Source organism: Chiloscyllium punctatum, chromosome 2, assembly GCF_047496795.1.
Source record: "Chiloscyllium punctatum isolate Juve2018m chromosome 2, sChiPun1.3, whole genome shotgun sequence".
Taxonomy (NCBI): domain Eukaryota; kingdom Metazoa; phylum Chordata; class Chondrichthyes; order Orectolobiformes; family Hemiscylliidae; genus Chiloscyllium; species Chiloscyllium punctatum.
Genome location: NC_092740.1, coordinates 57,924,264 through 57,996,352, shown reverse-complemented (window position 1 = coordinate 57,996,352; position 72,089 = coordinate 57,924,264).

The following is a 72,089-nucleotide window of genomic DNA, read 5'->3' as shown; positions in this document are numbered from 1 at the left end:
CTTGTCCACATCTACATGTCGTGAGGCCGTCATCCCTCTGCCCTCCTGCTTACTCCAATCTGCAAGGAAATGGCATTATTCATAATGTTGCTCTCCAGAGACAGCTTCTGCCTCAATACAGCACCCGGCGCTACTAATTAGTAGCTAGTCCTGTCTCTGATTCACTTAGGGGATCTTCAGATCAAATGTATGTGAGCCAGGAGGTGCAGGTTCAAGACCTAACTGCTCCTGTGGTATATTATAGCATGCATAAAAAGTACAAGTCAGTGCTGAAGATGTGACATGGACTTGGGAGTAGAAAAAATAATCTAGATAACGTGTTTTTAACTATGGATTGAAAATCCAACCCCTCGTGTTATTTTGAAGCCAAAGTAAATTGGTGAGATTTTCTGTCAGTAAACTTTCAACCTTCTCTTTTTTGACTAACTATGGTGCATTTACGCAAAATATTGACGTCAACGTGAGGCAATTTTGTTAATAATCACAAATTACACTTATACAAACCATTAGAATAGTAAACTATCACAACGACCTCCACCAGACAAAATCAGAAACCTAAGGAATTCCAGAGCAGCTATATTGGCAAAGTTGCCATAGATAAGATCTAATCTAACACCAGAGTGAAGCAATTTGGCATTAACTGACGGAATGGGATCTGACTCCACATCCCTTTTGAGTACACGCAGCCTTAAACACCCAATTTATTTGGCATAAATTTACTTTCAGTGCAACACCTCAACTGTATCACCCTAAGACAAATGGAAAGTAGTCTTCAACACTTCCTTATTTAACATTCTAATCATTTGTAATTAAGGATTGGGCAATTTCCTGTTTTCTGTCAGTCTCTTTGTATCATACACTGGAAGAATGTACTCTAATCTAATCAAATACTGGAGAGATTTAAATTTTCACATGTAAAGTGCAGCTATCACAATTAGGTTATAATTAGGAACCATGATGGTCTCAAAGGGATAATATCAAATGTGATATTAAAAAAATTGTCAGCTAAAATAAATGTTTATGGAAATCTTGGAAAAAGTAAGTCACTCATTTGCTTAAACATGTGTACAAATGACATTTTACATATAGATATACATACGTATAATATATATATGATGTGTATCAATAACTTACACATGATGGTATCTACCTGCAATGACTGTTATGGAAGCATGGTTTAAGAAATCTGTCTTTCATGAAGAACATTTATTTGGGATTGCACAAGTAAATTTAGTTGGATTGGCAGAAGAAAAAAATACTTAATGAGTTTCAGATACGAATGTTGACAGCAATATTGAGTAGGCTGGCAAACCAACAGTGGAAGAACTCACAGAAGTTGGCAAAGATAAGGAGCAGCCTGATGGTATCAGTGTGAATGAACAGAACATTCAATCATCCACAATAGCAACAGAGATGTCACAGGAATTGGTCAACAGATCAAGATTTCTGTGCTGTTACAGAACATCTGTGGGGACTTTTACAATAGTTTGAACTAGAGAAGACAAATACAGACATCAAACACAATAAATTGAACGTTGGTTAGTTTTGCAATGTTCTGCAATGCTGGAATACAATAAGGAAAATAAATGAATTCTTCTCTTGTTTGTCTCACAATATAAAACCTATAGACCCAGATTTCACATTCCTTCTCCTGCTACAGGCATTATCAGTTTCAAACTGTTTTTCAGCAAAAATGAAACCTTAGCCTCACTGATTTCAGCAGGAAATGGAAACCCAACTGCAAGTGAATTAAATCTCTTCACATTTAACAAACAGAAACCTTCAGTTCCTCTTTAGAAAATTCCTACATGCAATTGACACATTCCTCAGAAGTAACACCTGTGTTCAGTTTCCTGTCTACAGTTCTACAATTTAATTTGAAGAGTTGTCCGGGTAAAATGTCTTGATAGTCATGTGCAGAACCTACAAATTTGGTGTCAGAATAAATTGGGTAGGAGCAGATTGGCAGCTTGTTAGATTTCCTCCAACTCTCCTTTTAATTGATTTCAGGTAACTGATCCTTTACCAGATGTTCAACTGAAGTTGAAATTCCCACCCACACTATCATGTTTGTACACAAAGGAAGGGCCAATGATGAAATCAACATCATTATACTGGGAATCCTATTTGGTGTATACATGTATAATGAAGTCCTAATAAGGATATAATTCTTGCATAAGTGATGCAAGTCATAGAATTCACAGCAGCATAAATTTGTCTGATGTGTTACAAATTTGACCTGCACAGAATTGGTCACTTAGCAATACAGCATGCTTTTGTTTTTGTCTTGCAGACATCAAGACAGACATAAGAATGTTAAATTTCAAAAGGAGTAACAATTTAAAAATTCTATAAATATATAAAGGAGTATAAATTATCATGCAATATAAATTGTAGTTCCTTTTGCAATTTGGCATTCTTACATTTTTTCTGATGATTACAAGGTGAAAATCTTCAGTAGTGTGTCTCCTTTTTCAGTATCCAGAATTGTTCTTCAATACAATTATCATAAATAGTTGCATCTGGAATTGAATTTGATGGAAAATTCTCTTATTTGGGTATCCCCTTAAATATCATGTACAATAATATGCTATTATGTAATGAACACAGAGATGGCTGGAGAAATTCAGCAAGTTTGGCACCATTTTAGAAACTGAAGGACAGCCACACCAGACTTTGAAATTTTAATTCTGTTTCTCCCTTCATAAATGCTACCAGACCTGTTGAGTTTCTCCAGCATTCTCTATATTTGTTTCAGATTTCCAGGATCTGTACTATTTTCCAGTTATATTTTATACAATATTATAACTTTTATAAAATTTGAATGTCATACAGTGAGAAATAATGCAATGATAAAGTACAATAGATCTCAAAATTTCAATAATCTTATGGGAGAAGAAACTGACATATTTCTGCTGGTGGTTGACATAAATGTTCAATTGTTACATCTACAGCAGTTTGGTAACAGTTCCTAGTCTTCTCTTATCGATTTTTCAAATGAATATAAGGTGATTTTTCTCAATGGTCCTTTGAAATAGTATGTGAGAGTGAACTGCCACTGCCAATGCTTGAACTATACCAATGCTTGAATTCATTGGACAGGATTTTATGAATTTCATGGATTCTTCCCTCTGATAATTACACTTGTATTACCAGAAAATAGATCCTGATAATGATGGGAAAATTTAAAGAATGGCATAAGCCCGAAACGTCGATTCTCCTGCTCCTTGGATGCTGCCTGACCTGCTGCACTTTTCCAGCAACGCATTTTTCAGCTCTGATCTCCAGCATCTGCAGTCCTCACTTTCTCCTAGATGATACTGAATTGAATCAATGTGACAATTCATGAACCTTAGAAGCTGTTAGATTGCTATTAAAAATTCAACTGGTCCATGAATAGTCCTCAGCAATGAAAGTCTGCCACCCCTACAATTCCAGTTGATTCAATAACTCTGACAATACATTGTCGGTATTGAATAAATCCAAAATAAAAACCAAATGGGGCAATATTAAACGTTAGTGGAAATTCCAGTGCCCACGCTAAACACATCAAGCCGATTGTTGGCATCACCTCAGGGGATGATGATACACCTGCGGAATAGATACTAATGATAATTGAAAACTTTAAACAATCTGGCAGAGATAAATGGAGCAACATCTTTGTTAAGACAGTTCACCAAAACTTGACAGCTTATTTTATTCTATCTTCTAAAATCTCTTCCTCAGTAGGATATCTTCAAAGAGTAGAACAGGACTGCTCAATCTCCAAAGGTATACATTCCATTGTGAGTAAGCTGCCGACTTGATTCATAGTCACTATTGTTTGTGATGGGCCTGTTGTGTGGATGTCACATACTGTACACGGGCTCCTTCCATTTCTAATATTTAAACATGTTAATTTATCCAGGACCTCTCCAGACCTCCTGCCTTAACTTTGACATAAAATCAGAAATAACTACAGAGAATAATTGTAAACTGTCACTTACCTTTATTTCTGTTTGTTATTCTACAAACCTTCTGCAGATGTTATGGCAGGTGATCAGGGAACCGAATGGAAAATCTGCCTCTATTTTCTTGCTCTCACTGGATGGCACCATGCAGGACCAATTAAAGTCTAAAGAAAGGTCTCACTGGCAAACACATCATTATGTGTTTTCATAGAACAGACTTCAATGAGAGGAAGTTAAAAAAAATTGAACAGCCAAAATAGTGTCTTTTATCATTATTGATACTTCCCTTCTTCCCCAACTTTCAGGCAGCCATACAAGAGTAATATCCACCTAATTTTCTAGCCCCAGTCATCATTGTAGCACCATCAGCCATTGTGACCAGAAAATCAGCCCAACTGTTTCTTCAAGGAGCCAGAAGATTGAAATTTCAATTACCCGTAAGGCATTCTAAGCAAACCCATTTATCATAGTGCATTTTACACACTGCAACTTTCCAACCTTTTGGTGTTGACTGATTGTTTGTTTACTTGTCTTGAGGCAGAATTCACACATTGACATTTTAAGTTCAAAGATTCTACAATTAAGATAGATATTTCACTGAGACTGTATGCTCCCACAATAAGTGGTAAAATTATTAATTCTCTAACAATAGCTTTTATAGATTGTGAATTTCTAAGCATCTGTTTTAAACATATTGGATTTCACAGGTAAACAGATCAAAATCTTCAATGTCTTCATTTTTTTTCTAGTTGTGCAGAGTTCTGAATCTTGTAGAATGAAAAAAATCACTTTGCTATTACTTGATCTCCAATAGAGTCATAGAATGTGGGTTTAGTTCTGTAGGTGCCAAATTGTGAATTCAAATTTATTTCTCTGAGCAGACGTTCCAATTTTATTGTAGGAAGATAGTGAAAACAATTGAATAAATATATCTCACTGGTCCACATTCTTCCTTTCAAGAATGCTATTATCAGAAAGAAAGGGATCGATTTTCTAACTATTAACTGTTTTAATTCAGGAATGGTTTACTCTTGTAAAAGAATTTTGTTTTGCTTTGATAAGGGCAGACAATTGAATTGAACTTTATACAGTTATAGAGTCATAGAGTTATACAGCATGGAAACAGATCCTGTAGTCTAACTCGTCTATGCCATCCAGAGAGCCCAATCTGACTTAGTTCCATTTGCCAGCATTTGGCCCATATCCCGGCATCACCTGTTCCCTCAGTCACTGCTACAGACATCAGATCAGTTTTCCTGGGGGTCACATCCCCATGTACATGAATGGAACTGTGGTTGAGAGGATGGAGAGTGTCAAGTTCCTCGAAGTGACGATAACCAACAAACTGTCCTCAACTTCCCACAGAAATGTGACAATGTCTCCTCTTCCTTAGGTGACTCAAGAAATTTGGCATGTCCATAAGGATCCTCACCAACATCTACAGATGCATCCATTGAGGCATACTGTCTGGATGCATAATGGCCTGGTATGATAATTGCTCTGCTCAGAACCATAATAAACTACAGAAGGTGTTGTGCACAACCCAGACCATCACAGAAGCCAACCTTCCATCCACGGACTCCTTTTACGAGGCATGCTGCCGCGAAAAGGCTGCCAATATTATCAAAGACCCATTGAACCCTGATAATGCTCTTCTACAACCTCTTCCATCAGGCAGAAGAGGTTCATCCTGCAGCGCCAGTTCTGCCTACCAAAAGTGCCACAATTGGCACGTGCATTCATATAGAACACATGCACCAACAAGTTCAGGAATAGCTTATTCTCAGCCATTATTAGACTGACAAATGGACTCTCTAGCCTCAAATAATTCTGACCTTGCTAACGTTGATCTTGCCTAGCTCATGCCCTGCGCAATGTAACCTGTATGTCTCTGTTTACGTCTTTTTGATCTGGACATCCTTGCTTGCTATGATCTGCCTCTACTGCTTGCAAAACAAAGCTTTTCACTGTACTTTGGTACATGTGACAATAAATGAATGAATCAATCATATTACTGTTAACCTTTTCTATTTATATACCCATCCAGATGCCTTTTAAATGTTGTAATTGTATCATCTCCACCACTTCTTCTGGCAACTCATTCTATATACACGGTACCCTCTGCATGAAAAAGTTACCCCCTCACCTTAAATCTATAACCTAGGTTTTGGACTCCACCACCCTAGAAAAAAGACCATGGCTATTTACCTTATCCATGCCCCTCATGACTTTATAAGCCTCCATAAGATCACCCCTCAGCCCCTGACATTTCAGGGAAAAGAGCTCTAGCAAGAAAAGGTCATAATCTAATTCTTACTGAAGACTGTTACAATTTAAATTTAAAAACTGTTATTTACATTGCAAAATATTCTGTGATAATATACACCCCACACAATGCTTACAATGGAAACCATGGTATTCATGAGATAATAAATCATGATTGGGCATGGCAAAGTTTAATGCAGAGTTTAGCAGATTTAGATGGATTGAATTTGTTAATTACTTTTTAATTTTCATAAATTTATATTCACCATAGAAGCCAGGGAAATCCTTATTAAATTAGGTGGACACAAAGTCTCCAAAACTCACATCAATTAATTCAACTCTCCAGAAACAGAATGTTAAGAAGCTCAGGAAGTTCTCCTCAGTAAGTTATGGACCTGTTTATTCACAAAGCCGAAGCTCACATTCAATGCTCACAGTGAATAGTCAAAGGGAAGGCTGAACTCCCCAGCTGCATTATTTCCATGATTCCAGATTATACACGGACCAAAGAGTATGTAATTGAATTGTCTGCCTGTAATACAATCACTATAGCCCGCAGGTGGTGATGGTGGCAAGCTTTACATTATTCCTCTCAGTAGTCATTTTTCAATTATCATCCAGACAGGCTATAAGTTTGCCGATAAGAAACCAACAACAATGCTAAGTTTTAACTTTCGATCTGCATTTTACTTCTCGTCAGAAGTAGGGCAGTTAAACATTGCCAAAATATTAACTGCTACCAATGTGAAGGTTTTAAGATTCAGACAAAATTGCATATGTTAAAAAGCAAACATTTTTGAATTTACTTATTTTTCTGACATGCTGGGGCTCTTGACAAACCATGTCAGATTTTATCTGATAGTATTCCATGTGCACTCAATAATAACTCACTTCTTTTGAGCTACAATAATGTTTTAAGTCTTTGAGAAATATATCAAACTTTGCTGCTCTAGATTATAACCAAAAGGTAAAACTCTATAATATGTTTTTATGCCACATATCTAATGTTACAGCTTACTCTAATTGATTCATAAAAATCTGCTTCTTGTACCAGACAGCACAATTAGCAATGACATCACTGCCAATTCAAAATTAAGTTTTGGCATATCCCTGACAAAAGGGCGAAGCTTTTTGATTTATCTCCACAAGTTCCTCAAACGGTTAGAACACTAGCCATGTGTTCTGAGAGTCTTTTCTGTTCAAATGACTACAAAATGCTCGACCAGAAATGCTTTTGTTAGGTACAACTTGGGAGGTATTAGTAGCTTTCCTCAAGGGCTGGATAAAGTTTAGCCACTCTAGATTGGTCTTTTGTGTACGTTAGATGGATTTAATAAGGTCAGATTACAGATAGTCATACTTCAGGAATGCAAAAGGCAATTGGCAATCCCATCCTAATAAAAAAGCCGCTTTGTTGCAAAGTTTCAAGCAATATTAAATCGTTTCAATGACTCCTCACTTGATAATTCAAAACTGCTGACACCACACAAGTTAACAACCTAAGTAGCTCATTGAGAGTTCTTCCACCCAAAGGCTAGAGTGGCCAAATGGCTTAAGTTGAAACTGGTAGTTGATGAACACACTTTGACATCTCATTTTAGACTCCTCAGTTTAGAATTAGTTCATATTTTTTGGACTTTTTGTAAACCATCAACTGGTTATTCAAACCTGGGAGTGTTTGAATAGCTTACTTGACAACTATAAAGGAATGAAATGAATATGTGCAGAAGAAAGAATGACTATAGAACAATTCAGCTAATCAGGGGCTAGATAAATTGAACTTATATATATCAGATAAGAATATTCAATATAAAAATCTTTGCCCATTTGTCGATTAATCATTTATTCAATCATTTTGAAATGTAACAGAAATTGTCCAAAAATAAAGGGAAGATACACATTAACCTGTAGTTAATTAGTAACCTGTAGTTTATCGCCATTTTCTGACAAGGTTGAGCAGCAGCCTATTGCTAATATGTTTGGCTTCAACACCGCACTCCTTGTCATTATGTCCCTAAGTTTTGTGTGTTTTGAAAAAAAATGCATTAAATAAGGTGCTTTCATACAATGGCATGAACTCAGTTGCTTTTCCTCATGAACAAAATTCACCACTGTGCCAGGACCACATTACAAACTCTTGTATATTTTATAGGGAATGTCTTAGATTAAATTTTTAAAATGTCTTCATACATTTTGAATAGGATCAATAATACAGATTGTGTTCAGTTATAACCCAAGGTGATATAGGATTATTTGATGTTTTTGTCAAATCTTGTAGTTTTTAGCTAATTTTAAAGAATAACTGTCAACTGGCAGGTTTAAGTTCCTCACTTTACAAACTTAAACTTGTCGAAACCTTTACTGTCTATCCTTGGCACCTCAGAAAACTCTTATTAACTAATACCACTCGCCTATTTAATTTTCCACCGCGTCTTACATTTAAAATTGTTGTCCACCTATTCAAAACCATTTCTAGCCTTGCCACACTCCATTCCTACATTTAGTCTTGAGATTCTGCAATAGTCTGCTGTTCACCTCTCTAAATTCTTTGCTCATTTAAAGGCAAAATCTACAGACATCTAGATCCAACGTCTGAAGTACTTACTTAAATTTCTGAGAAATATTTCTCCCTTGCTGACTTTAAGAGTCTCTAAGTATATCTATTTAATGATTTTTCGACAATGTTATGTCATCACTTCGTCTCAACCAAGAAGCATGGTAGGACATCTTATTACATGGAAGATACTAAACAGTTGCAACATGTGTTCTTCAAGCATTTCATTTTTTTTCAAGAAAATGTCAATTGTTGTTGCAACAATCAATGATGAAATGAATGGTGGCTCAGTGGTTAGCCTCAGGTTTGAGTCCAGCCTCAGGCAACTGGCTGTGTGGATTTTACACATTCTTCCTGTCTGGGTTTCTTCCAGGGTCTCCAGTTTTCTCCCACAGTCCAAAGGTATACAGGTTAGGGTGGATTGGCCATGCTAAACTGCCCTTCGTGTCCAGGGATGTGCAGACTAGATGGGTTAGCCATAAGAAATGCAGGATTACAGGGTAGGAGTGCTCTTCAGTGGATCAGTGTGGACTCAATGGGCGAAATGGCCTGCTTTCACAATGTAGGGGTTCTATGATATGATTCTATGAGGATTCACAATCAATAGTGAAAACAAGAACTTAAGCACATGTTGGTCATTCAATCCCTTGGCTCTGCTCCACCATTCAATGAGATCGTGGCTGATCCACTACTTTCACCGAACGAGTTAGGGAACTGGAACTGGAGCTGGATGAGCTGAGGATTATTCAAGAGGCTGAGAGGGTGATCGATAGAAGCTACAGGGACATAGTTACGCCAGAGAACAGAGGTAGCTGGGTAACAGTTAGAGGTGGGAAGGGGAAGAAACAGGCAGTGCAGGGATCCCCTGTGGTCGTTCCCCTAAAAAATAAGTATGCAGCTTTGGAAACTGTTGGGGGGGACAGCCTTGCAGGTGTAAGCTGCAGTGAAGGGGTCTGTGGCTCTGAGATTCAGAAGGGAAAGGGGGAGAAGAGGAGAGCGCTAGTTATAGGGGACTCTCTAGTTAGAGGGACGGACAGGCGGTTCTGTGGACATGGGCGAGACTCTCAGCTGGTTTGTTGCCTCCCGGGTGCTAGGGTCCGAGACGTCTCGGACCGTGTCTTCAGAATCCTTAAGGGGGAGGGTGTGCAGCCAGAAGTCGTGGTACACATTGGCACCAACGACATAGGTAGGAAGAGGGGTGGGGAGGTCATTCAAGAGCTCAAGGAGTTAGGCTGGAAGCTAAAAGCTAGGACAGACAGAGTCGTCATCTCTGGGTTGTTGCCGGTGCCACGTGACAGAGAGGCAAAGAATAGGGAGAGAGTGCAGTTGAACACGTGGCTGCAAGGATGGTGTAGGAGGGAGGGCTTCAGATATTTGGACAATTGGACTGCATTCTGGGGAAGTTGGGACCTGTATAAACAGGACGGGTTGCACCTGAACCAGAAGGGCACCAATATCCTGGGGGGTAGGTTTGCTAGCACTCTTCGGGGGGGTTTAAACTAATTTGGCAGGGGGATGGGATCCGGACTTGTAGTTCAGCAAGTAAGCTAGCTGTGTGTCAGGATGTCCAAGACTGTAGGGAGGCTGTGGAGAAGGTAGCACTGACAGGGACTACTTGCGGACACAGAGATGGGCTCAAGTGCGTATACTTCAATGCAAGGAGTATCAGAAATAAGGTGGGTGAACTTAAGGTGTGGATCGGTACCTGGGACTACGATGTTGTGGCCATCACGGAAACATGGATAGAAGAGGGACAGGAATGGCTGTTGGAGGTTCCTGGTTACAGATGTTTCAGTAAGATTAGGGAGGGTGGTAAAAAAGGAGGGGGGGTGGCATTGCTAATTAGAAATGGTATAACGGCTGCAGAAAGGAAGTTTGAGGGGGATCTGCCTCTGGAGGTAGTATGGGCTGAAGTCAGAAATAGGAAAGGTGCAGTCACCTTATTGGGTGTTTATTATAGGCCCCCCAATAGCAGCAGAGATGTGGAGAAACAGATTGGGAAACAGATTTTGGAAAGGTGCAGAAGCCACAGGGTCGTAGTCATGGGCGACTTCAACTTCCCAAATATTGATTGGAAGCTTTTTAGATCAAGTAGATTGGATGGGGCGGTGTTTGTGCAGTGTGTCCAGGAAGCTTTTCTAACGCAGTATGTAGATTGTCCAACCAGAGGGGAGGCCATATTGGATTTGGTACTCGGTAACGAACCGGGACAAGTGGTGGGCTTGTTGGTGGGTGAACATTTTGGTGATGGCGACCACAATTCTGTGACTTTCACCTTGGTTATGGAGAGAGATAGGTGCGCACAACAAGGTAGATTTTACAATTGGGGGAAGGGAAATTACGATGCTGTAAGACAGGATTTGAGGAGCATACGTTGGGAGCATAGGCTGTTAGGGAAGGATGTGGTGGAAATGTGGGACTTTTTCAAGGAGCAGATACGACGTGTCCTTGATATGTATGTACCGATCAGGCAGGGAAGAAATGGTCGTGTGAGGGAGCCTTGGTTGACGAGGGAGGTTGAATGTCTAGTAAAGAGGAAGAAGGAGGCTTACATAAGGTTGAGGAAACAAGGTTCAGACAGAGCAGTGGAGGGATACAGGATAGCCAGAAGGGACCTGAAGAAAGGGATTAGGAGAGCTAAGAGAGGGCATGAAAAATCCCTGGCGGATAGGATCAAGGATAACCCCAAGGCATTCTATGCATATGTGAGAAACCTGAGAATGACAGGAACGAGGGTAGGTCCGATCAAGGACAGTGGTGGGAGACTGTGTATTGAGTCGGAAGAGATAGGAGAGGTCTTGAACAAGTACTTCTCTTCAGTATTTACGAACGAGAGGGACCGTATTGTTGAAGAGGAGAGTGTGAAACGGACTGATAAGCTAGAAGAGATACCTGTTAGGAAGGAAGATGTGTTGGACATTTTGAACAACTTGAGGATAGACAAGTCCCCCGGGCCTGACGGGATATATCCTAGGATTATGTGGGAAGCAAGAGAGGAAATTGCAGTACCGTTGGCAATGATCTTCTCGTCTTCACTGGCAACTGGGGTGGTACCAGGGGACTGGAGAGTAGCGAATGTTGTGCCCCTGTTCAAAAAAGGGAATAGGGATAACCCCGGGAATCACAGGCCAGTTAGTCTTACTTCTGTGGCAGGCAAAGTAATGGAAAGGGTACTGAGGGATAGGATTTACGAGTATCTGGAGAGACACTGCTTGATTAGGGACAGCCAGCACGGATTTGTGAAGGGTAGGTCTTGCCTTACAAGTCTTATTGAATTCTTCGAGGAGGTGACCAAGCATGTGGATGAGGGTAGAGCAGTGGATGTAGTGTACATGGATTTTAGTAAGGCATTTGATAAGGTTCCCCATGGTAGGGTTATGCGGAAAGTCAGGAGGCATGGGATAGAGGGAAATTTGGCCAATTGGCTAGAAAACTGGCTAACCGGTAGAATTCAGAGAGTGGTGGTAGATGGTAAATATTCAGCATGGAGTCCAGTTACAAGTGGAGTTCCGCAGGGATCAGTTCTGGGTCCTCTGCTGTTTGTAATTTTTATTAATGACTTAGAGGAGGGAGTCGAAGGGTGGGTCAGTAAATTTGCAGATGATACAAAGATAGGTGGAGTTGTGGACAGTGAGGAGGGCTGTTGTCGGCTGCAGAGGGACTTAGATAGGATGCAGAGCTGGGCTGAGGAGTGGCAGATGGAGTTCAACCCTGCCAAGTGTGAGGTTGTCCATTTTGGAAGAACAAATAAGAATGCGGAATACAGGGTTAATGGTAGGGTTCTTGGTCAGGTGGAGGAACAGAGGGATCTTGGGGTCTATGTACATAGATCTTTGAAGGTTGCCACTCAGGTGGATAGAGTTTGTAAGAAGGCCTATGGAGTATTATCGTTCATTAGCAGAGGGATTGAATTCAAGAGTCGTGAGGTGATGTTGCAGCTGTACAGGACTTTGGTTAGGCCACATTTGGAGTACTGTGTGCAGTTCTGGTCGCCTCACTTTAGGAAAGATGTGGAAGCTTTGGAGAGGGTGCAGAGAAGATTTACCAGGATGTTGCCTGGAATGGAGAGTAGGTCGTACGAGGATAGGTTGAGAGTTCTCGGCCTTTTCTCATTGGAACGGCGAAGGATGAGGGGTGACTTGATCGAGGTTTATAAGATGATCAGAGGAATAGATAGAGTAGACAGTCAGAAACTTTTTCCCCGGGTACAACAGAGTGTTACAAGGGGACATAAATTTAAGGTGAAGGGTGGAAGGTATAGGGGAGATGTCAGGGGTGGGTTCTTTACCCAGAGAGTGGTGGGGGCATGGACTGCGCTGCCCGAGGGAGTGGTAGAGTCAGATTCATTGGCGACCTTTAAGCGGCATTTGGATAGGTACATGGATGGGTGCTTAATCTAGGATAGAAGTTCGGCACAACATCGTGGGCCGAAGGGCCTGTTCTGTGCTGTATTGTTCTATGTTCTATGTTCTATGTTCAATGTCATTTTATATTCTTTGATATTCTTAACAGGTGGCAATCTAGCAATCTCAGTCTTGAAGATACTCAGCTACTGAGCTGCCACAATCATTTAAAGTAGAGAATTCCAAAGGTTCACTACTGTCTGAGTGAAGAAATCCTTCCTCCTTTCAGTTCTAAATAGCCAGCCTCTTATCCTGAAACTCTATGCCCTGAATCCAAATCCCTGGCCAAAGGAAATATCCTTCTTGCATCTTTGCTTCCTAGCTCTGTAAGAAATTTGACTGTTTGAATGAAATCAGCCCTCATTCTTCTAAATATGTGATAAAAAAAATGTACCAGTCTGTTTAGTTTTTCATCACTGGATGATTCCCTACACTGCAGAAATTGTTTAACCAAACCTTTGTTACACCCCCTCTGTAACAAGTATATCTTTCTATTGGTAAGGAGACCAAAACTGTACTTTCAGTCAGACATTTTTACTCCTATATTCAAATCTTGTTTTCAAGACCAACATATTATTACTTTCTGAATTGCCTGTCATACTTGCATGTTAACTTTCAAAGATTTGTAGAGAAGAACAGCCAAGTTCCTTTGAAGTTCAATGCTTTCCTCTCATTGTTTAAGAAATAGTTTTGTTTTCCCTCCCGAAATGGATAATCTTACACTTTTCCATATTACGTTTCATAAGCCAAATTTTCACCTACTCACTTAGCCTTTATGAGTCATGATACTTTCAGTAGTTTCATTGCCAGCACTCCGTCTTCTTGGCATTAGTCTAAGTATCTGATAGCAAATGAAAAAGGATTCCAACACAATACTTACAGCAAATGATGGACTTTATCTTGATAAACAGAATAGATTCTTTGCATAGTACTTAATAGTTAATTACATTATATCTAATACTATTACTGCTACTGAAACATTCTGGCACACAACTGACCAACTGGCTCTCTCCTTCAAAGAACAGACATTTATACCCGAATGAGTGGACTTATCTAGTGATATAAGTTAACCCTTTGAGGTACTAATAGCTTTATGCAGTTATATTTTTACTTAGTTTTATGACATTTGCACATTTGGAAATGCCATACTTTGTCCAAAAAATCAAATCATTGGTACAGTTTTGAATAGGAGGAGAAAGTGAGGACTGCAGATGCTGGAAATCAGAGCTGAAAATATGTTGCTGGAAAAGCACAGCAGGTCAGGCAGCAACCTAGGAACAGGAGAATCGACGTTTCGGGCATGAGCCCTTGTTGTCCTTAGCATACCCCACTCATCACAGCCTGAATACCTGAAAATGTAAAGGAATAACTAGCTATTAACCACTGAGCCACTATGCCACCCCAGGCACAGGGTTCAGACCATGTTAGAATTCTGCAAAGGAGAACCAAGGAAATGATAAGAAAGAGATAACAAGGTGAACTAGTGTGAAAGGAAAAGATCAAATCTGAATGTCAGGAGAATCTATGATGAGGAATAAAGAAACAACAGACAAACCAAGTACATACTTCACATCTTTTTTCATCGAACAGAGTACTAAAAAAATTACCAGAAATACTGAAAAATTAAGGGACAAGCATGAAAGAAGAACTGCAAGCTCTTAATACTAGTGTAGGGGAAATTTGGGTATGAATCGAGTTAACCTGTAAATCCACACAAATTTCAAGGTTGGATTAGAATGAAATAGAGAGCTTTAATTAACATCATAAGCAATAGTTATATAAATCGTTTAAGATATATTTTCATTTATTTGAGTTAAGAAAGTACTCATATTAAATGAAAAGTCAGTTAAACGAATAAACATATTCAGATTCTGATGCAGCAGACAGACAGAATTTGTGTGAAAATGCAACATGCCTTACTTGAAAATGGAATGTGGGGAGACTCCGTTGCACACAAAAAAAGACAAAGCAATGGGGTTTAGTCAAGGATGGGAACAAAGCACAGACTTCAGAGAGGAGATAGGATGGCACTCGGGAAGATAAAAAATAGTGAGACCAGGGTAAGAGGCACCTTGCCACTTTTGGAATGTGTGAAAAGTAAGATGTTTGTCTAAAACAGACCATTTCAGAATTTAGACTTAAAATGTATAAATATCTGATGAATCCTCACTACTACCTTGGAATCTTTTCTTGGGTAGACTTTCCCAATGTTGGTTTGATAAATAATTGTTGACCTGTACCTCAAGGCATCTGAGATTATTTTATAAAATAATCCACCATAACGTCGGCAAGAAAAAAAAATTACTAGAGCAATTAATGGGACTTAAAGTTTAAAAATCACCAGGATCTGATGGTAAACATCACAGAGTGTTAAAAAAAAAGCAGCTGTAGAGATAATGGATGCTTTGTGATCATCTTTCCAAGTTTTGTAAGTTTTGGAATGGTTCCTGAAGATTAGTAGGTAGCAAAAGTAAACCCATTATTTAAGAAAAAATGAGAAAGGGTAACTACAAGCCTGGTAACATGAGTCATACGAAAAAAGCTAGCTAATAGATGACATGATGTGATAACTTAGAAACTAATGGTCGGACGGGGAAAAATCAACATGGATATTTGGTGGTACAAACTCAATGGGCTGAAGGGCCTCTCTTGTACTCTATGATTTTGTGATTTCATGATTAATAAGCATGTTGGATTATTTTTTTTTAAAGTCAGGGGTTCATATAAGGTAGGGGAATGGGTCTGGGTGGGAAACTCTTTGGAGGGTGTGGACTTGTTGGGCCAAATGGCCTGTTTCCATACTGTAGGGAATCTAATCTAATCTAATCTAGACAAGATGACCAAACTATATACTTGTTTGGCAGTTTATACATCTCTTCCTTTGATCTTATGCAAAATTTGGTTTATTTTGTTCATCACAGTTGGAACACTTCATTTTCTAGGTTTTATGTGCATTTAAAGGAATGCATTTTTGTTGTAAACTGTGAATTGATTGTTAAAAATGTTAGCTATTATCTGTTGGCCATCACATCTTTTAGTATGAATTCCCAATCCACTAGTTATTTTGTCCCATATATCTTCATGAATTGCATTGTTAGATTTAAAAACTTAGTTTCTGATTGAATTGCATCACATTCACACTTAAAGTGTTATCACATTTTGGTCATTTTTTCCTCAAGGCTCCTTTACAATGTGATTATTACCTAACCATTTTTCATTATAAAACACTGAATCTGAAATACCCCATGACTGCTTGAATCCAAATATTTAGTTCCAGAAAGTCATTTTGCAACATTTCAAACAGTTGGCCTGTTTGACGTAGAACATAGAACATCACAGCGCAGTATAGGCCCTTAAACCTTCGATGTTGCGCCGACCTGTGGAACCAATCTGAAGCCTCTCTATCCTACACTATTCCATTTTCATCCATGTGTTTATCCAACGACCATTTAAATGCCCTTATACTTGGTGAGTCTACCACTGATGCAGGCAGGGCTTCCCTTGCCCCTACTATTCTCTGAGTAAAGAAACTACCTCTGACATCTGTCCTATATCTATCACACCTCAATTTAAAGCTAGCCTCATGCTAGCCATCACCATCTGAGGAAAAAGACTGACATTAGTATTGATTATATTTACCCAATGTATATGTAGTTGGAAATGTCCTAAGATTACTCTATTATCCATGTTGATGCACCTCTAATTTCCTGCTCTACTCTGTGTTTGGTGGCATATAAATAACTGTGACCAATGTTTTCTGCCCCCTTGATGTTTCCTAGTTCCATCCAAACTGATTTGACATCTTTAACTTTAGAACAATGTCATCTCTCACTACAGTACTGATAAAGTTCCAGAGTGGTTTACAAACTTATTAGAGCTTCAGCCTAAGGTTAAAGATTAGTGACATTGATCTCCTCTTTAGGAATCTAGCTGTAGTGTTCCTTGATGTGGCCACGCTCATCAGAGTAGGCTAAAGACAGCTGCTGCCACTTGGGATGACATCACATGCAGAACTGTTCTATAGTTATAATCATAGCATGTAAACTCTTTGGCAGACCCTTTAATAATTGGTTAACTGCTTTTGAGAGACGAGCAGTTTTGTTTTTAATTGTTAGATCCTTGGAGCTTTTCTATGGCAAAGTTTGAATAAGAACTTAATTCTCCAATGAGCTATCTCCTGCATAGACTTTGCCATTAGTATCTGCTGCTGTTTACTGTTGTGGAGCTGATGTCCCAGTGGTATTAATGCTAGACTGTTAATCCAGAGACCCAGAAATACCCTGGGGACCCATGTTCAAATCTGTCACAGCAGATGGTGGAATTTGAATTCTTTTTTTAAAATCTGGAATTAAGAGTCTAACGATGACCCTGAAACCATTGTCAATCATCAGGTTCATTAATGCCCTTTAGAGAAGGAAACTGCCATCCTTACCTGGTCTGGTTTACATGTGACTTCTATTGTAATGCAGTTGACCCTTTACCTGCCTGTGATATTAAACACCAGCCTGACCAGTGATGACCTCATCCCATGAATGAGTAATAAAATCTCCTGCTGGGCATTTCACTGTGTGTGGATTCTTCTGGCTCAGTAGCTAAACTATGCAGAATGTCAATGCCTGATTGGGAAACTAGGCAAACCTCCTGAATGTAGGAGGTTTGGAGGTAACAAGGGCATTTAATTTGGCAGGTGACATTCTTAAATCTACCAAATTCCCACCTCCATCAAACTTAAGTTCTCGGCAGGATGGCTCATGATGGACCATTCCACACCACTGCCAATGAGGCCCTTAAGTGGCCAATTAAGAATCACAAAAATCTTATCCCACTGCAGTTGGAATTAACAAAACCATAGTCAGGCCTGGCACCAGGTAACATGCAAGATAATTCAAACCTTGTAGATCAGTTATCACCTCCATTAGCACAGTGATGAGAGGACCACAGAGCAAAGGCAAAGTGTACCTGATTGAGGGGCTGTACATAGGGCAGGGGGGTGCCCACTTGAAACAGCCTTTTGCTCTTGTTTCTGATGCCCACTGACTTCATTCTGATGCACTAATTCATTTTTGTCTATTGGCCTGATGTTCTGGGCTCCCCACTCATGGAAACTCCTCCTCTTGTTAGTTGTTTAATGGTTTGCAAGCCTTCACACCATAATGTGGCAACACTGCAGAGCTTAGACCTGATCTTTTAGCTGCAAGATTGCCTGGCCTTGTCTATCGCATGCAGAATATAGGCTGTTTGGTAAGCGAATAATTTTGCATTGTAGCTTCACGAGACTGGCACCTCATATTTAGGTATGCCTGCTATTGCTCTTAGCAAGTCATCTACCCTCTTCATTGAACAAAGGTTTCTCCTTTTGCTTGATAGGATAATGGTAGAATGAGTTATATTTTGGGCCATGAGATTACTAATTGTGGTTAAGTACAGTTCTGCAGTTGCTGATGGCCCACAGTATGTCACGGATGCCCGGTTTTGAGTTGCTAAATCAAAGTTTGTTGCATTTAACATTCTGTACAATTATTGATATGTTCAATGATGGGACTTCGTCTCCAAAAGAACTGTGCAGGGCTCCATTCTATGTCCATATGTCCATAATCTGATGAACAGATGCATCTGCAGCAGGTAGATTGGTGACGATGAGGTTGAAAACATTTTTCCTTTTTGTTTGTCCCCTCACCTGCGGCAGCTAGCAGCAATGCCCTTTCGGTCATGGACAGCTTGGTCACCAGTGATGCCACTGAGTCACTGTTACAGTTGGACATTGAACTCCCCCATCCAGAGTACATAATGTGCCCTTGTATCTTCTATACTTCTCAAGTTGGTCCTCATTATATAGAAGTGCTAACTCAAAAACCAAGGTCATTGAGAGTGGGAATATATTGGTGGTGGTAGGTGGCAATCAGCTGGAGGTTTTCTTTCCCATGTTGGACTTGATACATGGTCTTCATGTAGCCCAGAGTCAATGATGAGGACTCCCTTCCAACCGTATACCACTGTGCCAACACCTCCGATGAGACAGGATACATTTAGGGATGGTGATGGTAGTAACTGGTACACTGTCTTTATGGTACGATTTCCTGACTGCGTAAGGTATGATTATTTAAGGCTGTTGCTTGACTAAACTGTGCAACAGCTTCCCCAAATAAGCACAAGTTCAGAATTTCAAATAAGAGGACTTTTCAAGAATGACAGTTAACCCGCATTATTTCTGCTACCTCTGGTAAGTCGTCAGTTCAGTTTCATTCCTATTTTTAGGCTTTGCAGTGGTTTGAAACAACTGAATGACTTTACACACCATTTGGGAGGGTAATTAAGAGTTGATCGCTGGTATGGATCTTGAGTCACATGCAGACAAGACAAGGTAATTTTTGCAGATTTCTTTCTCTGAAGGTTATTTGTATTTTTAATGGCAATTGAATCATGGTCGCCATTTGTTTTTTAATCCAAAACTATTTAATTTAATTCAAATTTCACTGACTGAATGAGTATCATTACTTATTGATTTTTCTCTTGCCTACGTGCAATCCAGCACATAATTTCTCTTTAAATATTTATCTATTGATGTCATGAATGCCTTGATTGAATCTGCCTCCACTATAATTCCAGGAAACGCATTGCAGACCCAAACCGTTCACTGCGTGAAAAAGTGTTTTCTGACATTGCATTTGCTTGTTTTGCAAATCATTTTAAATCTGTGCCCTTTCATTCTTGATCCTTTTACAAGTAGTAACAGTTTCTCTCCATCCACTCTGTCCAGATCTCATAATTTTGAAAACCTTAATCAAATCTCCTCTTAGTCTTCTGCTTTCCAAGGGGGACTGTTGGTAAAGCATTAAATCTTGTTTCACACAAGGAGAAGTGAGGAGATCAGGTGTCATCAGCCTCCATAGTACCTTGTCCAAGGAGAAAACATTGCATTCAGGAGAGTGACTTTATAACCCAGTTAATATTGAGGATGAAAAGAAAATGAATCAAACAAAAAAAAACATTAACTTGTTAAGTTGGAGTCACAGGCTCTTCCCATGTGCACATTAATTGCTGCTGGAGGACAATCAAACCTGGGAAAGACTTTCTGTGGTCTGTCAGATAATTGAGTTGGCTTCTCAATGTGAAGTATTATCTTTGGGCAAGTTTGCAGACTGACACACACAAGGTCCAGGACATGCTGAGGGTTGTGCTATTGCCGCGAAGCTTTGTTGTAAAAGCTTACACACAGTAGATAATGCCTACCTGTATTAGTATGTCCAAAGCTGTAGGACCTGTAAAAACCTCTCAGTTGCACATTTGGCATGAAATGTACATCATAAATATAATCAGTAATTGCAAGTTGAGTGCAGAAACATTGAGAGTGCTGTGTACTGTTTGCATAAAAAAAATGTACTGTACTGCATTTTTATGTAATGTTAAATTCGATCTGTTATGTAATCTACTCCTACAAATGTTATGAATGAAGTATACATTTGGGAGGAAATGAAACTATCCCAGAATTCCAAGTGGCATCCATATTTAGGATGGCAATGCAGTCCTTCTCAAATTTACCCAAATTCACAAGGTGGACACTTGTGATGTCTACAGACCAGCAGCCTAGGCCTTTGAAGTATTAATCCAGTGATGTTACCATTGTGTTACTAATTTCCTTAAAGTAAAAGAAAGTAAAGAAAAAGTAACAGAAGATGGCAAAAATTGGCAAAACACTTGTAGAAATGTGGCATTAGCAGTGAGAAGCAGATGGGAATTACAAACAGAAGGGCAATCAACAGGAAGAAACAAATCAATTGAAGCTCATATTAGATGGAAATACCATGATAAAGTGCAGCACATAATAAAATGATGCTGTAACTTAAAGAGATCAATATTGGAGAATGGAATAAAACTGTGTACCCACAACGCAGCTTTGCTTTCTTTTGTACATTTGGTGCATTTGCCTTACCTTAATTCATGCAAAACTAATATGGAAGCATCAATAATGTGTTCAGCTCATGTTTGATCTTATGTTTGAAAGGCCTGTATTGTCAAGGTGGTTAAAACCTTTTCTGTGATGGAAAATGTTTCCTGCAGAATATTTCTCTTGGCTGCATTATGAAATTGAGTAAAGCTCCCCGAGGAAAGCATTTTCTGTGACTGAAAAGACCTACCTGCTTCAATTATGTAGTTTTGATGATCCTCTTCATTTTTTGTAGGCCTTTTATTCGGATTTAGGTGTTGTTGCTTTGAAATTTGATGCAAGCCTGGAAATAAACTTGAATCTAGTAGATATAACATGGGTCTTCCTTGAGCTTTTAATTAAGATTAGTGACCTGCAGGTGCAATCCTTAAACCATCAATAGAACCATGAATGTATCAGCTAAAATATTGGTAAAGCTATATCACAGAGCACTCTTTATTTCCCAAAGGGTTGATAAAGGGATTCACAATGTACAAGAGCTTGAGCCTAATCAGTATGTTAATTTGTTAGTCAGAAAAAAAAATTACCTTTGCCTTTCAAGATTTTAAATGAATTAGAACAACAAAAAAGAAATATACAATCAGACATAATCAGGTGGTAAACTCTTTATATCATTTAATAATTTTGAAACAATTAATCAAAGAAAACATGATAATTTATATCAATAAAGCAGTAAGAACTCCACACCTACCCTGACCTCTCTGCCTTACTCTCTCACTAAATTGTTTAACCACCAGTCATTAATGTTTTGGAAGATTGTAAACCTCTGCAATTGCTAACGTTATGCTCATGTGTACTCTGAACCAAATTTGAAAGCTGGTGAAACTAAGAGAAAAGAGTTAAATCCAAACATTTTAGAAAATAGATTTCCGGCTGGGAAGTATTCGACTGCCTCAATAATTGCCTCAATTTTGAAAAGAGAGAAATCCAAGCCAAAAATAAAAAAATGATAAGTTGTTTTTTTATTATTCACTTGTTTAAAACTCAATTATCACAAATAATTTTTTCACGTTTCTGAGGACTGAACAGTTGTTACAATTCGCTCCATGGATTTAAATGTCTCACATTTACGAGTCTCAAAAATAACTCATTGAAATGATTTTATAAACTACTGTTATATTGGTGCAGTTGGAATTATCAGGGAAAAAAACATTTTGACTTCTTTCCACTTCTCTCTTTCCCCGGTTTGTAAACCAACTGGTTACAAGATTTTTGCATCAATTTAATAATTGCATAAATTTTCTGCTTTATCATCCTAACAAATACTAGCATTTACATATTTCTATCCTTTTGTATTTGAACTTTTGTTTTAAGGTTCCTACATAAATTCCAACTTGACCATTAGTGCAAATCGGGGAAAATAACATGCTTCTGATTGGAAATTTTTAATACAGAAGAACTCTAAAATATGCTGCCTTAAAATCACCATTCAGGTAAGTTTAGATATAAATGTTAATATATCTTCTCAGATTAGATTAAGATTCCTTAATATGAACAGAGCCTTAAATTTCTATTAGTTATTCTCATGAAGGCTAGAAAAGTAAATTATAATGATTCACAATTTCACTATTAAATCTTGAGATGTTTTGTGACATGGTGGACCAAATTGTATTGTCCTCAATTGTGGCCTTGGTGATCACGATGTGATCCTAAATCCATTGATTATCAAACTGGCAGCATGGCAACTTTGTAAGGCATGCTTACTTCCACAATGTTTGCATCAGCCAGTGTTAATCACATAAAGTGAATGGTCAGATTAATGGCAATTGTTCATTATTTGAAAAGCTGAATTCCTGTAAAAAGATGTGTACGTTTAAATGTAAAAATAACCACATTGCTATTCAAGATATTATAAACTTTTGTACGTTCTTTGAAAATTACACTCATTATCTGGTTGACCATCCAAATCCATCAAACTTGCCAAGCATGCGATGGTGGGGGGGGGGAGCGGAGAATGGGTGGAGATATAAAGTATTGATTACTACCCAATGAGTGTTGAGTATCTCCAACAAGTTCTTTTCATTTTCCCATTGATGACTGGGTGATGTACCAACTGGAACAACAGAACATACATAAGTATGATGTCAGGCGTAAGAAGTGGTGAGTTGCCCCTAATACCAATTAACAAACAAAAAGTGTGCCTATCAAGTTAATAAGTGGTAATCTGGTGGCTTCTCTTTAGGATCATTTCCCCAGGAAATGACCTGCCCCCACCATTTGAAGCTGTCCAAGCAAAGGTCAGTAGCCACTGTGACCTGAGGCATTGCATCAGAGAACACACCTGCTGATGACACAGTAACCAGAAGTCCAAGGTGAACCGACACAGGATGTACAATTTTAGGGCATGGTTGTGCATACAAGGTGGTGCAGGAATCACAGGATTAGGCTTGTGGGAAGAGGGAGGTTGAAAGGAGTTTCAGCAGCCGCTGTACCTTTAGCCATCCATGCCCTCAATCATCCCCAGATTGGAGTAGATGGTAATCGAGTCATCCATTGATCAGGGAGGCCATTCTGTTTTACTGATCAGGGAGGCTGCCAGTATTCTGCCAGTACGACTTGAGTTAATCATTGTAGTGCTCTGAGAGGTCTTTAAGAGATTGTCAATTGACAGTCCATTTGAATGTAAGCCATCAGGTCAGAGTGAAGAGATTTTGTCAGAGTGAGACAGAGGGAGAATGGGATTTTGGGATTTTATGTCAAAGTGGAAATTTGGGGCAGAAGGGGGAAAGACAGGCATTAGTTAAAATTTGCTGCAAGAAATCAAGTCTCCAGAGTGAAAAGTCAGTAGTAGAGGAAATAAGGAACGTATGTAAGGCCTACCTGCCCTGAGACCAACAAGAGTGCAACGTCATGTAGGTGGGGAGAATTCAGCTGATTGCTGAATAGAATTGCTCAGTGTTCAAGTGAATATTGAGATTTCATTTGTGTTTACATCTCTAGTCTTCTTCCCTCACTTTTCAGAAAAATAACTTGTTAGATTTAATGGTAAGTTCAGACTTATTACAAACAGTTTTTAGAGTTGCAGGGTAGCAGATCAGAAGACAATGTGGAATGTACATCGTGCAGTAAAGTGAAGTCATGGACATGCCATGTCTCCCAGACAAACAATTCTGCTGCGAGTGAGTCTTACCATTGGCACAAGCTTGAGCTCCAGGTTTTAGAACTTGTGCAATGTCTCGAGTCACTCTGATACACCGGTCAGGAAGAGATCTGTATGAATATCACATATAGGGAATTCATGATATAGAGGTGCCAGTGTTGGACTAGAGTAAGCAAAGTTTGAAATAACACAACACCAAGTTATAATCCAACAGATTTATTTGGAAGTACAAGCTTCCAGAGTGCTGATTGTTTGTCAGTTAGATCGTCCACTAGCTACTTGATGAAGGAGAAATGCTCCAAGGGCTTGTACTTCCAAAGAAACCTGTTGGACTATAACCTGGTGTTGCATGATTTTTAACTATATAAGGAGGTCGTCACAAATTCAGATTACAAATGTACAGGCAGCAAAGGAATGGATGACTACCAGGCTGCTAAAGAAAACCAAGGTTTATCATGCTTACCAATTGCTATTCCATTTCTGAAACTGTTGGTAGTTCCTTGGGGGAGTACAGCCAAAGCCAAACCCATGGCACCAATACTGATCCATTGTGAATGGGAGGAAGAAAAATGGAAGAGCAATAGAATCCATAGTCAAGGGATCTGACAGGTATTTCTGTGGCATTAAACATGACTCCAGGATGGTGAGTTGCTTTCCTGGTGCCAGGGTCAAAGAGTGGCTGCAGGACGTCCATCTGTGGGAGGGGGATCAGCAAGAAGGTGTAATTCACACATCGGTACAAATGCATAGCTAGGAAGAGGGATGAGGTCCTAAAGGCAGAACTCAGTGAATTAGGATGGAAATTAAAAAGGAATAAAAGCAGGATCTCAATAGCAGTTGTCTCAGGATTACTTCCAGGGACACAGGATAGAGCATAACAAGAGGAGGAGTGATCAATTGAATACATTGTCAGGAAGGTCGGTCTAGGAGAGAGGGCATCAGATTTTGACTAGTTGCGACTAGTTCTGGGGCAGGTAGAACTGGGACTGTATCCACATGGGGAGATTTGATAATGCTGTTGGGATGGGTTAAATCTATCTTGTTCGGGAGATGGGAACCCAAGGGGCAAATCAAATTGAAAAGGAGTGAAATTGGTAACAGGGCGTCAAAAAGATGCTTGGGAAGCCAGAAGAAAAGGGAATCAAAGACAACCATCAAATTTTGAAAATATAGTAATGTCAAAAAAACAAAGTTAAGGGCACTCTACCTACATTCACAACAATAGAACATAGAAAAATACAGCGCAGTACAGGCCCTGCGGCCCTCGATGTTGCGCCGACCGAAGCCTACCTAACCTACACTAGCCCAATAACCTCCATATGTTTGTCCAATGCCCGCTTAAATGACCATAAAGAGGGAGAGTCCACCACTGCTAGTGGCAGGGCATTCCATGAACTCACAACCCGCTGAGTAAAAAATCTACCCCTAACATCTGTCCTATACCTACCACCCCTTAATTTAAAGCTGTGTCCCCTAGTAACAGCTGACTTCATTAGCGGAAAAAGGTTCTTACTGTCAACCCTATCTAAACCCCTAATCATCTTGTACACCTCTATCAAATCTCCCCTCAACCTTCTTTTCTCCAATGAGAAAAGCCCCAAGTGCCTCAGCCTTTCCTCATACGATCTTCCTACCATGCCAGGCAACATCCTGGTAAACCTCCTCTGCACCCGTTCCAGTGCCTCCACATCCTTCCTATAGTATGGCGACCAAAATTGCACACAATACTCCAGATGAGACCGCACCAGAGTCTTATACAACTGCAACATGACCTCAGGACTCCGGAACTCAATTCCTCTACCAATAAAGCCCAGTACACCATATGCCTTCTTCACAGCACTATTTACCTGGGTGGCAACTTTCAAAGATCTGTGTACATGGACACCAAGATCCCTCTGCTCATCCACACTGCCAAGTAGCCTACCATTAGCCCAGTAATCCATCTTCTTGTTACTCCTACCAAAGTGAATGACTTCGCACTTAGCTACATTGAATTCCATTTGCCACCTTTCTGCCCAGCTCTGCAACTTATCTATATCCCGCTGTAACCTGCCACATCCTTCTTCGCTGTCCACAACTCCACCGACTTTCGTGTCATCCGCAAACTTGCTCACCCAGCCTTCAAGCCCCTCCTCCAGGTCATTTATAAAATTGACAAACAGCAATGGTCCCAAAACAGATCCTTGTGGAACACCACTAGTAACTGCACTCCAAGATGAACCTATACCATCAACTACTACCCTCTGTCTCCTTCCAGCCAGCCAATTCCTAATCCAAACCTCTAATGCACCCTCAATGCCATACCTCCGTAGTTTTTGCATTAGCCTGCCATGGGGTACCTTATCGAACGCCTTGCTAAAATCCATATACACCACATCTACTGCTTTACCCTCGTCCACTTCCTTGGTCACCTTCTCAAAGAACTCAATAAGGTTTGTGAGGCACGACCTGCCCTTCACAAAACCATGCTGACTATCCTTGATCACATTATTCCTATCCAGATGTTCATAAATCCTATCCCTTACAATTCTCTCTAAGACTTTGCCCACAACAGAAGTGAGACTCACCGGCCTATAGTTACTCAGGCTATCCCTGCTCCCCTTATTGAACAAGGGGACCACATTCGCAATCTCCAGTCTTCTGGCACTATTCCCGTAGACAACGACGACATAAAAATCAAGGCCAATGGCTCCGCTATCTCCTCCCTAGCTTCCCAGAGGATCCTAGGATAAATGCCATCAGGCCCAGGGGACTTATCTATTTTCATCCTTTCCAGTATTCCCCAGACCTCTTCCCTACGTACCTCAAGGCCATCCATTCTAATCACTTGTGACTCAATATTTACATCAGCAACAGTGTCCTGTTCCTGAGTGAATACTGACGAAAAGTATTGATTTAGTGTCTCACCAATCTCCTCCGCCTCCACGCACAGCTTCCTCCTACTATCCTTGACTGGACCGATACCTACCCTAGTCATCCTTTTATTCCTGACATACCTATAGAAAGCCTTTGGGTTTTCCCTAATCCTACCAACTAAGGACTTTTCATGTCCCCTTCTCGCTGCTCTTAGCTCTCTCTTTAGATCCTTCCTGGCTACCTTATAACTCTCAATCGCCCCAACTGAACCTTCATGCCTCATCTTTACATAGGCCGCCCTCTTCCCTTTCACAAGGGATTCCAATTCCTTATTAAACCACGGCTCCCTCACTAGACCCTTTACTCCCTGCCTGACTGGTACATACTTATCAAGGACACCCATTAGCTGTTCCTTGAACAATCTCCACATATCATTTGCGTTCTTCCCTTGAAGCCTATTTTTCCAATCCACGCATCCTAAGTCATGCCTCACCGCATCATAATTTCCCTGCCCCCAGCTATAACTGTTGCCCTGCAGTGCACACTTATCCCTCTCCATCACTAGAGTAAAAGTCACCGAGTTGTGGTCACTGCCCCCGAAGTGCTCACCTACCTCCAAGTCTAACACCTGGCCTGGTTCATTACCTAGAACCAAATCCAGTATAGCCTCACCTCTTGTTGGCCTGTCTACATATTATGTCAGGGAACCCTCCTGCACACATTGGACAAACACCGACCCATCTAACGAACTCGAGCTATAGCTTTCCCAGTCAATATCTGGGAAGTTAAAGTCCCCCATAACAACCACCCTGCTACTTTCACTCTTCTCCTGAATCATCCTCGCAATACTTTCCTCTACTTCTCTCAGACTATTAGGAGGCCTGTAGAAAACCCCTAACAGGGTGATCTCACCTTTCCTATTTCTAACCTCCGCCCAAACTACCTCAGATGGCAAGTCTTCCTCCATCACCCTTTCTACTGCTGTAATACTATCCTTGACAAGCAATGCCACACCTCCCCCTCTTTTACCCCTATCTCTGACCCTACTAAAACATTGAAACCCTGGAACCTGCAACAGCCATTCCTGTCCCTGTTCTACCCACATCTCTGTAATGGCCACAACATCGAAGTCCCAGGTACCAACCCATGCTACAAGCTCACCTACCTTATTTCTTATACTTCTGGCATTGAAGTATACACACTTCAAGCCACCTTCCTGTTTACAGGCACCCTCCTTCGAGATCGATGCCATGTTCCTAACCTCCCTACACTCAAGGTCCTGTACCCTAAAGCTACAGTCCAGGTTCCCATGCCCCTGCAGAGTTAGTTTAAACCCTCCCAAAGAGCACTAGCAAACCTCCCCCCAAGGACACTGGTGCCCCTCAGGTTCAGGTGTAGACCATCCTGTTTATAGAGGTCCCACCTTCCCCAGAAAGAACCCCAGTTGTCCAGAAACCGGAATCCCTCCCTCCTGCACCATCCCTGTAGCCACGCATTTAACTCTTCTCTCTCCCTATTCCTCGACTCTCTATCACGTGGCACAGGTAACAAACCAGAGACAACAATTCTGTTCGTTCTAGCTCTGAGCTTCCAACCTAGCTCCCTGAAAGCCTGCCTAACATCCTCATCCCTCTTCCTACCTATGTCGTTGGTGCCAACGTGGACCACGATCTGGGGCTGCTCCCCCTCCCCCTTAAGGACCCGGAAAACACGATCAGAGACATCACGTACCCTTGCACCTGGGAGGCAACATACCAATCGTGAGTCTCTGTCGCCCCCGCAAAACCGCCAATCTGTGCCCCTCACTATTGAGTCCCCAATAACTATCGCTCTACCTTTCTCCACCCTTCCCTTCTGAGCAACGGGGACAGGCTCCGTGCCAGAGGCCTGAACCTTGTTGCTTACCCCTGGTAAGTCATTCCCCCCCCACAAGTATCCAAAACGGTATACTTGTTCTTGAGGGGAATGACCGCAGGGGGTCCCTGCACTGGCTGCTTCCACCCACTCCCCCTCACTGTCACCCATCTCTCTATAACTTTCGGAGTAACTACTTCCCTAAAGCTCTGATCTATGACCACCTCTGCCTCCCGAATGATCCGCAGTTCATCCAACTCCAGCTCCAGTTCCCTAACACGGTCTTGGAGGAGCTGGAGATGGGTGCACTTCTTGCAAGTGTAATCAGGAGGGCTTCCCTCACCTCATACATGTTGCAAGAGGAACATTGCACTGCCTTCGCTGCCATCCCTCTAAAAGGTAAACTTTAAAAACTAGATCTAAAGAAACAAACAAGCAAAATGCAGCACTTACCTGCTTACCACAACGGGTCTTATTATTAGGTTAGAGGAGGGCGGGTGGGAGGCTCTACCCCTGTAGTGCCTCGGGTTCCTCGCCTGTGCGCTTTTATAAGAAAAAATACCTTCCCAGGTAAGCTAGCGTGACACCAGCTTCCGGGTCCGCTAGGCGCTTAAAGAAAAAACTTTAAATTTTAGCCGTTAAAAAAAACAATAACTGGACTATACCACGACTTTAAAAAAAACACCATCAGACAGCCGTTACCTGCTCCGCCGAGAGATGTCTATGATCTAAAGCTATCTTTAGAGATAGAGAATACAGAATAACCTCAATTAAAATCTAATCAAATCTAATCTGAATAAGACAGACCGGAAGTATTTTGTTTGGATAACTGTTCGGATAATGGGATAACATTTTTATGGGACCTTGAGATCATCTTCAGATAATCTGAAATTTGGATAATTGACATTCAGATAACCGAGGTTGTTCTGTACATAGTTAGGATCCAATTACCATTACAGAAACATTGCTGCATGGTGACCAGGACTGAAAACTGAATATACAAAGGCATTCAATGTTTAGGAAGGACTGACAAGAAGGAAAAGAAAGTGAGGTTACCTGATAATAAATGATGAGATGGGTATATTAGTAAGGGAGAATCTCAGATTGGAAAAAAAAACAATTCATGGAATCTCTAAGATATAGCAAGGGGCAGCAGATATTGGTTGGATTTGTTTAAAGGCCACCAAATGGTAATGTTGAGCATTGCATTAATCAGGAGATAAGAGAAGTATGTAGCATGGGCAACACATGGGTTATTTTATCGGCATTTGAACTGGCTCATGTTTCTTCAGCCTTGCCTTGGTGTTCAGTCCAAACAGACAGGAAGGAAGCAGACCTCAGTCACATTAAGGGAAATAGCCTTTGGTCAAGCGTTCTGGCACAGTAAGTCAAGGCAGCCTCTGATACCAATCCAGGGACTTGGAAAAACTGCCAGCCACTTGGGGCAGTTAGAATCACAGTGCTGTCCACAAAAGTTGTGAGGAGTGGAATTTTGGGCTGCTGAGTCTTTCTGACTTATTAAAGGCTGTTTTCTCCCTGGAATGAGAGGGAAGTACTAAGGGAAATAAAAGTGGGTGTCACAGCTTTGCTTTTGATACAGGCGGTGAGGTGCCCTGAGATAGTCAGTACAGAGTGCATGCAGGGTTACTGGTTTATGGGGGGGGGGGGGGCGGGGAGGGGGGGGAGGGGGGGGGGGTGACAGTCAGTGCAGGAAGATGTCATGGGCAATAGTGAGAGTAGCAGAGAATGAGCCTTGGTGGAAAATGGGTTGGATAGGATGATTGTGAGGTTTGAGAGAGAAGATGATGGCATTTCACACTGATGCAATGGTGAAAGTAATTAACCTGCTTTATACATTGCTGTACATTCCGCCAGATGGCTGAGGCTGCATTGACTTGGGTGACCACCTCAGATTAGGCTGGCACATCCTGGTGTTATTGCTTCCACTCCTGGTGCCAAGGTAAGAGGAAGTCCTACTGCTGCATCACCTTGTCCAGCAGGATCTCCACTGGGGTGCTGATGGTCCACCTTTCTGCCATGTCTGGGACAAATGTTAGGAACTAGACAGGCAACTCTGGACTGACATTTCTTGTCTGCATGAACAAAGGGCTATAAAGGGTTTTTGTGTGGGCACAAGTGATGCCAATTATTCCAGGGTATCCATTGAGTTGTAAATCATCTAGGAACAGCATAGGTTAAATTAAGGCAAGAATTGGTTGTGAGGGACACCATTGGGGCAGGCGATGTAGTTAATGAGGTAGGTTTTGTAAGATAGTGTCAGACAGGCATGGAGGCACAGAGGTCTATAGCACAAGCAAAGGCCCTTCAGTGCATTGAGTCTACATTGGTTAAAAAAATTCACCAGACTATACTAATCCCATTTTCCACCAATGACCCAAAGACTTGTATGCCTTGACATCATGAGTGTACATCTAAAAACTTACAGGCAGTGACTTCTAAATAACTATCATTCTCTGTGTGAAAATGTTTTACCACAAGTCCACTCTAAACCTCTGCCTCTTACCTTAATCTATGTCCCCTGGTCATTGATCCAGCCACCAAGCAAAGGAAATTCCTGCCTATGCCCCTCATAATTTTATACATCGCAATCATGTCCCCCTTCAGTCTCCTCTGCTCTGAGGAAAACAACTCCAAGTCTATTGAATCTCTCTTCATAACGAAAGCTCTCCAGACCAGCCAACATCCTAATGAATCTCTTCTGCACCCTCTCCAGCGCAATCACATCCTTCCTACAACGTGGATTCCAGAATAACACACAATACTCTAGCTGTGGCTTAACCAATGGTTTGTATAGTTTCAGCATCACCTTTCATCTCTTCAACTTGTTGCCTTGGCATTATCAATATGCCCTTTTAACCATTTTATCTACCTGTCTCGCTAACTTAAAGGAATGTTCTATTCAACTGCATCACCTCACAACTACCCAGATTGAATTCATAGAGCATTCATCCATTCCAACTATTGGTGCCTATTTGAATATCAGTATATTAACCTTATTTGTTCCAAACAGTCTTACTTCAATCCCTATTGATCCTGGGCAGTTTAACTCTCCCAATATTATTCTTGCACATTTTCATAATTTCCCTATAGACTTTTCTTCTTGATCTGCCATGCATTCTCATCCTCTCTCTGATTATTTGAAGTCCTATAGAATTACGTCATCAAAATTATCAATTCTTTCTAATTCTTGATTCAAGCACGAAATTTTTTTTCCTAATAGTCATATCAATCAACCTCCCTTTTCTCCTTCCCTGTCTTTCTGAACACTTTGTATCATTGGATCTTAGGTACACAATCCTTACCATTTTTAAGAATATGTTTTCATATTACCACTTCATCATATTCCCATATGGTTATTTGCATTTGTAACACATCAGTCTTACTCAGTACACTTGCTATATTCACAACCATGTTTGCAAAACCTTTTCTTGTATTTTTTGTAGACTTTCTTAGCTCATTGCAATCTGATGCAGATCTATCCCATACTCCCACTCCTTTATTCCCCTTATTCCCTTTTCCTAATTTATATATGCTGATGTCAATTTAGTTCACATTCTTCCCAAACACATTAGTGAACTGCTCTCCATAAGGATAGTGTTGTCAATCCTATTGAAGAGCAACCCATCCTTTTGGTGTCTCCAAAAATGGTCCCAATTTCCCAAAAGGAATAAATTCGCAGGGCTGCATCATTCCTCAAAATACGTACCAATTCACTGTACCTTCCTATCTTTCTATTTTTTTGGCTAATGCTGCTGATACTGAAATGAACCACAACTTCTAGCTCACTCTGTTCCCCCTACAGAATATTCTGTGCCCTCTTTGAGATGTCATTCACTTTGGCATCAGGGAGGCATTGCATCATTCAATCTGTCTCTCAAAATAAATTTGGAAAGAATAACCTCTTAAAAGTGACAGCAACATCATAATGATATATATCAATGAGTTGGAGTTGAGGATCAAATGCAGTATTTCTATCTTTTCGGATAATACAAAGTTTAGTGTGAATAGGTGTTATGAGAAATATGTAAAATGGCTTCTGGAAGATTTTCACAAGCTTTGTGAGCGGGAAAGAAGATGGCAAATGGAACTTCATGCAGAAAAATGTAAGGTGTTCAGCTTGGTGTGAGAAAAAGATGTATAGTGTATTTCTTAATAGATAAGAGATTGGAAAGTGTAGATGTACAAAACCCCTTTGATATCCTTGCTGATAAGTCACTGAAGGCTAACAAGTGGGTACAGCAAGCTACTAGGAAGGCTAATAGAATGTTTGCCATATTGCAAGAGTTTCTGAGTGTAGAAGTATGAAGTCTTGCTTCAATTGTATAGGAGGTTAGCGAGGCAACACTTGGAGTACTGTGTGCAGTTCTTAATCTCCTTATCTTAGTACCAGAGAAAGAGTACAGTATAGGTTTGCTAGACTTGTTCCTAGCTACCAGGACTATTCTGTGAAGAAAGGTTAAGAAAACTGGGTCTGCATTGTCTATAGTTTCCAAGAATGAGACGTGATTTCATTGAAACTTACAAAATACATAAAGGGATAGTCAGGCTAGATGCAGGTAAAATGTTTCCCTTGGTTGCAGAACCTAGAACAGGCACAATTTTAATAATAAGAGGGATGTTGTAGAAATCATATTGATGGCTTTCAGGCAACAATGTTACTTTGGTCTGAGATAAGGAGAATTCTCTTTGGCATCTGCAGTCCTCACTTTCTCTCAGTTAATAAATTGAATGCCCTACTCTTGTTTCCATGTCAAGTAGTAGCAGGGTGGTAAAGCCCAGAATTTTATTCTTGTAGGGCAGGAAGACAATGGGGATCTGTCCAACACCAACCTTTGTCTGTGTGGAAGGTTCTGCCCAATCTCCCATCCAATCTTCAATGTTGTGAAGGATAATTCAGGGACATGCTTATCTTTTCTTCTCATAGAAACCCATATTTCAATTCTTCCTTTTCTCAACTCTATAACTCAATGTTTAAATATGAACTGTTCAAAACAGAAATATAAGAAGGTAGTAATTAAATGCACAATCAATAAATACACTCTGGTCTAGGGTAGATTTCATATATGGATAAACTAAAACATGATATCCTAGAAATTAGACTATATTACTACAGAATTGTTCCATATGGATATGTTTTGTCTCGTGTTCAATAAAGCTTTAAACCAATTAAAAATAAATAAGTGAACACTTCTGTTAAATAGAAGGCAATACTATTTCAAACAAATACATTAAGCAGTTGTGCTAATATCAGATAATGTCATTTCTAGTCTCATAACCTGAGATTGGGAGCTCATGGCAATCATTAGATGCTGTAATGTTTGATCATTTCTAACTGATTAGACTGAGCTTGAATAACTTGGAAATTACAATATCAGCTTTTTTGCAGGAAATGTCATTAATCAACTTGTTTCCCCTTGCCATAAATTTTAATCACCAAATATCTAAAAGTCTTTAAATACATAAATTTATATAAAATTATAAAGGAGACACAGATAATGTGCAACACTTTTCTTTAGAATTGATTTTTTTCAATTCAGCTTCATTGTATCTTATTTTGCCAATTTTCTTTCCAGTTTGGGAAGATTATGAATGTGTCTCCACAACCACCCGTCATTTCTATACTCATACCATACCCTCAACTACGCTTGCAAAGGAATTTCGACTTCTGTCTATAAATGACCCACTGACCTGTTTAAGGGAGATGGATAGCTTTACTCTCTACTGGGAGAAAGAATTGGGATCTATGAATCCCCCAATGTTTGGCATAATAAATGGTATGTTGTACTTTCAAACGTTTCTTTTTTATTGAACAGAACATACACTCATCCATATTATCCCACATCTGGAGCGCAAAAGATAACTAATAACTAACAAAGCACAGATGGCATTACTGTTGGAGTAATGTGGAATTATTTGTTATACAAAGAATTTAGAAACATATCAATCCCTGAATCTATAAAATTTAAGCTTCTCTAATTTTAAGCTTCCTCTACTGTGTCATTCAAACACTCAGAATCTAAGAATGCTTTGTGGCTGCAGCTAATTCAGTCAACTTATTACAGCTCAAAATAATGGAAAGTGGGATTAAGGGGGTTTTCAGAAATCTTCGTTAGAACTCATTGCATCAAAGGTTGGTAGAAGCAAAAACACATTTCATTTTAAAACCTACTTAGATATTCAGCTAAGTGCTGTATCCTACAGGGCTATTGGCCAAGGGCTGGAAAGTAGGAATAAGCTGAATAGTTATTTACTGCAAGCACAGGCACAACAGAGTGAATGGCTGCATTCTGAGCCATCATTTCAATGATTATATGATGCTGTCTACATCAAGGAAACATGATACTCAACCTATCATCCATTATTTTCTCCCTAGCAATGTTAAGGGCTTTGGGTACACTTTAAAGCATTAAGAAAGGATGATTTCCTGAGAAGCAATCAAGTGCATTTTGGAAGCCAGCTTCCAGACATTGCCAACAACATGCAAATAATTTGGGATTTGACATTGAGCCAGGGATGCACCCTCGCTTGGTAAGAAGTTTCACTCCTCCCCAGTCCAACATCAAAGAGAATGCTGTGGACTGGTCGGCCACAGAAATGTGCTTTGCGCAGTATGATTGCAGTAGCTGTCGCTAATTTTATGAAATTTGAATTTAAGCAGAAAATGAAAGCAATTATGCAATGACATTATTGCAGTAGGAACTACTAATTTAATGTGTTAAAAAGCTAAATTGCTTTGAATTTGTACTCTTGTCTATTTTTTGATGGGATATGGTTATATGTACTATCCTATAGGTAATCAGTGTACATAATAAATGTTTAATGTTATAATCCCTGTGTCTTGGCTTGTTTTTCATTCATTCATGAGATACGGATACCACTGGCTGGGCCACCATTTGTTGCCAATATACACTTACTCTTGAGAAGGTGGTGGTGAGCTGCCCTCTTGAATCATTGTAATCCATGTTCTGAGGATAGACCTACAATGCTGTGAAGTTGATAGTTCCAGAACCTGAATGGAATGGCAATCTGGGTGGTGGGTTGCTTGGAAGAGAACTTGCAGGCTTGGTTTTCCCATGTATCTGTTTACTTATCCTTCTAGATGGTAGTGTTTTTGGGTATGGAAGGTGCTGTCTAAAGAGCCCTGAGAACTCCTGTCAAACACCTTGCAGATGGTGCACACTCATGTTCCTGAGCATTGATGGTCTGGGCTTACAATGCTTTTCGGGATGCACAACAGCCTTTTAGAGATGGTGACAGCACCAGGGATGCTGGTTGATTCTAACAGTACTGACTTCTTTGGGTGCAGTGAGTAGTAGAATGGAGCCAGAATTGGATGAAAGAGGTACCATAGGGGTGAAGTAGGTTGTTAATGAAGCACATAATGTCATAGAGTCCTACAACATGGAGACAGACCTTTTAGCCCAAACTGGTCCATGCCAACCAAGATGTCCGTTCACACTTTTGATAAAAGTGCACGTAAGATGGTCACCCCCTTGGAAAATCTTTGACCATTATTATTTAATTCATCCATTAAATCTTCCAGGATCTTGGCATACTGTGGCCTTTCATAGCAAAGAACCAAATCTAAAAGAATGCTGTTATTATAAGTAATTATCTGAAACGATGGGCTATGAACAGGTATCCGCTCTGTTGAATTTTAAGGAAAGTCTCTCGGAACCTTCTCGACCCAAAACTTTAACTCTGATTTCTCTCCACAGATGCTGCCGGATCTGCTGAGCCTTTCCAGTAATGTCTGTTTTTGTTTTTGATTATCAGAATCCACAGTTCTTTTGGTTTTTGTTAATGAGGAACATTTGACAAGATGTGATGCGAAAACTTGCTTGGTTTTGCAGAGAGAAAGCCTCTTTAAAAAACATAGCCCATAATTTCAGATAATTACTTATAATAACAGCATTCTTTTAGATTTGATTCTTTCCTAAGAAAGGCTACAATATTCCAAGATCCTGGAAAATTTAATGGATGAATTACATAATAATGGGCGAAGATTTTCCAAGGGGCTTACCATCTTACGCAGACTTTTATCAAAAGTGTGGATAGACATTTTGGTCAGTGTGACTATTTTGGACCAAAGGACCTGTCTCCGTGCTGTAGGACTCTAAGACTCTAAATGAAGGGAGTTCCACATTTGTGATAGGACATTTTGATCAGGGATTGGGGTTAGACAGCCAGGAAAGTAGAGTGGGTGTGAGGTGCCAGGTGAGTTGGGTGCCATGGGAGAAGTCCCATGTGTAGAATGCCAGATACGTAGTGAGTAAGATGCTCAGCTGATATTGTACCAGTCTGCTTGGTGGCTAGATGGCCAGGTAAGTGATCCAATATTTCAGGTAAGTTAGAGCAAGTGTGAGAAATCAGATTTGAGGATTCTGGACCAGTGACAGGGGCATTGTTGTCTGGTTCCATGATGGGAGAGTAAAGGTTAGGTTGGGTCCATTTCAATAGTGGGATGTGCCAGATCAGGTTGTGGAGAAGGGGTTAAGGGGGTTTGGGTGCAGAGTAGAGAAGGTGGGGTGCCACCCCAGGGAGATGTCAGCACAAAGTTTGGGAAAGTGAAGGTGTTTGGGGGAGGTGCAATTGAGGGGTGTGTGGACTAAGTATGGGTTTTGTTAAATAGCTATTCAAAAGTTAAATTCTGTACTTAATAGTCAAACTTTCATTTAATTTCATCAGCACCCTTCAAATTTGAAAGACACATTTGATTCTGGGAAGTAAAGAGAAAATGCTTGCCTTTTGATCAAAAACAAATTTGCAATCAATGACTGATCACTGCACCAGTTCACATCTATTCGAAGTGGGTGTCACTTAAGTCCTGCCTGTTTTTTTTGGCCTGATGCTGCATTGCTCTATAATGCAGAATGTCCTTCTGTTCAATATCCTCATTTTCCTTTCAGGAAGATTGCTGCCAAATTCCCAGCGCTTCAGAGTGCAACAAATTCTCAATTTTCCTGCACCATTTGTTCAGATCATACCATGCTTGGTTTTTGGGACATAGCCTGTCTGGAGTATACTGCAAGGCTCCCGCCCCACACTGGTTCAAGCTTCAGATCCTCTTGCTGAAGGTTGTTAATAGATATTCACCCTCCATCAGGAGTTATGCTACAGTTCGTTCAGTCATAGCTGCAGCAGGTTGCCATTATCTCCCAGTAACCATCCTTTTAAGGCATCCAGTCCTTGAAAAGAAGGAGGATTGTGGGAGTTCTCAAGGACATAAAGTTGGCAAATCCCAGAATGCCTGGCATAGATTTCTAACATGTGTTACCAATGATCACAGATTACTTGCACAATGATGAATTGGAATCTTTTTCTGTTGATAACCTCAGCTGCATTCTGATGCAACCCCCTTAGTACAATGTATCTTCAGTCTAGTATGTCCTGAGCGTTGGGGAAGCCAAATATATTGGCAAAACTTACTTCCAGAAAGCAACACTGACCTCATCACAGGGAAATGTAATGCAGTGGTGTGATCTGGAACAAAGGGCACCAGCAATGGCCTTTAAACTCCTGTGAGTCAAGGGTTATGAGATCCCACACAGGTTCCTAGTAGATCCTTGGAAGGACCATTAAAGTTGAGCACAGCACTCGGATGGGATGGCCACCTAACCCTTCAGCTCACAAGTTCCACTCCAGCAGCTGGCATTGTACTGGGACATTCTCAGTCAGTTTCAACACTATGCCATGCTCATCTGGAGGAAATAACATGGTGGATGATGAGCCCCTTGGGCCTTCTGCACAACCCAAGGGGACTTGCAGAGGCTGTTCAACAGCCTATGAAGGTGGCTGCCGGTCCGGAGAATGCTGGCATATCTATTCTTCCAGTTTCTCTAAACCTTTCTTACACCACAGAAACAGCAGCGTTAACTCCTGCTGTGGCTGGATCCATTGGTCCTGATTCCAATAAACCTGTATGGAGAATATCAAAAGCAAAACAGGTCCCGATTAATGTGGGCAGACAATATTTACATCATAGACAAATGACATAGGGACCTTATTTTCTATTCCTTATGAATGCAGTATAAGCTATGTCATGCAAATATAATTGGAGATTTTAAGTGCTTCAAGATACTTTGTACTGTACACCCACTCCACCACTCACATCATCCCAGCAAGACATCATTGCATGTTGGAGCATGTTGACAAAAATGTACAGTTCAAGGTGAGACTTAACCAGCTCCAAAACTTATGGCAATCCTATGAAATCTTGGAATGCTTTGAGAATAGTAACCTGTTAGTGCCAATTTCCAAGGTACCAAAGTATCTGTGCAACTTCTCTGCAGCTGTAACAGTTTATTCTGAATGCTGTTTTGCCACACTTACATACTTTGTATGGTATGATTTGCCTTAAAGCATGCAAAACAATACCTTTGCAATACATGTACCTCAGTACACGTGACAACAATCAATCAAACTCAAACTCAAGCTTTTAAGGTCATCTGTGATAACTTTTGCTTCATAGAGATGACTATCTTCAACCAGCAAAGATCAATGGCATGATGACAATTGCTTGTAATCAGGAATTTGTCCCACACGTTTAGGCATTGCATGCCTTTCACACACAAGATACCATGATTATAGATGTCACTAAACTAGCGTGAAAGTGTTTGATGAATGCAATTGCCCCTTGAAGGATCTCATATCACTTGATGGTGGAGCTTACATACTCAGAAACAGGAAGAAAAATACTTACTATGGCCACTCCAAGAGTGTCTGCAGCCATTTTTCATTTAATGGAATCTCTGCTCTGCAGACAGAGGCCATTTGGTCCATTGAGTCTGCACTGACCTTCCAAAGAGCATCCTAGTCAGACCCCGTAACACCTCATGGGGTTTTTACTATGGCTAACCCACCTAGCCTGCACATCCCTGGACACTACAGGACAATTTTTAGAATGGCCAGTTCATGTAACCTGCACATTTTTGGACTGTGGGAGGAAGTTGAGGAAACTCATACAGACCGATGCTGGAATTGAACCTGGGTCCCTGGTGCTGTGAGGCAGAACTGCTAACCACTCAGCCACCATACCGCAATTTCCGTTGGACATTTATAATTTGCTTAACTATGGAAGGCAATGTCAGTCACACTTGGCACAGAGATGAGTAGGTGCATTCTGGTAATCAAATGTGTTTGTTCTAAACCTCTGTGCTCCTTTCTTCTTACACTCCTTGTCAGGCACTTGAATTATGCCTTTATCTCCTCCGGTTACCCCCTGAGCTCTGGACCAGTACGTTAGTGATACGTACCATGGTGCTGCAGTGTTTCCCTGTCAAAGTTAAAATGGTTGTCACTATTGATGACATCCTCTGTCCTGCACTAACCCATGTCCTCTAATTTTCTGTTGTCTCCCTCACTGTAATATGGTAAGTTGCCCCCTCTTCATAATTATTGTCTTGTCTTTAACCCAGCATACTTCTTCCAGTTCCCAGAATAGACCACCCTAACTTCACTTCCAAGGCAGTGGATCCTGGTAACGCCTCTTTTCTTTAATTAAGCAGACACAGGACAGGCCACGGCCTACTCTCTGATCACCTACTCGGACTGACAGCCCTATCTGATTTGTGCCCAAATCCTAGATTGCACTTTGTGTAGCTCCCCCCACTGACTTACTGTGACTCCCCAGACTGATTGACTGCAGGCTTGATTGTGCCCCACAACCAGGACTGTAGAAATACCAATCCCCTGATTATCTCAAGTAGCTGACTCACTGTGCCCAGGCCCCTGGCCTGATACCAGATGCTGAGCTGGACTTATTGTGCCAGGGCCCCCTGACTGAAGACTGTCTCCCTTGAATTGACCATGGAATACTCTCCTACAGGGAAAAGGGCAAAAAAGCAAAGCAAGACAAGGCAGAGATGCTGTGAGCATCTAAGTAGGCACAAAATAAGTGAGCACTTAAAACCAAGCCAGAAGGCCAGTGATGGATCCTGGTCAAAGCCATAAGACGGGTGCTTGTTGCTGTGCATAAAGTGTCCTGGTAGTAGCATTAAAATACAAGGAGTCAGTACTGTCCAAAGTTAGCTTTGAAGCGAAGAACTGTGTTATAAGGGGATTGGTGTGAGGTTGCAGAGAGGCTGGTAGATGTGCAATGCCTACCTCTATGAACAAGGAGGGTACAGGATGCTGGCAGTCACTGTCCCTGGAGCATACCCTAAGAAGCTGGGGACTGTTGTTCAATATGGAGACCTGGATGGACAAGCAGCAAAGCAAGGTCTCCAGGTACCCTCTCTGATTTATATGTCACAAAGTCTAATTTCTCTGCAGCGCATTGAAGAATAGGGAAATGCATATCAATGAGGCAAGATTAGATACTAATGGCATGTAAATCCATGGAAATAGGTCTCTCATTGTTATTCGTGACATTCCTTTCCTTGCCATTACAAAACTTGCTGATAGAGTCAGATTTCTTTTCTTGTTGTTAAGAATTTCATTTCTTCCAATCTCACTATCTATTCCCAACTGACCTGCCATTGTCCATGCTGTCAGGGACTGGGAAGATTCCACACATTGTTTTCCTTTACTTTGATGTTATTTCTGAATTGTTCTGATGAATGAATTTCTGTAAAATCACAAATATATAAATTTGTAATTATTACAACTTTAAGTGAACTTTATAATTATTATTTGTAATTTGTAATTATTACAACTTTAAGCATTTATTAATTTAGTTGTTGTCGGTCTAATGAATTATGGTTACACAACAGATTTTTTTCTCAATCAAAGAAAAATCTTGGTTTAAGTGCATGGTTCCTTGAAAATGAAATCACAGGTAGACAGGTGGTGAAAAAAGCGTTTGGCATGCTTGCTTATATAGGTCAGAACATAGAGTATAAGAGGTGGGACGTCATGTTGCAACTGTATAGGACATTGGTGAGGTCACTTTTAGAATACTGAGTACAATTCTGGTTGCCCTTCTATAGGAAGGATATTGTTAAATTTGTGAGGGTGAAGAAAAAATTTACAAGGATGTTGCTAGGACTGAAGAGTTTGAGTTATAGGGAGAGGCTGGGGATCTTTTTTCCTGGAGTGCTGGAGGCTGAGGGGTGACTTTATAGAGGTTTACAAGATTTTGAAGGCCATGGAAAGGGTTAATAGCCAAGGTCTTTTTCCTGGGGTAGGGGAGTCCAAACCAGGAGGCCATAGGTTTAAGGTCAGAGAAGGGAAAGATTTAAAAATGTTTAAGGGTAGAGAGGGGAAAGATTTAAAAAGGTCCTGAGGGGGGATTTTTTCACATAGACTGTGGCAAATGTGATGGAGGTGGGTGCAATTATAATATTTAAAATGAATCTGGATGGATATATGAATAGGAAGGTTAAGCGGGATATGGGCCAAATACTGGGAAGTAAGACTAGGTCAGATGGGATGCCTGATCAACATGGATGAGTTGGGTAGAAGGGTTTGTTTCCATACTGTATGACTCTCTGACTCTAAGTCTCCATCGTGATGAGACAGTCCAACTTTATAAGTGAGTAAGAGTGATTGTTTGCAGTCTATAGTTTGTGCAGTTCGTGTTGCAAAATATTCCAGAGGTGAAGAAATTCATTGCAGAAATCTATCCTGTTAAGGTAACCATTAACTCTACTTAGCAAATATAAAGCTGGATTGATTCTGTGAAAAGAAAACTCTCCATCCTCGACCACACTACCCTCTCAGATTAAGATACAGTATATTAAGGCAAGAAGGCAGGCAGGCAGGCAGAAAATATTGCATAGGTTTCCTCTTTTTATCAGTGCTAGTCTTGATTAACAGAAAGATTGTTCTCAAAGAAACACATGAAGCATGAAATTAAGGACCAAAGATAATGTCTGAATAAGGCTGGAAAGCTGAGATGTGGTCCAGCCAGTTAAGTCACTAAAAGTCTTTTGTGCATTCTATTATTGCATCCTTGCTAACTTGATGGAAGAGGGATACTCTTCTTTCAATGGCTTAAGATACATAGATAGGTAATTAAGAGTCACCTCTAAATTGAAGTTGTTTAGTGAAAAATTGAGTGTAGCCTTTGTGAAAACCACTGCAATTCCCAGGTGCTAGGTTAAGAACTGTCCACAAAGATTAGAACAACTTCTTGTGTGAATGTCCTTCCAAGAACATAGCCTTTGGCAAAGAAATTATGATCTTATTTTATGTTAATCATTTTAAAAATGAAAACAGGAATATTTTCACAAAAATATGCTTCTCTTTCGATAAAATATCTCCATTGTTTTATTTTATGTATGAGAGTAAAAGGAGCAAGGATTCTTTTCAGTAATGGCAGGACCTTAATGTTGAGCCATGAACTCTGAACACTGAGGACTTTCCCATAGACTGACATTTTAAATATATCATGGATAACCTGAATAGATTAACCATCATCTAATAGTCATTCCAAATGTTGGTCATGATTAAATATGTTAAATGCATAAACACGAGAAATGTATAAATAATGAAAATAGAGTTGCCATCTTTTTACTTTTTAATCAAACAGTCCATTTCTAAAAAGAAAATCTGATTTTTGTTGTTGTGCCTGTTTTTCTGTTTTAAGAGAGAATAGAAAACCTGCCAGATCTTGCCTATTTATTTGAAAATCCATGCACACGAGCAAGCTAATTTGTAGCAGTGGATTTCCCATCTAATTATCCATGGGCGCAGAGTGGAGCAGCAATAATTTACAGGTCTGCTTTTCTCTAATCTCGGATACAAATGTTACAAAACGGTCCAAAAATAACAAAAACAGGATTTTGTTCAGAAGTAACATGGCTGTGGATGAAACCAATTAAGCCAAAGTTTCTTGGTAATCAGAGTTCTGGGAGATTTTTGTGTCAGAATCTCATCAAGGATAAACACATAGAAAATGACAAGTAATTTCCAAAAATTATATATTGCTAGCCTGTATTTGATACAATTGCCCCCTAAGATTCAATATGCAATGAGAATGTCAAGGACAGAAAGCAACAGATCAGCCAGATTGTTATGATACTTTCTGGCAAACAGCCCACCGGCACCAGAGAAAAGATTCACATGTCAAAAATCTTAATCTTTATGCTTGCGTTTTTTTTTACCAATTTGAATCATAGTTCAAACTCCAAACATTGCAACAGCAGGGATGAAGAAAAGTAAGGAGGAAAATAGAAAGCAGAACTGAAAGTTAACGGATAATGAAGAAAAGACAAAGGAAAGGAACAAATGGGAAGTGAAAAATTGGACAGAATATCAAAAAAAATTGACTAAATGTTTTGTAAGGATGGAAAATTAGAGTATGAGATCAAACAATATGAATATGAGGGCTATAGAAATTGCATCTGGGAATAAATAATGTAAATGAGGAGTTGGCATATGATTTGAACAGGTATTTTGCATGTTTCTTTCATGTAGAGGATATAAATAACACTCCAGAAGTAACTATAAATTGGGAAATATAAAGAGTGCAGGAACTGAAGGAAGTTTTAATCACTAGGGAAGTGATACTGAGCAAAACATTAGAGAAGCAGGCTGTAAAATCTTTGGGTCTTGATGGACATCATTCCAGGAACTTATTAGATGTGGCAAGTAAGGTAGTTGAAATATAGTTTTAATTTCCCAAAACTTCCTAGATTAGAGACGATTCTAATAGAATTAAAAATAACAAATGTAACTGCTTTCTTCAAAAAAGGAAAGAGATTAAAAGTAGAAAAATACAGATGAGTTAGCTTTGAATCTATCATTGGGAAGATGTTGGAAACTAATATTAGTGACTCTTAGCATATTCAAACTAATCGGGCAAAGTCAACATAGTTTTATGTGAAGAGAATTAACAAATTTCTTGGAACATTGTTAAGGAAGTAGTATATGCTATGGAAAAGAGGACCTGCTAGATATACGATACTTGGATTTCCACGTTCTTGTGAAAAATAAAAGTTATGAAACAGAAAGTAGTTGGATCACTTTTAGTTGCCAAGATATAATGAATTGTGTGCCACAGAGATCAGGACTATGGCTTCAAATTTTTACAATTTATCTATGTGACTTGGATGAAGAGACCGAAGATATAATTGCTGTATTTGCTAATGACACAAAGGTTTGTAGCAAAAAGAATTACAAAGAGCATATTAGGAAGACACAGAGGGATATAGATAGGTTAGGTGCATGAACAAAGATCTGAAAAATGGAGTATAATGTGGAAGGATGTGAAATTATCCATTTTAACAAGCACAAAAATAAGCATATTATCAAACTGGTGAGAGATTGAAGAGGGATTTGCATGTGTTTCAAAATGAATCACAAATTGTAAACAGATACAGCAAGTAATTTGGAAAGCTTATGGTGTTGGTGATACCATACTTGGAGTGCTGTACACAATTATGATCTGTTTATTCCCCTCTCAGCTTTCACTGCTCCAAAGAAAAATACTCCCAGCCTATTCAATCCTTTTTCATGTCTCAGGTCCTCCAGCCCAGGGAAACCCATAACATTCTAGGAGGTCAAGACAGGATGGTTGTAGAAAGGATGCTTCCTTTTGTGGGAGAATCTAGAACTAGAGATAACAGTTTAAAGGTATGGAGTTGCCCAGTTAAGACTGAGATAGGAAATCTCAATTCCATAGATTTTGGAACTCTCAAAAGATGGTGAAAACAGAGTTTTAAAAAATATTTTTGAGATAGAGATAGATGCATTCTTAATAAGCAAGGAAGTGAGAGGTAATCGTTGGTAGATGGGATTGTTGAGTAATTAGATCAGCCATGATTTTATTGAATGGTGGAATAACTTCAGAAATCCTACTCATGCTCCTAATGTTTGTATATATGCATCTAAGTATTAGGAGTAAATTATAAAAAAAAGACTCATACAAAAGGAACAGGGAAGCAAAATGGAAGTGGTAAAACTGGAGAAATGGTTCATATATTGAAGAAACAAAGAAACGATATAGGAGCAACAAGAAAGGTTGAAATTAAAATAGGAAGTTAAAATTATACAGATCATAGTAGGCCAAATCTGGATACTGACTTCAAATTTTTGCTATTTTGCTTCAATAGGAAAGAATTCATTTGAAAAGTATCAAATACCTGCATTTGGGGTGATTGCAAGTCATTACAGACTGAGTTGTCAAGAATGGCTCAAGTCACAACAATCAATAGAGCCTCATTCACTCAATCATTTTGTCGGATTCTGGCTGCAACTCTGGTCGGAGCACAAAATAGCTATCTAGAATAAGTGCATACAGGGTTTTGGCATGAATTAGGCTCCTCTACAAGAAGCAGAGCAGAGAAGCAGACCAGGGTTAATGCCAGGGTCACAGCCGTAGCCAGGAGCTAGGATTCCAAATGATGTGAATCTCCAAAATTCTTACTTCAATCAGAACCTGGCAAGAAAGATTGATTAGAAGGGCAGAAATGGACCCCGCAGTTGCATAGAATTGGGACAGGTCAGGAACCCTCACAAATGACAATGCTTTAAGTACTCACGCTGTCCCTCCACCTTCTTCAGGAAATAGGGGAATATGGTTTCTGGGATTCTGCTCTCTGTCATGGGTAAATAATTGATGTCGGAATCTGATAAGCAGGCGTTGCAGATATAACTGCATACCCACATGACTGATGACCACCAAATGGCCTCCGCCTGGCACTGCAAATTCTTCCAAAATGAATGTTGGAGGCCACTGACAAAAGCCTTGCATAAGTGCCATAGCCAGTGGATTATTATCAGCTATGGCATCAATATTTCACAGAGTGCTCAGACACTGCCCTGTAACTGATATGTTCCCACACAATCAGCCTTTCAATTTAAGTGGTCCCATCACTTTGTTGTATAAAAAGCTACTCTATATACTAATGGTATTCTTGCTTCTTTTACTTGAAAATGATAAGGAATATCACATCATGATATTCTGCTTTCTTTATAGCCTGGAGATTGCTGTTGTAATGGTAGTAAAATATGTGGAATTTACCATCAATTGTTAAACTGACAACAATTTCTGCCCTTCCCACATACACAATTAAAGGCAATGTGAATATTGTAAAGCCCAGAAGAGGTTGTCCTTTGCTAATGGGATGGAATTGGGTTTTTAATCTGTCATGATTAATCAGGTCATGGTCCAATAGGTTTATTTGGAAGCGCTAGCTTTCAGAGAGCCGCTCCTTCATCAGGTGGTTGTGGAGGTTGAGATCATGCTCATAGAATGTAGAGCCAAAGGAGTCCAGTGTTATGGAGATGTGATACAGTAAACAATCTTAGATTAAAACTTTCATTTTTTATAATGAGATATTATAGGCGCTTCAATAACGGATGAATGGACACCACAAATGATTAACAGGCAGGACTGTTCCCTCTCAGCTGGGGAACACTTCAGTGTTCCAGGACATTCGGCCTCGGACCTTTGGGTGACCATCCTCCAAGGCGGGCTTCAGGACAGGCAACAACGCAAAGTAGCTGAGCAGAAGCTGGTAGCAAAGTTCGGTAATGGCCACAAGAATGGCCTCAACCGGGACCTAGGGTTCATGTCACACTACAGGTGACCCCGCTGCACAATACACTCACACATTTATACACACAGACACACTCCTACATACTCTCAAACCCATGCAGACCATCCGTTACACACAAGCTCTCTCTCATATGCACATACATACACACCTCACACTCACACTGACACACACACTCTCTCACACACATACCCCATCACGCTCACACACACACACTTAACCAAGCTTACACACCACACACACACATGCACACACACATTCTATCACGTGCACTCACACACACGTGCGCACACTCACTCTGACGCTCCTACGTGCACACATATAAGCTTATGGGGTGAATTTGATTTTACAGAATTACATTTTATTTTGCTCAAAAACCGCATGAATCCATATAAAACTCTATAAAACTGTACTGAGTGTTTGTCAGTCTGACATAGCATTGGGATACGAACAGACTTCACACCTAGTGTTTAAAAATCTGAGCTATCTTGAGAATTTAATTTAAAAGAAGTTCTGGGATTTACATATCAAAGAACAGAAATCAGCATATCCCATTATAAAAGATGAAAGTTTTAATATAATATTTTTTACTGTATCGCATCTTCATGAAACTGAACTCCTTTAGCTATAAATTCTGTCAGCGTGATCTTAACCTCCACAAGCACCTGATGAAGGAGTGACATTCCAAAAGCTAGTGCTTCCAAATAAACTTGTTGGACTATAACTTAGGCAGCATGGTGGCTCAGTGGTTAGCACTGCTGCCTCACAGTGCCAGGGACCCGGGTGACTATCACGGGCAACTATCTGTGTGGAGTTTGCACATTCTCCATGTGTCTGTGTGGGTTTCCTCTGGATACTCCGGTTTCCTCCCACAATCCAAAGATGTGCAGGTCAGGTGAATTGGTCATGCTAAATTGCCCATAGTGTTAGATGCATTTGTCAAGGGTAATTGTAGGGGGGTGGGTTATGCTTCAGAGTGTTGGTGGGGGCTTGTTGGGCCAGTGGGCCTGTTTCCATTCTGTAGGGAATCTAATCATAACCTGGTGTTGTGTGATTTTTAATTTTGTCCACCCCAGTCTAACACCGGCACCTCCAGGTCATAATTAATCTGAAGAACATCTATAACCCTGGAAAACTAACTTAATGGATGTGTGATCTCAACATTTTCTACTGGGATAAAAAATGCCCTTACTTTTTAAAAGTTTGTTTGTGATCTTTCAGCTTCGCATAGCCCGTGTCTATAATGTCGCTTATTACAAGTATTAAGAATTCCATGACATACAGTTCTGAGGAAGGGTCGCTGAACCCAAAGCAGACCTGCTGAACCTTTCCAGCAATTTCCGTTTTTGTTTTTGATTTTCAGAATCCGCAATCCTTTTGGTTTGTATTACGAAATCCATGACGGTGGGATAGGTTGGCACATCACCACCCTTGTCACTCAAAATAGCATACCACTAGAAATGGTTCAGAAATTCTGCTCGCACAGATCCACAAGACAACAATCTGTCTCTCTGTCTTGATATGGAACTCATTACATGCATAGGGAAAAGAAAAAACAGCTCCCATTCATTAAACATGCATGGAAAACTATTAATACAACTCTTAGGACCAAAAAACTAGTTTGTGTTATCAGTACCTCATTGTATGATTGTGAAACATAGATGACTCTCAGTTATCAGGAGAAAACCTCAACTTTACTGTTTGTGGCACATTCTTGTTCATGAACACAGAATCCCTACGGAATCCCATCAGAGGGATTCTAAGACAGGATGAGACAGAAGCCAAATAGAAGTCGAAGATTTTGTCTGGATCCCAAATATCTTAATCAGGATATAATGACCATTCACTGTCCTGTTCCAAGATTGGAAGGGATAACAGCAGGACTGGAAGATTTCAGCAGGTAAAAATGCTAGAAATTGATGGTATAAGTGGCTACTGGAATTGTTCCTGGAATGTGAATTGTCATTGATAACAGCATTCCACATATTAGATTACTTACAGTGTACAAACAGGCCCTTCGGCCCAACAAGTCCACACCGACCCTCCAAAGAGCAACCCTCCCAGACCCATTCCCATTCCCCTACATTTACCCCTTCCCCTAACACTACAGGCAATTTAGCATGACCAATTCACCTAATCTGCACATCTTTGGGTGGCACGGTGGCTCAGTGGTTAGCACTGCTACCTCACAGCACCAGGGACCCAGGTCCAATTCCAGCCTCAGGCGATTGTCTGTGTGGAGTTTGCACATTCTCCCCGTGTCTGCGTGGGTTTCCTCCCACCTTCCAAAGATGTGCAGGTTAGGTGAGATGGCCATTCTAAATTGCCCATAGTGTTAGGTGCATTAGTCAGGGGTAAATGGGACTGGGTGGGTTACTCTTTGGAAAGGTGGTGTGGACTTGTTGGGCCGAAGGGCCTGTTTCCTCACTGTAGAGAATCTAATCTAATCTAATCTTTGTGACTGTGGGAGGAAACTGGATCACCCAGAGACCCACGCAGAGAACATACAAATTCCACATAGACAGTTGCTCAAGGTGGGAATTGAACCCGGGTCTCTGGCACTGTGAGGCAGCAGTGCTAACTGCTGGGCCACCGTGCCACATCTTTTGAACAGTATCTGGAACTACCTTTTGGCCTAATATGAGCAATCATGTTCCAGTAGAATGTAGATCGAATTCAATCAATTTATAGGCTGTGTAAGTGTGGTGAGCATGAGATTACTTATTTATGAAATTTATTCCATCTCTTGGAGCTATGTTTCATGTTATCACTTAGGTTTTATTGCTAGTTCATGTAGGGGAGGAAGCACTGGTTTAATTTGTTGAATCAGGATGATGGGAATGCAAAATCCTCAAACCATCAAATCACTTTATTGAAACACTCTAGATACATTTGATCCAGATCTACTTTGTGGTCAATTAGAGGGCACTCAACACTTTACTGCAGAACTTAAAGTTAGCATCTTTTCCTTTGTGCGTCCTTCTGTTTTGGGTTGTTCTTAGCTGATGAATTTCAGTTCCTAAGGCTGGTGTAAGCATCACATTGTTTACAAACAAAATACCTTTTCTATCTAACCATTTTCTTAAAATATTCAGGAAAGGGATTCTCATATCACTTGAATGACATGATGTTATCCAATGCACCAATATCAAGCTTCATCTTCAGACTTTTCCCGTTGGGCTTATTTCTCATTGTCTTCTTGATCTGAATAGTTATGTGATTTTTTTTCTGTCTGGGAATTATTGCAATCAAAGATTTCATACAGTTGTATGATTGCTGTGTTTATCATGTTATCAAACTCATTAGCATCTTCCAGTGTATGGATCATTTTGGTTCTTTTTCTAACCATTCACCCTGATGTTCTTACTCTGATGACTAATCTATCAATATCTTCCTTTGTTCTGCACTCTTTCTCAATGATTGGTCTTTCCACAAGTTCTGTAGATTGATCCATATGCAAGACATTTCCTCATATCTCTGAATTCATGTGATTCTCCACAACTCCATGTTGTTCTCTATGTTCGATATGGATTATTTTGTTGCTGTTTCACTACATCAATTTTGCTGTCTTTCACTTGGGTTAACTGAAGCCATTTGGATAGTCAATGTTTTTATCTGTCTGTTTGTGGATTCATGAATTCTGGCAGCATCCACTGTTTGTAATATTATTCTTGCCAATTAATACTTTCTGTCCTTCAGGAGACCAAAGGGAATACAGAACTCCAAATTAATTGATCTATCAACTTTTCATCTGTAACGTTAAACTTACATTTTCAGGCTGCATTTTCAATTATTGATACAAAGTTGTCAAAAGGCTCATCTAACTCCTGTTTTAGAGTTTGAAGTTGAATTGATAGATTTAGATTGTTTGATTTTGGTTGGGGATGGATTCTGAATGTTTCAAATGTTTCATTTCTACTGCTTTTTTTGCTCCCAGCCGTTGAATAAATTTAATCATTTGTCTTTTGAGCACAGAAGGATATAGCTGACGGACTCTTCATTACAATGAGTAGATCTGGGTGCCAGACCTTAGGAAAGATATATTGGCCTTGGAAGGAGTGCAACGTAGGTTTACAAGGATGATACCTGTAGCTCGGAGGTGAAGTAATGAGGAGAAATTGTATGGATTAAGCCTTTTTTTCAGAATTTAGAAGGTTTTTGATGATTAGATCGACATTTTAAAGATATTAGCAGGAAAAGACTAGGGAAGCAAAGGTGAATACTTTCACTGGTTTGAGATTCTGGAACTACGGGCAACTAGTGTGAGAATTAGGGTTATACTGTTCAGGAGAGATGTCAGGAAGCATTCCTACATACAAAGGATGGTAGAGGTTTGGAATTTTCTTCCACAAATGGCAGTTAATGCTAAATTAGTTTTTATTTTTTAAAATCTGAGATAGATAGTTTTTGATAAGCAAAGGTATTAAGTGATTTGGGTCAAAGGCGGGTATATGGAATTAGGCCGCAGAGCAGCCATTATCTCATTGTGTAGCAAATCAGGTTCAAGAGACCTACTCTCATTCCTAAGTGCTTTTTTAGCAAACTTACTGAATGCCGATTCTGCACTTTTGTTGAAACTTTGCAAATGTTTGTATGACATTAGCAGCCTTCCAATTCATTAGATATATTGTTGCAGTATATTCAGTGTTGTGCTGTCTGACAATCTATTGTTACTTTTTCTGTGATGCACTCAGTTTTTCTTTTTCTCTCTCTCTGGTTCAAATTTGTGTCATACAATCATAGAATGAATTATTTTATTGTCATGTGTATTTTACAGTGAGAAAAACATCATGAAAAGCTTTTCCACTGTCACCACGATCTGTTGCCATTTTGAATAGTTTTAAGATTTAGGGGGAAAAAAGCAAGATATAGCCTAAAGAGTCAATCAGTTATTAATGATGCCTACACTGCCATTCTTCCTCCACTGTCTCGCCATCTCTTGCACTGGAACTGCCAATGTTCATGTCCCTTGCTATTGGGCACTCTGTGTCAATGTCACTATGATGCCCTTCTGCCAATTCTTTGCTGCTGCCAGTGCTGGACTCAAATCCCTATACTGCAGATAGAAGCCATTCAGCTATTTGAGTTTGCAGCAACCCATGAACAACATTGCAGCCAGACTCATTGTATCCCATAAAATCACATCTACCATTGGCTAACTCACCTAGCCTGCACATCCCTGGACCCTATGGGCAATTTAGCATGGCCAATCCACCTAACCTGTGCATGTTAAAATTTGGGAGGAACCTGGAGCACCCAGAGGACACCCACACAGACACGGGGAGAATGTGCAAACTCGACACAGACAGTTGCCAAAAGCTGGAATTGAACCTGGTCCCTGGTGCTGTGAGGCAGCAAAGCTAGCCACTGTGCCTGTCATTATCCCTATCAGTATTAAATTGATTCAAAATGCTTTATAGACATAATTACTGACATCATACTGTGTCTTCTGGTTGTCTTTGTTAATACAGCTTTTCAGGCTGCCTGGCAAGAAGATCACGTTAAGCCAATGTACCATTGATTTATAACTCTCCAGTAGAGTTAGGAATGTACCCCCTGGAACATTTACATGCAACAATTGCTTCTTGCTAATCAGTTCATATCTCTTTACAGGCAAATGATAATATATTCCAAAAACAGAATGACATACATGACAAGTATAAAATGTGAACTGCTGGTGTTGGTTCAGTGGTATCCATTTCTGTCATTCTGTCATCAGTGTGGGAATGTCTTAACAATGACCAAAATTGCTTGCTTGACCCTATGTACAATACATCTATCACTGATATGAATAATCAAGGCCAACACCTAATAGCCTTAAAAACACATTTATGAGCAGAAAAATAGGTGGTAGGTCAGCTTATATGCCACATAAAGGTCTAAACATATACTTTGGTGCAAGAAAAATTGTCACCTTACACAGAGGGTTAATTCCTATGCTGTGCTCTTCGAGTATATTGTTGTAAACAACTCATAGATTAGGTTTCTAAATTGTCGTCAGGAATATTTTGAAAAATGTACTCTTAATACTTGCATTTATATTGTTACTTCTTTTAAAATATCTCAAAGTAAATGCATGAATGTGTACGATCGCATACAATCATAATTGGTTCATACTAATTTCTTTCAAGTGTTTTGATCCACAAGTATTCATGACTAGACGTGACAGGACTGCAGAATATACATCGTGGCAGATGACACGAAGATTGACTCAGAGAGTCAATCAGTGTTGTACAGGCGTAGAACGCCCTGCTTGCAACAGCAGTAGACTCGCCAACTTTAAGGGCATTTAAATGGTTATTGGATAAACATATGGATGAAAATGGAATAGTGTAGGTTAAATGGGCATCAGATGTGTTTCACAGGTCAGTGCAACATCGAGGCTGAAGGGCCTGTACTGCATTGTTATGTTCTATGTTCTTTTGCTTGGGTGGTTAATAGTGAGGAAGAAGGCCTTAGAAAACAGGAAGATAGAAGTGGGTTAGTCAGATAGGCAGATCAGAGGCAGATCAGTGACAGCTGGAATTTAATTCTGAAAAGTGTGAGGTGATACACTTTAGAAGAAGTAACAAAACAAAGGAGTACTCAGTGAATGGAAGGACACTGTTGAGCTCAGGGCAACAAAAGGATCTTCAGGTATTTGTCCTCAGATCCCTGAAGACAGCTAGCTAGGCTAGTAGAGTTGTTAAGAAGGTATACAGGGCACTTGTCTTTACCAGTCATGGCATAGATTATAAAAGCAGGGAGATTATGTTGGTTAGGTCTTTGGTTAGGTCTTAGCTGAAATACTATCTGCAGTTCCAGTCACCTCACTATAAGATAAGTGAGATTGCATTGGAGAGGGTGCGAAGGAAATTTGTAAGGATGTTGCATGGAATAGAGTATTTTAGCTAAGAAGAGAGACTGGATCAGCTTGGTTTGTTTTCTTTAGAGCAGAGAAGGCTGAGGAGAGACCTAATTATGAGCATGAGATTATGAGACGTTGGACAGGATGGATAGGAAGCAGATGTTGCCCCGAATTGAAGGGTCAATAATGAGCGGACAGAAGGTTTAGAGGGAATTTGAGGAAAAATCTTTTAACTTAGAGGGTGATGGAAATCTGAAGTGCACTGCCTTGGATGGCAGTATATGTGGGAAACCTTATAATCTTTACAGTGTATGTACATGAAAACTTGAAATGGCATTCATTCAAGGCTGTGGAACAAGTGCTGCAAAATGGGATGAGGGTAGATGTTTCTGCACAGACTCAATGGGTCAAATGGGTCAATGGGTTTTTGCTGTAGGACTCTATGCATTGTTTATCTCTGTCAATCACTTGATACTTCTACTGTTTGGCATGGAGGTAGACTTGTGCTGTGTCTTCATCATCAGGTTTCCATTTCATTTTTCGGTATGCCAGGCTCTGCCCTTTGTATGCCTTCCTGCACTCTTCAATGAACTTGTCATCCCTCTTACTGTCTTCCATGATTCAGCAGACTTTGTAATAACATCATGCACTTATGCAATACTTTTAATGTTGAAATCTGTCATAATAACAGTAATAAAAAAGTGTCTGTTCAAAAAGAGTTTTGAAGGTCTTCTTGCAAGAGGGCAGAAATTCCCACATAGCTTCCTTTCTAAGCCATTGCTGCATTCAATAAGCTTTTCTGCTTTAACCTCAAAGGAACAGAATTATCTATAGACCCCAATGAAAAGGCTTTTCTTGATAAACATAACTTTCCTCTCGTGCTCCCTTGCCCAGTATGCTTCTTTGCCCACTTCTGTTTGTTCTCCATAATGATATCATATATGGAAATGCCCTAAGGAACCTCATTACAGAGCACTTTTCATAACGTCAAGGCATTCCCAAAGTACTTTACAGCAAATAAATATTATTGAGATGTCACTGTTGTGATGGCAAAAATTATGCTATTCCAAATGCTTGATATTTTCTTGTCATCGTTATATCATTTCCATATACTTCCTGTAAGAAATTTGTTATAATAAACTATACAATAGAACAAATTTTTCCTGAGAAATAGTATAATCCTGAGCAGGCAAATTGACTAAATTTCATATGTAGTGCGTTTCATCTGCAACTGAGTGATTGGGCAGAATTTTCACTTCAATGATGTCATGTGGGCAGTGATGATAAGGTTTGGAAAATATGAGATGCTTAAATGATCAGAAGTTTAATGTTGAGAACATTGTTGCGAATTCCCCCTGAAGCTTTAAATGGTAACTTCAGAATCTCACTACTGAGCATTGACTGCCTTATTTCCATGTAGTTGCATCTCATTATTATCCCACCTTGCCTTATTTATAAGCCATTCCCAATTCTCTTTTCCTCCCAAGAGAAATTAGACGATAAAAATTCCCAACATGTAAGTAAGAGTGCATAGTTGACAGCTAAAGTTCACCAAAAGCTTTCCCCAGCCATCATCCAACTGTGTCTTCATCACAATGTCCCAGCATGCTCTAGCATTTCCATCTTCCTCAAGCTTTCATTCATGGCAAGTTGGCAATACCAAACCATTAGCTTCACCATATCATCATGCTGCTCTTGGATCAACTCTACATCACTGCGGACCTTCAACATTATACTTTCAGTTTCGGAATACTAATGACTTCCATATTTCTATCGGGTCATTTTGCATACATGGACACACACACATTACTTGCATCTTGATGGAATGCATATTATCGCTCTTAATTTTGTTAGTGCTTACTTGCTTTGTGATTACTTGGAGGCTGCCAGCCTTTATGTCTAGCAGTACTTTTCTGCACACAAGATCTCCAGTGCTTAGAGATGGATGACCACTTCCGCAGCTTTCATTTCATTTTAACATCAGAGGACAAGGCAAGCAACTTTTCATGGTGAGGAACAATGACAATTAAAGGGTAGAAATGTCCCTGCATGGCACTGCGCTATCTCAATTTCACAAGTGCAGCACACAAAAACTACTGATGCAGTAAACACATATATGTCACAGGTGCTTCAAAACTCAAGCAAATAGTCATATCTGAAAGACAAAGGGGAGCAGTCCTCAGTTGGATTTAATGGCATGAATTGAATGCTAAACTGGGTTAAAGGAAGATATGGAGGAAATAACAGATCTTCTAAGGGTCGTTTTCCAATCCTTATAGATTCAGGCATGATGCTGGAGGACAATATGTCTGCAAACATAATGCCAATATTCAAAAAGGATGCAAAGAATAAACCAAATAATTGTCAAATAAATCAACCAATTTGACCTCAATAGTGGGCAGGTTTTTGGAATGAGTATTGAGAGACAGGATATTAGTCAATATTTAGAAAGGCACAGGTTAATCTGCAACAGTCAGCACAGTTTTGCTAAGGGAAGAAAATCTCTTACTAAAGTGAATATTTTGGATGTTATCTGCATGGATTTTTGTCAGGAATTTGACAAGGTCATTCATCGCAGACTGTTAAGAAAAATTAAAGCCTGTGAAAGACAGGGAATGTTGTAAATTTGATCCAGAGAACAAAGGATAATGGTTGATGGATGTTTTAGTGTATACAACGTGGTTTTCAGAAGTGTTTGACAGGGTTCAGTTTTGGGTCTTCTGATGTTTGTGGTGTATGTTAATGATTTAAACTTAAATACTGGAGACATGGTTTAGAAATCTGTTGATGACATAAATATTGGCCAGGTATTGATATTGCAAATGATGACTGTCAACTATAGGAAAATATCAATGGCTTTGTTGAGTGGGTAGAAAAGTGACAAATGGATATTAGTCCAGAGAAGTGTGTGGTTATTGCTTTGGGGAGGGTAAACAAAGTGAGGGAATATGTCATGAACAGGAGGGTACTTAGAAGAGTTGAGGAAGTGAAAGGCCTTGAAGTACATGTCCTCTCAAATCCCTGAAAGGTAATTAGGTAAAGTGGCAAAGAAATTGGATGCTTTCCTTCATTGGGTGAGGCATTACACATAAGAGCAGTGATGCAGTGCTGGAAATATGTAAGACATTGGTTTAACAACAACTGATGGACAGCCTTGGACACCACATTCCAGAAAGACAAGGTTGCTCTACGGAGAGTCCAGTAGAGATTTACAAGAATTATTCCATATTGTGAAAATTGTAGATATGAGGAAAGATTGGATAAGTTAAGGGTGGTTTTGTTAGAACTGCAGAAACTGATCAACAACTTAATTGAAATATAGAAAATAAGGAAGACGTTTTCCGACATCAGTGATTAGAAGGTCCAAATTTCAGGTGATTGATAGAAGGATTACAAAGGACATAAGGAAAACCATTTTCTAGAATTCACCTCCAGGCTTTATTGTTGAGGCAAAAAGTCTCAACTCATAGTCATAGAGTTGTACAGCAAGGAAACAGACCCTTCGGTCCAACTCGTCCATGTCGACCAGATATCCTAACCTAATCTAGTCCCACCTGCCAGCACTCTTGGTCACTGTTACCTCAGTCATCTGCCCTGCCTTATTTCCCAAGAGTAGGTCATGTTTTGCACCTTCTCTCAAAGGAACATCCACATACTGAATCAGAAAAGTTTCTTGTACACACTTAACAAATTCCTCTCCATCTAAACCTTTAACACTATGGTAGCTCCAGTCTATTTTTGGAAAGTTAAAATCCCCTACCTTAACCACCCTATTATTTTTACAGATAACTGAGGTCTCCTTACAAATTTGTTTCTCAATTTCCCATTGACTATCAATAATACAATCCCAGTCAGGTGATCATCCCTTTCTTATTTCTCAGTTCCACCGACATAACTTCCGTGGATGTATTTCTGGGAATATCCTCTCTCAATACAGCTGTAATGCTATCCCTTATCATGCACGTCACTCTCCCTCCTCTCTTGCCTCCCTTTCTGTCCCTATAATAGCATTTATATCCTGAAACATTAACTGCCAGTCCTGTCCATCCCTGAGCCATGTTTCTGTAATTGCTATGATATCCCAGTCCCATGTTCCTAACCATGCCCTGAGTTCATCTGCCTTCCCTGTTAGGCCCCTTGCATTGAAATAAATACAGTTTAATTTATCAGTGCTACCTTATTCTCTGCTTTGTCTCTGCCTGCCCTGGCTGTTTGACTCGTTTCTTTGCTCAACTGTACCAGTCTCAGGTTGATCTCTTTCCTCACTATCTCCTGGACTCGCACTCCCCCACCTTACTAGTTTAAATCTTCCTGAGCAACTGTAGCAAATCTCCCTGCCAGTATATTAGTCCCCTTCTAATTCAGGTGCAATCTGTCCTTTTGCTACAGGTCACTTCTACCCCAGAAGAGATTCTAATGATCCAAAAATGTGAACCCATCTCCCCTGCACCAGCTCCTCAGCCACGCACTCATCTGTTCTATCCTCCTATTCCTATCCTCACTAGCTTGCAGCAACGGGAGTAGATATTACTACTCTCGAGGACCTCCTTTTAGTTCCTGCCTAACTCTCTATATTTTCCCTTCAGAATCTCATCCTTTTTCTCTTCCTATGTCATTGGTTCAAATGTGTACAATGGCCTCCAGCTGGGCCCTCTCCCCTTTGAGAACATTCTGCACCTTTTCTGAGATATCCTTGATCCTGGCACCAGGGAGGCAACACATCATTCTGATTTTTTGCTGCTGGCCACAGAAACGTCTGTCTGTGCCTCGGTCTAGACAGTTCCCTAACACAATTGATCTCTTGGAACCCAACGTACCCCTCATTGCATTAGAGCCAGTCTCGATACCAGAAACTTAGCTGTTTGTGCTACATTCCCCTGAGAATCCATCACCCCCTATATTTTCCTAAACAGCATACTTGTTTGAAATAGGGATAGCCACAGAAGGCTCCTGCATGAACTGCCTACCTCTCTTAACCTTACTGGAGTTAACCCATCTACCTAGCTGTATCTGCGACTTTTCTCCCTTTCTATAACAGCCATCCAATACACCCCCTTCCTCTTGTAAATTCCTCATTGCCTCTGTCACTCCAATGGATCCATTTGATCTGGTAGGATTCACAACCAACAGCATTTATTGCAGATATAATCCTCAGTGACATGTAAGCTCTCCCTGAACTCCCACATTTGACAAGAAGAGCATATCACTCTACTAAGGGCCATTTTGCTTCTTTCAATCTGCAGACCCAGAAAATAGCACTGTCTTATTCCTCTACAAAACACTGCTCTAGGATAACTTAATACTAATGGCTTATATTTTAAATTTTAATCAAGAGACATATCTCTATAAAACATATAATCAAGAAAGAACCTTTCTACTCACTACTGCAGACTTACAACATGGCTATATTTAAAACTATTCACTTATCTGTTTCTGTGCTATGACCTCTCCCAAACAACTCTCCAAGATCAGTTGTGAATTTCACTATTTATTTTCCTAGATGCCCTCCAATGTCCAGCGATACATGAATTCAACAGCAAAGGCAGTTACTGCGCAGGTTCACTGCTGTGTCAGTTAGCAGTGTGGGTTTCTTTCTCTCTCTCTCTCCTGCACTGACTGACCATATGCTGTCTTTGTCTGTTCCTCTCTCTTTTAAAAGTGTCGTTGTTTTGACTTTGTTTCTCCAATGTTCCAAAACAATGCAACGGCATATACAACAGTAATTGCTGCTCCTAGAATTCAAGGAAATCACTTCCAAAACTTAAAATACCTCAAAAAAAAAGAGCAGCCTGTTCCAGCCATAAAGATTTCATTTAAAAGGAACCTGAATTTGTCTAGTACAGAAGAGGTGTTCTGTACTATACTGGCACGTGGCATGCAATACCCTTCACCACTGGATCTGCCAAAGGAGAGATGTCTAGATGCAGAAAAATGGGGAATTGACAGCAATTTTTTGAGGATGAAGATCAGAATATTTACCAGGAAGCCTCTCCACGAAAATTTGATACAGCAGTGCTTGTACAGCTTGTCAAATACAAGCGACCCGAGACAACCTAATTGAGGACTATTTTGAGGATGAATAAGATGGGTTTGCTCTTTATTCAATTGCTTGCAGTTCTATTGGTAATCTGACAAGTAGCTCTTGCCTATTACAAGAGGAACGTTGGACTTTTGCTGTTGCAGTCCTTGACTTTTTCTTGTTGCTGAATAAATGTCTGGGTCTTCGATGCTGGCCTATTCTAGGTGGAAGTCTACCGGATGCTGCTATTGCTTGAGTGAGTTGGTTGTTTCAAAGGGATAAAAGATTGTGCAAATTAAGAATGAGATGGCACTGGTATTAATGGGGGAGGAGTGCAGCACAGCAGAATGTAAGTTACGACATTACCAATTGATTGGAGATGCTTTTAAACATATCCAGACATGCGAAGACACACCTTGGAGTTAGGACTGGGACACTGACAGTTACTGATAATATTCAGCACGGATTCTGACAATGACGCTGAGACAATTTCTAATAATATTCAGTACATAGTTTTAGTAACAATGTCTAATGAGTTAACATAGATATGTTTAATCAACCTGTTATGATGTGACTCTTGAAAAGATGCAACTTGAATTCAGGCCCAGAGATGGGAACACAAGACACCTCTATCTCACTCTTAACATCTTTGGGTCATCCCACTTTCAAGTATCTGCACATTACTTGAACAATTAATAGGTAAGAAATTCAGAAGTCAATGAGACAGTGCACCTATATCGAATGGAGCTACATTTAAGTAGCTCTTAAAATTTCAGTCAGGATATCATATCCAAGTACAGCACAATGAAGTTTCTTATGATGGGCAGAAGGTTGAGTGGAATCCTGAAGGTTTTCCCTTTGACTGCACTGAGAATATTGTGTGCAGTTTTCATCCTCTTGCTTAAGGAATGATATATTTGCCATAGAGGGAGTGGAGTGGAGGTTCACCAGATGAATTCCTGGAATGATGAGATTGTTTTACGAGGAGAGATTGAGGTGACTGGAATTATAGTCTCTAGAGTTTAGAAGAATAAGAGGAGATCTCACAGAAATTTACAAAATATTTAAAGGGATATACAGGGTGAATCTAGAAAGTATGTTTCCCCTGGTCTAGAACAGGTGAGTCTCAGAATAAGAGGCTTGCCATTTATGACTGAGGAGGAATTCCTTCACACAAAAGAATAATTAATCTTTGAAATTCTCTACCCCAGAAATTAAGCAGTCCAAGACAGAGATTGACAGATTTGTAGTAATGAATGACATTAACGAATATGGGAATAAAATGGAAACTGGTGTTGAAGTAGATGATCTGCCATGACCTTTTTTTGATTGGAAAGACATAATCATAGAGGGCCTCAAGGATTAATTATTTTACTATTTAATACCTAATATCTATTGCATTAATGGGTTCGAGGTGGATGCAGCGTGTACCTAAATTTTATGATGATACAAAAATAAGTGGGAGGGAATGTTATGATGATGACATAAGGAATATGCAAAGGTATGTAGACAGAGTTTAAAGTAGGAAAGTGTCAAGTCATGCTCTTTGGCTGGAAGAGTCAAATGGAGAGAGACTCCCAAAATGTGTGGCACAGTGGGATCTGGGCATTCTTGTTCATGAAACACAAAAGCTTTATTATGCAGATGCAGTAAGTAATTAAGAAGGAAAATAGAATGTGCCCTTTATTCCTAGGGGATTGGAGTCTACAAACAAGGAAGTCTTGTTACAACAGTACACAGTGTTTATGAGACTGCAGCCAGAGGACTACATACTGTTTCAGTCCTGAATATAGATGCTGTGATGATACTATGGCGTTAATAGGTGTATTTTGTCTTGGTTTTTTCTTTAATGAAGAGAGGTTGAGACAAGGGTGTTGAGCAGTCTGCTTCAAGCCAATAAAGGAAATAGCCTAGGTTTAAGATTATTGGACACAAAGGCAGTTAGTGGTGAGTGTTGGTGTATTTCAGATGTTATATTTGTTTAGTTTAAGTGGGCTGCATCTTATGGAGTAATAACTCTTTCATTTGCTAAGAGTTTCCTGGGGGTAGAGAAGTTGCTTTGGGGGTTTTGTAGAAAGTGAATAAGTCAAAATTCTCGGAATTGACAAACAAGTTGAAGTTGGAGTTGTCTTTGCCTGTGAGGAAATGGAAAATAATTGCAGCAATAGCTCCATATTTACAATTGCCAGAAAGTCAATCAGAATCATTGGAGATTGGTAAAATTCAATTGCAAATGAAGCAGCTTGAATGAGAAGCAATGGCAAGGGAAAAAGAAAAAACAGCCCAGACAGAACAAAAATAAAGAGAAAAAGAAATGAAACAGTTTGAATTATGATTAAAATCAGAAGAAAGGGAGAAAGAGGGTTTTTGAACTTCAGAAATTGGAACTGAAAGCTCAAAGTCAAATTAAAATGGCAGACATAGAGGTGAAATCTCGGAGTAGTGATGAGGAAAGTTATGGAGAGCAATCCCATTGTAACCAGACCCCTGGTGGAGATTTGTTTAAATATGTCCAAATATTGCCTATGTTTCATGAGAAAGATGTAGAACTCCTTTTCATTTCATTCGAAAAAGCGGCGAAACAAATGAAATGGCCAGTGAGCATGTGGATATTGTTGATTCAAACAAAATTGGTAGGTAGAGCTACTGAGGTATTTGCCTCACTATCAAAGAAGATATCTGGGGAGTATGATGGGGTGAAAAATTCCATCTTAAGTGCAAATCAGCCATTACCAGAAGTCTACAGACATTGTTTTAGGAATCTGAGGAGAGAGCATGGTCAAATGTACATGGAGTTTGAAAAGATCAAACAAAGTAATATTGAAAGATGGATAGGACATTGAAAACAAATCAAACATAGGGGGAGATTACTATTTGGGAGGAGTTCTAAAGTTCACTTCCTGAGGTAATGAAACCTCATGTGAAAGAGCAGAGAATTAAAACTGCAAGATTAACACCGGAAATGGCAGATGATCATGAGTCAGTTCATAAATCAAAGTTCGGCTTCTGAGACCAATTTCAATCTATGACGGATAGAAATTGGGGAAGGGAGAAATCCTCAGGTGGTAAGAGAAAAGCAGATCTCATTGAAGATGGTAATGATAGATTAGTACAGGTTTAAAAAGAAACTCACCGGGGGAAAGAGAATTTTAAAAAAACTGAGGTGTTTTCACTGTGGGCAGCACAGTGGCTCAGTGGTTAGCACTGCTGCCTCACAGTGCCAGGGACCCGGGTACAATTTCAGCCTTGGGCGACTATGTGGAGTTTTTACATTCTCCCCGTGTTTGTCTGGGTTTTCTCTGGGTGCTCCGGTTTCCTCTCACAGTCAAATAATGTGCAGGTTAGGTGAATTGGCCATGCTAAATCACCAGTCGTGTTCAGGGATGTATAGGTTAGGTGCATTAGTCAGAGGTAAATGTAGAGTAGTAGGGGAACTGGTCTGGGTGGGTTACTCTTCTGAGGGTCAGTGTAGATTTGTTGGGCCCAATGGTCTGTTTCCACACTGTAGGGATTGTATGATTAAAGTAGGCCACATGAAGTTGCAGTGTTGGTGGTTTAGGCACAGCACTGGGAAAATGGATATGGGAAAACAAGATAAGCCAGTGTGTTTTATTGAAATGGCAAAGGAAAGCACAGAAGAAGATAAAAAGCTACAAAAGAATATACAACCTGGTCAGTGGTTGGTTGAGAAGAAGGTACCAGATCTCTTTCAAGAATTTGCGTGTGTAGGTATGGTTTACTCGTATATGCCAGGAGGAAAACCAAAATGACCTGAAAGAATTACTATAATCACAGTGGGAGATGCATGGGAATAAGCTGAGAAGTACTAATCTCATTATGTATGATATAGATTTAGGAAATACTATTTCAGTTAAGCAACATCCTAATAGACTTAACTCTCTAAAGTACAAAAAGAGATCAAGCACTTGCTCAAAGACAATATAATTGAAGTGAGTTGGAGTAAATGGAACTTTCCCAGAGTAATGATGCCAAACTATTTAGTGCCCATGGATTATATGTGGACTATCACAAAGTCAATGCAGTTACAAAATCTGATTCATATCCTATTTCACTTTTGGATGACTGTAATGAGAAGGTTGGATAAACAACATGTATTTAAAAGTTGGACTTACTCAGAGGACACTGGCAGGTGCCTTTAAGACCAAAGGAAATTTTGGCTTCTGTGACAGTGAATAGACTGAACCAGTTAAAAGGAGAAAGTGAGGACTGCACATGCTGGAGATCAGAGTCAAAAAGTATGGAGCTGGAAAAGCACAGCTGGTCAGGCAGCATCCGAGGAGCAGGAGAGTCAACATTTTGGGCATAAGCTCTTTCTGATGAAAAGTTTATGCTTGAAATGTCGACTCTCCTGCTACTTGGATGCTGCTTGATCAGCTGTGCTTCTCCAGCACCACAAGTTTTGACTCTGTATCAGTTTAAAGTCATGGCATTTGGTATGAAAAATGTGACAACTACATTTCAAATACTATACAATATAATCATTTCTGGATTACCCAATTGTGTGATGTACATCGACAGTGTGATGATTTTTAGTCACACATGGAAGGAACTTTTGCAGCAGCTATCAGAGTTGTTTGATTGACTTTGGGAGGCAAGCTTGGTGATAAACTTGACTAAGAGTGAATTTGACAAAGCCCAAGTCATATTCCTGGGCCATGTCATTGTATGTGGAAAGGTGGATCCATAGCATGCGAAAACAAAGGTTATTGGGGCATTTCCCATATGATTCCTGGGAGAATTTGTATCGAATTTTAGTAGTGTCATTGCTCCATTGACTGACTTGCTGTAGAAGTGTAGAAAATTTCAGTGGATGGAGGAATTACAGAATGTATTTGACGGCCTGGAAGCTGTGTTAACCGCACTGAGTAATGCCAAGCCATTCAAAGTGGCTATCAGTGTGAGTGATGTAGGTGTCAGTGCTGTACTCTTACAGGAAGATGATGAGTAGACAGAATGTTCTATTGGGTAATTTTTCCAGAAAAATTGAATAATCATCATCAGAAATATTCCACAATTGAGAATGAGGCATTCAGTTTGGTGCTGGCATTGCAACATTTCAGCATTCATATTGCTAGTAATGTATCTGAGACAATTCAATGCACTAATCATAACTCATAAAGGGTTATAGAAAAATTTAAGGATAATAATACCAGACTGTTTAGATGGATCTTATTATTGCAGCCATTCAATTTGAAAATTGAACATGTGGTAGGATAAGAGAATGTAATTGCGGACATGTCCCATCTTTGATGAACGAAGATGGAGGCATTTGGTGGCAGTATAAAATGTAATAGCGAATGTTTACATGCTTAGAGTCAATTAAGAGAAAGTGAGGACTGCAGATGCTGGAGACCAGAGTTGAAAAATGTGATGCTGAAAAAACACAGGATTCCTGAAGAAGGGCTTATGCCCGAAATGTCGATTCTCCTGCTCTTCGGATGCTGCCTGGCCTGCTATGTTTTTCCAGCATCACATTTTTCAACCATGCTTAGAGTCAATGTAAAGAATATGTATTTTAATGCACTAATAGTGTAAGACAAAAGTTTTTTTTTTAAAAACATGAAGCTATCTTTGCATATTTTTTAAAAAGGGAGAGGTGTGACAATACTATATTTGTAAGAGGTGCATTTTGTCCTTTTTTTTCAATGAAGAGAGGTTGAAACAGAGGTGTTGAGCTGTGTGCTTCAAGCCAACAGCTTCTTTAAACAGCTTGTGAGGCCTTTGGTTTTTTTTAAAGTTGCAATAGCAGACGTGACCTGAATGGGGTCAAGCTCCCACAAAACTAAAATTTTTAGTTTTAGCTTTCAGCAATTGCTAAGGTCTTGAAGTTGGTTATCCTTTCTCTGTTAGAGCTTAAAACTAGGGTTTACCTCCTGCTGCTAGAATTGCATGTGAAACAATGTATTTCATTGACTTTGTCTTTGCCAATGACATTCTAATGGAATGTTGCTATATTGGAACAGTTAATTGGTACTTTATTTCTTTATTAAGTATTTTGATAGAGTTGCAGTTCAGCTAATTCCTTTCTTTTATTTTGTCTGTATTTTAACTATAATGTATGAATAAATATGTGTTTTGTTTCAAGTCTGGTGGCTTTCTTTTTCCTTTATTATTCACAGGATGAGGGTGTTGCTGCTGGCTAGACAGCATTTATTGCCCATCTCTGATTGCCCATATGGCAGTTAAGAGTCAACCACATTGCTGGGGGTCTGGAGTCACATATAGGCCAAATCAAATAAGGATGACTGTTTCTTTCCCTAAAGGACATTAGTGAACCGGATGGGTTGTTCGAACAATCAATTCTAATTTTCATTAGATTCTAAATTCCTGATATTTATTGTATTCATTTTCAATCATCTGCCATGGCAGGATTTGAACCCGGGTCCCCAGCACGTTATCTGGGTCTCTGGCTTAACAGTCCAACGATAATATCACTAGGCCCTTGCCTTCCCTTACCTTGACTACTCAAATTGCATCCGGAATGCAATGCCCGGAACTTGCATTAAAATAAGAAAAGGTTGTGGTCAAGGCTATCTCCCTGATATGTTTGAGGCACGTTGGTCTAATCCACTACAATTCATACAGTCATTGAGGACTAGAACTTAGAAAAAGGCCCATTGGCCCCTCAAATCTGTACTGATCAAAAACAAGCACCTAACTATTCTAATTCTATTTTTTCAGCACGTGGTTCATAGTCTTGTATGACTTGGTATCGCAAATATACATCTAAATGCTTCTTAAATATTATAAGGGTTTCTACCATCCTTTCAGACAGTCAGCTCCAGCTTCCCATCACTAGCTAGTTTTCAATTCCTCACATCCCTCTCAACTTCCTGCTCCTTATCTTAAATTCATACCCACTGATCATTAATCTATCCACCAAGGGAATTAGTTTCTTCCTGTCTATCTTATCTGTTTCCCTCATAATTTTATATATCTCAATAATGTCCTCCACAGTCCCTTCTGCTCTGAGGAAACCAACCCTAATCTATCCAATCTCTCTTCATAACTAATAGCCCAGGCAACTTCCTTGTAAATATCCTCTGCACCCTCTCCAGTGCAATTATATACTTCTATAATGTGCATTTCAGAATTGTGTACAGTATTTTAGCTGTTTGTTAACAAATGATATACAAGCATTGAACACAGTTCATTGAGATTCATTAGGCTGATTCCTGTGATGAAAGAATTAACATAATCAAGAACAGCTAAACAAGTTAGGCCTTTATTCATCAGAATTTCAATGAATGAGATGTAATCTTCTTGAAACATATGATATTCTGAGGGGTAGTTCTGACAGGGTAGTTTTCACCAGTGTGGTGATCTTAAACTTGGGGACATTGTTACAGAATTGGGGACACCCATTTACAGCTGAGATGCGAATTTTTTTTCTCTTAGAGAGTCGTGAATGACTAGAATGCTCAACTAAAAAGATTTGTAGAAGCTAGATCACTGAAAGTACTTAAAGTGGAAGGAAGTAGATTTTAAAAATATCTGGAAGTTAATGGCAACACTGATTGACATGAAAGAGAATTTGAGGCTGGGGCAGATCACCTACAATCCTGATGAGGGGTTAAATGGCCTACTCCTTGTTCCTTTTTTAAACCCTCCTTATATCCTTATGATCTAGAATGGGGGAGGAGGCTGAAGAAGCTGAATAACTTACTTCTGATCCTATGTTCCTATATATTGTTCCAATATCATAATATTCAGCAACTCAAGTATCGAAAAAAAACACACTTTCAACTTTTCGTGGGTAACATGCATATACCTGAAAAGAAAACATTATTCAAAATAATTTTTAGAAATTCAATTAATCTCAAAGCATTGTTGTGCAGGAACAATAAAAGACAAGAAATTTGAAAGGGACTATAGATAAATGTGAGACAGTGGTGAAGTACATGTCAAGTGTAACCTTTATAACTTTGCTTGTCGTTTTTTTTCCATTAGAGACCTCATAAGCAGCTCCAGTGTATCATTCATGAAGTTCTGTGACAGCTCTGTGCTTCCCAAGTGGCTGAATACACCATCTTCACTGAAGCTTTTTGACCAAAGCAATAAGCCTTTCTATATACTGTATTAAAGTCATTTTCCACATGCTACCTCAGCACGATCTATTGTTCATGCTGACTCCTGCTGACCATGGAAAACTGAGGCTCCAGTCTAAATTATTGCACTTACACAGTTACACAAGTTAAGCAATAAGCTCCCAACTGACTTTTTTCTTTTTAGTCAGAAAAGTGCTGTGATTATCACAATTGCTTAAGGTGCAATTCTGGACTGTCAAAAACCTGCAAACAACTTGAACACTTAGAAAAAATGCTGAGCGACCAAACTATATTTTTGTAATTTGTACTGTTTTCGCATAAATGCTTTAACTGTGGTGTACCATCTGTGCTAGTTTCAGTTGCCCTGAGCTTTCAAGGTCAAAGGTTGCAGCCTGCCCCATGAAACCTGCCCCGTCTCTGCTGAAATCAGCTTTGTTGCTAGGCCCTGTGACAAATGAGTCCAATCTAGGCTATACGCCCTTGACTTGACCCTGGCCAATACGAACAATGGGGCAGACTCAGTCAGTGGAAAGGATGTTCTGCACTAATGAACTCAGTGGTGGCCACAGGTCAGTGGAAAAGGGATAATGTTCAATCTTTTCAGGTGTACTTGTATAATGAGACACGCACACTGTTTGCAGGATTGTGCACATATAACAAAGAAAGGTATTTGTACACTCATCAAAGCTAGTGCAGGTTAGGATATAATAACAGCAAGTTTTAATTTAATTTTCATTGAATAGAACTCAACTGGTGAAGTGAAGTCTTTGTTTCGTCTCCATATACCAGGTAAAATATTTGACAACCCTTTCACGGGCAACATATAACACCCAAAATTGCATTAAGTATAAACACCATTTATCTCAACTGCAAAGTAGTGTGCCTGTGATTGTGATTCTTAAACACATTAGTCTCACTTATTAAAAATAAACTCTTTTCCTTCTTTTCTCAAGGCACAGAGCTTGTTGGGGTATGATCTATAGATGCTGGAGGCCCTCAGTCTTCTCACTTAACCTACTATTAATGTGTAAGTGTGGAAAGTGTGTTGTCAGGCTAACCAACTCTGATGGGGATCAGATATATCCTTCTCTTGACACAATGTTCATAAGCATATCACAGCAGGATTGGTAAAAATAATTCAAGACTCGAAGTCCAGACAGATTTACCATCTAACCAAAAGGTAATTGCAACATGCTTAGAAACTCTGGCTCCTCCAACACGTCAAATCTAAATCCCTCATCACTGTATTTAAATCCTTCCTTCTGAAACCACGCTTTGGAGCCTTTGTTCATCTGATTTTTCATTTTTCCTACCTTAGACTACCAGAGGAAGACATATCTGCAGTCACTCAATTCAACTTATTCATTTGCTCCCTAAACTTCTCCAACACTTTGAAGTTCTTTATAGCTTAGATTTTGACACTTTTTTGATTCTTCCTCTGCTGTCACCTCCACTTTATGCTCCACACCTCAAAAAAAATCGATATTCATGACACAAAAGGCAAACCTATTGTTAGTGAATGCAGCAAAACTTTAATACTTGCAACAGAAGCAATGCCACAAAACTATTAACATAAACAGCTGACATATATCAACTGACACAGCTATTGATGGTTAACTCCAGATATAAGGATATGGAACACATTGCACCTTCACTTCACTGTTCATATTATCAGTCTTAAAAATTGAATGAAGATCATACAAATGGTTGCATTTTATGTAAAGAAACAACACAGCATTTACAACTCTCCAGTACAGCTCTTGGAGAGCCAAATAAGAGGACAGACATTCCTGTTTTGCAGGCATGACAGATGGAAGTAAGTTTGAAGGAAATAATATTTGCCCCACTAAGTCTTCTTGTTTTTCTAAATGTTCTGCAAGTTGGCAATCCAATTATTTCCACAGCCTCTATTATCAAGCTCTTTGGATTTGTCCCTATGTATTTTCTGAAATTGTTTAGAGAATATGAACTGGGAAGGTCAGTATTTATTGTCCACCTGTAACTGCCATTCGGAAGGTGCTCATGAGTATGTTCCTCGACAATTGAAGCATGTATGGAGAAGATATTCCTTTAGTGCTATTGAGTAAATAGTTCCAAGATCAGTGGAGATGGGCGAACAGTGATTCATTTCTGTATCAGGAAGGTGCCTGGTTTGGAGGAGAACTTGAAGGGGAATTTGTATGGACTCTGGATAAAAGATACTTGAAGGTTCAGTTCAAAAAAGTTTCCATTTGTGACAGTGTAGCTTTAAGATAATACACACTGTCACAATATACAGCAGTGGTGGGAGGGAGTGAATGTTTAAGGTGGTAGATCATATGTCACACAAGTTATTTCATCCTGGGTGCCATTGAGTTTGTGTTGGAGTCAGTAGAGTATTCCATCACAGTCTTGATGTATGCACCGTAGTTTGTGGACAGGCATTGGTGAAACAGAAGATGAGCTGCTCACCACAGAATTCCTGACCACTGACCTACCCTTGAAGCCACAGTACATCTGTGGTTGGTCCAGTTACATGTCTGTTCGATGACAATTAACTCATATTAAAGCTGTGGGAATTGACGATTATATGTCATGGAATATGGAGATGGTTATTGACTAGCATTTGTGCAGCATAATTTGTATTTTCTTATCTGATTGAGGAAATGCAGGCAATATATCTTGACTAATGATTTTTTTTTCTCTGCCATTATAATATCATCTCCAGGAATTCAGACTGTTCTATCTTTGGCATCCTCTTCTCCTCAGTTAAATACTATCCTTTGATAATGCTGTTCATAGGCAGACGTCATCTCAATTATATGATCTTCCTTTTCCCAGCTCCCTCCATTCTTATCCAATATTGAAGTCATTAAATTGTATTGCTGTGTTTCTTGGCTCCATGGTCAAAGGTCAGGACAGCATGCCCATGGTTCCACTGGGAGCCACATTAGTTGTTTTAAAGTGAGTCTTCCTACCTTGTTTTGGGAGAAAGCCCTTCCTTAGAGATCTTGCAACTGATTGGATTTGCTGGCATCTCTGCAGACCCAAATGAAACACTGTTAGCTATTGCTGCGATGCTAAGCAGGCCATACTGCAACAAAACCAGGATTGACAGTTTAAGTTCAAGCTGTGAATGTTGTGGCATGGGTGGTGAATGGGTGTTTGGAGGGACGTAGCTACTAGGAAGGATAATGGAGAGAATGATGCTTGAGGACTGGAGGATGAGGGCCAAAAAGGCACTTGCCTGACAGTAGTTCACACGATAAATCTGCCAGATTTCTAGCATGGAGTGGCCCTCCATTAATTAAAGTCCTTAACACATTCTCAATCTCTTTGTTATTTCACAGAAATATTAAGGCCAGATGATAGGCCGGGAGAAGGCTGCAGTCTGGATATCACTTTTGACATGACCTTGCAGCTTATTTTTTCCAAAACATTTTGAACAGGTATTGTTTTTTAACTCAGCAAGACCGTGTCTACCATTGATATTACATTGTGCATACCGGGTGAATGGGGCACTGAGTTGCATGGAAGATGAGGGATTATGTGGAATGGCTGTGGGTTATCAATTGGCATGGATGGCATAACGGGTCATGATGTGTGGCTCAGGAGGCATGTGTAAGATCCTTTGAACTTATCTATCAAAAGGTTCTCAAATCCTGACTATAGACTGACTCTTCTGAATAGCCATAAGACGATAAGACATAGGAACAGAAATTAGGCCATTCAGCCCATTGAGACTGCCCTGCCATTCAATCATGGCCGGTAAGTTTCTCAATCC